Here is a 72089-nt window from a genome sequence, read left to right on the forward strand (position 1 = left end):
AGCTTTCTGCTCAATGATGCTCACTTGTTCCAGGAATTTGCAAATCTCTATTGTTATAAGGTTTTTAAATGGACCTCTTGTACAAAAAGGATGAACTTTTGATTTCTCAGTCTAACTCATCATGATCATTTCACTTGATTTGTATCTCTGCCTTGCACTTCCTCTGCAGCAGCAAAATGATATGAAAACTAGAGGGCTATGTGGAAGGAAAGGGTTGGATTGGTTGGAGTAGGTTAAAAGGTTGGCACAAAATTGTGGGCTGAACGACCTCTGCTGTTCTGCTCTGTGTTCTATTGCTGCATTCTGCTTGTCTCCCTCTTGTTCTAGCTCAAAAGACATGATGATGGAATGATCTGTTTGGATGGCACATAAACAAAAGCTTTTCACTGTATGTATCTCGGCACATTAAACCAATTACTAGTTACCAAGTTTCCCCAGGGTAATATATTCCTGGTAACCATGCAGTACAGCAGGGACATGATCCCACATGACTATAATGGGGACTTACAAGGGTGAACAGGAAACATCTAGTTGAATTCTATAAGGGATGTGAAAGTAGCCAGAGATAAAGATGGAAATTTCTGGAAATACCCAGTTTAGATGTTAATGACTTGCTTCATCAAGGAAAAGGAAATTAATTTTAGACTGCACAACACTGAGAAAAATAGCAATGTGCTTTCAAAAATTTCGGGACTTCTTTGTGAATCATAGCGTCATACAGAATAGACACAGGTCCTTCAGCCCAAATGAACCATCTAAGCTCTCCCACTTTGCCCAGGTTTGTCCCAAATCCTATCCATGTGCCTTTCCAAATGAGTTGCCATCTAGATGAGTGGGCCAGCTAGAATAGTCCCTGCTGCTTTTTTTACAACTTTGAGGAGAAGGAGTCAGCCTCATCTCAACACCTGCTACATCAGCACACCCAAGTCAAAAACTCATCCTCTCAGGCTATAAAACCAATGCTATGCCCTGCGGAAGTCCATTGTCACCACAGTAACTGGTGATCTTGAAATACTGAGCTACCTAATTCAGTTCTTAAACACTCCACACACAGGTAAAAAAATATACAAATGGATGTGTCATGATAAAAGAATATGTTATGCAGATAAAATAATTTACAAATTGCTGAGTGCATGGATGCTATTGTCACTGAATATTTTGTTTGGACATCACTGTAATTTGGGATGAGTTTCTGTTGCAACTAGTGAAAAACTCAAGAAGCTCAAGAAGAAGAAAAACTGCCACATTGTACCATAACTGGGAACAATATTGAGATGTCTATTGTGTCAGCGGACTGTAAAGAAGTGTTATGAATTACACAAGTGTTAACAAAGTTGGGATTCAGTAATCATGATGATTTAGCACCCATGTTGAGCAAAAGGATTCTTAGATTCTCTCTTTCACTCAAGGGGTAAACATTCAGTTAACAACTGGCAGAACATTCCTCTGTGAAGGTAGCTTCCTTGAGCTCGACCTCAGGTAGTGCTGATGTTGGTGAGCGATACCTTCTGACATATTTTACAACAAATTTTACTCTTCCTCCAGCCTCCTCTCTTCCAATGAAAACACGCCTAGCCTATCTAAACTTAGCTCCGGTTACAGGTTTTTAAATCCAGGCTACAAGCTAGTAATTCTGGTCTGTTGTAATCGTACTTTTCTGCAATGTGGTGAGTACAATGGTGTGGCATACTCAAGCCGTGGCTTAGCCACTGCTGCACACATTTCAGCATAAAAGGACACACAGGTAGGCATAGAGGGTGAGGTGCTTCCGTTGATACAAAACAAAATCAAATCCTAAGAAAGAGGTGATATCGGGTCAGAAGATCAAGTTTTATTGTCATTCAACCATACATGAATACCAATACAGCCAAACAAAACAGTGTTGCTCCGGGGGCAAAGTACAAAGCACAATACCATCAAAATACAGTCACACACACCAGAATCCAAGACCCTGAGTCCATGATTCACTCCAAGTGCAGCTCCTTCAGTTTCTCTCCCAACGAGCAACTTGTTTATCCAGTAGACCTGCAGTACTTTATGTTCTTAATATCCAGCAGGGTCTTGCAATCATAAAAAAATGCACTTAACAAAGACAATAACACTGTTGGTTGACCCCGTAGAAGCCGCTGCGACCGATCGCACCACCATGTTACTGGAAGTAGAATATGTAGATTCCTTGTGGATAGGGTTAAAAAACTGCAAGGGTAAAAATACCCTGATGGGAGTTATATACAGGCCCCCAAACAGTAGCCAGGATATGGGATTCAAATTGCAATGATAGATAGAAAAGACATTTAAAAAGGATAATGTTACAATAGTCATGGGTGATGTCAATATGTTGGTAGATTGGGAAAATCAGGTAAGTACTGGAACCTAAGAGAGGGAATTTGTAAAGTGTCCACGAGATGGCTTTCTAGAGCAGCTTGTAGTTGAGCCCACTGGGGAAAAGTCAATTCTGTATTGGGTGTTGTGTAATGAGGTAGATTTGGTTTGGGAGGTTAAGGTAAAGAAACCCTTTGGAGACAGTGATCATAAAATGAGAAAATTCAAGTTGAAAGTACATTTATCATCAATGTATGTATACATTATGATGACTGTATAGTCATCAAAGATCTCACCGTTAAAGGAGTGGATGCTGTCATTGGATTTCGATGGAGAACCAAAGTATACATTATACAATGTATGTATACATTATACAGCCTTGGGATTTGTTTCCTCACAGTTAGCCACAAAACAAAGAAACCCAAAAGAACCCATGGAAAAAAAGATCGTCAAACACCTAATGCGCAGAGAAAAAAATCAAATCAAACAAGCAATAAGGGTAAGCAAATAGCATTCAGAACTGAACTTTATGAAAGTGAAACTCTCCACAGACATGAAGCCATAGCATCAGTTCAGTGCAGAACAAGTAAAAGTGGCAGTCAACGAGCTGAACCAGTCCATTCCTTGCCTTCAGTTCCAATGCCCTGAATTTGTTCTACAGTTTGACGGGGTGAAGATAAATTCAGATGTATCAATATCACAGTGGAGTAAATGGAATTGCAGAGAGAGGTATGAGAGAGCAGCTGGCCAAAATTGATTGCAAGAGGACTGTAGAAGCAACTTGAACAAAACAATGCTGCTGCTGGCAATCATACGGATATGATGCACCCTCCAATCAATCCAATAGCAGTGTTCCAAAAAGTTGAAGAAAAGTATTTGTTTCTTTATTAACAACTAGCAAAACATACAATCTTGAAACAGTTCATGAAAGATATCATACCTAGCAGTCCCCAGTATTAAACTTCCCAGAACAAAGCATGAATACCTAACTTCTTCCCCTAGCTTTTAACACGCCCCCACTCACATGTCTAGTTGCTATAATAAATGTGCAATGCAGAATACAATGTTAATAGAAAGATGCCTGACTACTACATTCCAGCCCTCTATTTAATATAAAATCAACTATATACTATCAAAACACAGGAGACATGAAATCTTAACATCCACACAAATGTCCTCCGTCTAGTAGGTGATCTATTCTGGATCATGATCTTCTCTTGACAAACCAGGTTGTTCTTCTTGACTGCATTCAGGGAATTCTGTCTTGAATTGCTGCTGCCAAAGCTCATTCAAGTGGAAAACTGAAACCCTGTTAACTGTCAGCATTATCTCCTCTACCACCATGGTCTCCTTTCAATAGTCCATTAACAATCCAATCCAGCATTGTTCTGATTGCGTAGGGCCAGTCATTAACACTGAATATCATTTACAATGGCTCCAATGCTTCAGGCAGATTTGTTCCTATCAGCAGCTCAATTTCTGGCCAATGAATATGCTTTATAGAATAGAATACAGAATATAGAATATAGAACAGTACAGCACAGGAACAGGCTATTAGGTGAGACCATTCCTGAAGATCTCTCTGACGAGGAATGTTCCCTTTGTAGACAAGAATGCCTTCCTGCATATAGAGGTTAGGCAGTTCATAATAGTTTAAAATATCTAAGCCTGCCACTTCCAATCTTGAAACAATGAAGCTACTCACAACCTTCTCTTGACTCATGGTGCGTAAGAGGATGCGTGTTGCTTTTCCTGTCAGGTTGAGTTTGTTCATTAGGCTCACTGTGCAGAACTCTGCTGTACTTCCTTGATCTCAGAAAGCATAATTAACCACTGTCTTGTTACCTTTCGTAGACTTGACTTGAACTGGAATGCAGGAAGTTTACAATCATGATCGCCAGCCCCCTCACACCCATAAGATACCAGGGCATTACTTGCTCTGTATTTAATTCTTCCACGGCTTGTTTCAAATCTGCGCCCTTTTCATCAGAGTGAATATGAAGTATGCTGCATACCTTACATGAAAGAAGCTTCCTGCAATCCTTGCTGATGTGTCCCACACACAAAGAGCCAAAGCAGATACCATTTTCTTTTAGGAAGACAATCTTCTCATTAGGCAATTCTCCCTTTTCTCCAGCTGAGAGCACAAATCCAAAGTATGTTCACCCTGGTAGAGCAGACAACTCCTTCTGCTGATGAGACCATTTCCCTTCCATTAGTTCCAGGCTCAGCTTTAGGTTCTCTTTTCACAGTGGTCACAGTATTGGCAACGCTGCTTCCTTTCGCCTTAGAACGGCTTTGTAACTTAGTTCTGTTCACACCTTTGCTTGCTGCCGGTGATGTAGTGTTATATGAATTCCCAAACATTGGGTGCGTAGAAATCTTTACCTGCCTTTCAATAAAATCAACAATGTCAGTGAAAATAATCTTACAGTTGTGCCTTTCTTACAGTTTACAGACCACAGATCTCCATTTATCGTTTACCTTATGGGGCAATCTCTTTACAATAATTATCATATTAGTAGGCACGTCCAGCTCACGCATTACAACGGCCTCTAAAAAAAAGTCTATAGTTTTCACATCTTCCGATTTGATATGCAGCCAAGAAACAGCCCTTTCCATGCAGGCCACAGCAATTTTCTGCTCATTTTCAAAACATTCCTGTAGTAAAGCTTTTAGCTTTAGATATCCTTCCTCCAGGTTGGCTCACTAGAAATGCTTGACAAGCTCTCTAGGGTAACCTCCAGTGAACTGTTCAAGGAAATAGACAGTCACCGTAATGATCAGTTTTGCCTTCAGTGCTATTCTTGAAAGCCCTCATAAATGAATGATACTGCAATAGACAGCTTCAAAGATGTGAGTCCCTCTTTTAGGCAGAGATGCAATGCATTATTGTTGCACTGCTAGGCTTGCTATTTCCTTTTGTGTCGTTCTGGCCTTCAGCTCATGATTTAGACTTTTATCGGTTGAAATACGAGTGTCACCATACTGTAGATCATTGTCTTCTGAAACAGCTTCTGCTGTTGGTTATGGCATAGATTCAGAAAGCCTCCCTCGTGCAGGTTGAGAGTGAACACCCTGAACAGGGGTGCCGTGCTGCCAGAGCTCACCGGAGCACCGCTCCAGTACCTCTGTAAAAAAAAAGTCAAAATAAACAAGCGGGGAATTTAACCATGGTTGCATATTAAATAGAGGGAATTTTACGGATCCAGGGGTTGGGGAGAGGGGGTGGTGGCTGGTGGGGAAGATCCTACTAATAACATTAGGATATCTGATCATTTTTGGTGAAATCCTGGAGCTGCGACTGTTTTGAGAAATTCCTCCTCGCTCGACTCGTTGTCCCAGCATACCCTGCTGTAGCCTCCCGCCATTTCACAGATCCTCAGTCTCTCTCCAGCACTTGTAGTTTGAGCATTGTTTGCCGAGAAAATAAAAATCTTAGATCTTTTGAAAGGTGGCATGTTGCTTGTCAAAGTGGGCCATAAGATCCTTAAGAACGGATCAAGCATTCGCACAATGAAGCAGAAAGAATCTGAAATTCATGGACGTGTTAGTGATACCCCTACAATGCCAAAGATGGTCACTCTGGTCTGTGATAAAGTTCCTGCAAAGACTGAGAAAGCATTAAGTGTGTGGCTAGAGGACATGGCACAGAAGCATATTCCTGTTGATAGCAAAATTGTGCGTGAAAAAGCACTTAGCCTCCATGAGCAGTTCTGTGAGGGGATTGAGGAGAGTGAGAGGAAGGAATTTCAGGCTGGTAAGGGAAAAGACTCTCAACAGTTTCTATTGGACTGAGCTCTAATGTATGACACATTGCATGAACTTGGTTTACTGTCAGAGTGTTTACAGAAACCCACTACTTCAATTGTTTATGCAGACAAACTGATCCAGCGTAGCATAAGATCACTGCATGGACTGAAAGAGCAACCTGGTACAAAAACTCTAGAAGCTCAAAAGGCAGTTGAAAAGGGGAAGTTTGGAGAAATTACCTTAACAAGCAACAACAAAATTGTCTCCATTAATTATCTAGTTTCTTACTAGTCTTATAAACAATTTGCAGCACTGTATGTTCACGGCAACATCCTTGAAAGGTTCTCAAACTTTTAAACCTCAAAGTATGTATTGTCACATACCTCGAGATCTTGTGATTTTTTTTGTGAGAATGATGTAATGGTCTTTTGGAGGTCACCTGATGTAATTCCCCCCCCCCCCGATGTGAGGTCACATGATGACATGTTCACCACGGGTATATAAGGGAAGACCTCAGATGACGCAGTTAGTTTTTAGTTTTCCAACTAGAAAGTTAGCGTGTCTCCGTTTCTGTTGCATATTTATTTTATGACGCAGTTTCATTTTTAAAACGGAGTGTTACATTCTGTTGCAAGGTACAATAGTGCTGGACTGGCTATTTTTGCTAGATGTGTTGATGTACCTTTTTCCAGCAGTACTGGAGACTGAAGACTTTATCGAAGTACAGGACCTGAAGGATTAAGGGAAGTGGTTATTGTTCGGCAGTTTAACAAAGGATCGACCTTATTGAGTCTTCGTTGAAGAAGTAGCAACCTGAATCGAAGATAACTCTTGCCAAAAGAGCAAGGAAGTTCATGCAAGGTTTGCTCTCTAGAAATTAAGGTCAGTTGTTTTAAGCCATTTATTTCCTTCACCGTGAATCCTTTGGACAGAACCAATAGGAAAGTCGCATCTGTGAAAAAATCCTTCTCCAGAGAAGTTCCTCCCAATTGAATGTATAAATCTGTTGGACTTTCAAATTTACCACTTTAAGAACTGTATCTGACTTTACCGCTTTAAGAACTGTTTTCGCATTTAACGCTTTAAGAACCAGTACCGAGTGACGATTTGTTGAATGGCTGCATAGCGGTTAACTTCTGGTTAAGGTTTTCGTTTGTTTTTTTATTTTTTATTTGTGTTTAATAAATGTTTGGTTGTTTCTATATAACCTGTCTCGACTGATATTCAATGTTGCCAGTTACGTAACAGTATAAGTCCCTGCTAAATGAAATGTGTGTCCTTGATAAAGATAACTGGCCTGCTGAAATACTGCCTAATTATGGAGAAGCTGCAATATCATCTCTGTGTAAGAGGTATAAGCTTTCTTCTTCCTCTGTAATAAATACCTTCAGAGATTATGTGGAGGATCATGGATGCCGCATCCCCCAAGATTTACGCCCATTACTGAGCTGTTCACAAGTTATTCCTATTAGTACTGCTGAGTGTGAGAAAGGATTCAGTCACATGAACTTGATAATAACAACAACACACTCAAGAATTCTCATAATTCAGGTATCAGCATTTATGTTTGTTAAACTACACGGACCTCCTCCAGTTCAGTGGAATCCTGAGCCGTATGTCACATCATGGCTGTGGTACCACAGATCAGCAGATGACACCAGGACAAGAGTTGCTTCAGACCCCTGAACACATATTATGCCTGACCCTTTGTGGAAATTATCGTGAAATTTCTCATTGGTGGCATTTGGTAAGTAGGTAATTACTTTTAAATTGGTAAAATACATGATTACCATCCTTTTCTTTACTTGCTTGATAATTATATTTTATGATAATTAGTGAGTGCAACCATGCAATACTTTGTCATATTATTAGATAGATAGATAGATAGATAGATATACTTTATTGATCCTGAGGGAAATTGGGTTTCGTTACAGCCATACCGACCAAGAATAGAGCATAAATATAACAATACAAAAACCACAAGCAATCAGACAACAAAATGCAAACTATGCCAGATGGAAAATAAGTCCAGGACCAGTCTATTGGCTCAGGGTGTCTGACCCTCCACGGGAGGAGCTGCAAGTTCGATGGCCACAGGCAGGAACGACCTCCCGCGCTGCCCAGTGTTGTATCACGGTGGAATATGGCTGAAGTCCAACAGCAAAAAGTTCAGTATCTGGTCTACAAACAAATTCCTCGATCGTAATATGACCTGGATTGCACCATCTGTTGTTAACCAGAACAGTAAACCCCCAACTCCTTAACGCTTACTGCTCTCAGTGCACTTCCAGTCAGCCGGAACGGTCTGGAAGCCGTCCATGGAGAAGTTTTGATCGAGTATGTCCTCTTGCAGCCCCGTTCCACTGAAACACATAACAGTGCACTCCCGAAATGTTCTCTGACTCCTGGCTAGCGCCGTGAGCTCGTCCATTTTATTACCCACCGAACTCCTCTTCTCCATAAGTCTCTGTTGTCTCGACCCGGTCCTCTTTCCTCGCCTTTGTGATTCTCCTCTGCATCCTCTGTGTGTTTTCCTCCAGATTTCAGCAGAGGTGTCTGCCGCTCTGCTCGCTAAACCGGCCGGCATAAGCTCAATCAGCTGGTCCCTGGAATACACAATTCTACCATGCTTCTGTCCCGCTAATGAGACGTGTCGGAATGTAACTATTTCCAGCACTAAAAACCCAAATAAAACTCTCTCTACCAGCATGTTAGAGAGCGTGCAGCTTCAACGTGTTACCATGCAAAAAAAATACAAAACATAATGTAAGTTAAAAAGTAAGAATACTGGTCCAGAACAGCTGTAACAGTCTGCATGCACGACCGGCGCATGCGCACTATACTAAATTAAGCATTATATGTTTTATTGTACCAGTTATACACTGAAATGTAGTGATAAGCTATAATCTTGTTAATGTCTTAACTATCACTATATTTTTGTGGAGCTCTGGAATTCATATATTTCTTTCATCTTGGTTTAGTGCTTGACATTATAAGAAGCCCTATTCATATATATATATATATGTATATATATATATATATATATATATATATATATATATATTATATATATATATATATATATTATATGTCACACCCAATTTGTGCACCTGCTCATTACATGAATGGGGCAAAGAAGCTGCCCAGTACCTGAAATGAGCAGGTACACAAATTGGATGTGACATATATATAGACAGGATATAGGAAATAGCAAGCATTTTTTCAGCTCCAGCACCTAAAAAATTAGCACTGCACCCCTGACCCTGAACTACCCTGAACTACCCCCTGGGGTGCAAAGTCATGGCTCATAGCCATTTGAGGAACAAATGTATCCACATTTACATTGAGTATGTTGAATTTTTCTGTGCCATGTTAACATGAGAACTCTCACCACAGAACTCTCCTGCTGGAGCACTTTTAACACCCACAGCACTTCATCACTTTTGCTTTGGCCATCTTGGCTGCAAGTTCTTCCTGCAACTTAAGCTGCCCTGTCTTTCATTGGATCTGCTCCTTTCCTCTCCAAAGTTGCTCTTTATTTCTCTGAAGCTGTTCTTCCATCTGTTTGTCTTACTCTTCCAATGCATGTTTATCCTTCAATATGTGTTGCCTTGCGCATAACTCAGCTAAATCAGCCTCCCTTATAATGCATGCCGAGGAGGTATCAGATACATGGATCACTCTGTCTTCAGGGTGTAAATGATCAGCTGAGATCCGTTCTGTCTAACTGTCCAGTTTGTCTGTGGACAGAATGTTGCAGCAACTCAAACAAACCAGTGCCAGGGCTAATGACATAGCATGGGGAGGTACCTTGTATGACGTGCCCTCTGATCAAAATGTTCCAAAAAGTCAAAGAAATGCATTTGGTCCTTTATTAGCAACTAGCAAAACATGCAATCTTGAAATGATAAAGCTTCTGAAACTAAATATAATGATGTTAAGCATACTTAAGAGGACTTAAACAAAGTTAAGCAGTCAACAAAAGATGTAACATACAGCAGTCCCCAGCACTATACTGCCCAGAACAAAACATGAATACATAGCTAAACCTTTTGCTTTTACCATGTCCCACCCACATGACTAGTTATCATAATAAACACACAACACAGAATACAATGCTGACAGAAAACATTTGCATGGCTCCTACAGGAATTTCTGGGGGCAATCCGAACACCCACGATGGATAGATCCCAAAGATGAAGAAGTATTCGAAAGGGAAGATGAGGCAACCATGGCTGATACGGGAAGTCAAAGACATCACAAAAGAAAAGAGAGGGCATATAATATAGCAAAAATTAGTGGGAAGTTAGAGGATTGAGAAGCTTTTTAAAGCCAACAGAAGGCAACTAAAAGCCATAAGGAGAGAAAAGATGAAATATAAAGGTAAGCTAGCCAATAAAATAAAAAGGATTATACTGCATAAAGAGAAAAAGAGCGGCGAGAGTAGATATCGGACCACTGGAAAATGATGCTGGAGAGGAAGTAATGGGGCACAAAGAAATGGCGGATGAACAATAAGTAGTTTGCATCAGTCGTCACTGTGGAAGATACCAGCAGTATGCCAGAAATGCAAGAGTTTCAGGGGGCAGAAGAGAGGGTAGTTGCTTTTACTAAGGAGAAGGTGCTTGGGAAGCTAAAAGGTCTGAAGGTAGCTAAGTCACCTGGGTTAGATGGACTGCATCCCAGGGTTTTAAAAGAGGTAGCTGGACAGACTGTGGAGACATTAGTAATGATCTTTCAAGAATCACTAGATTCTGGAATAGTTCTGGAGGACTGGAAAATTGTAAATGTCACTCCAGTCTTTCAGGAGGGAGGAAGGTAGAAGAAAGGAAATTATAGGCCATTTAGCCTGACTTCAGTGGTTTGGAAAACACTGGAGTTTGCCTGATGTTGTAGTGTATGAAGGAAGAGAAGTGGGTGCAGTTACTGTTACAAGAGAGAAGGTGCTCAAAAAGCTGAAACACCTAATGTTACATAAGTCACCCAGTCCAGAGCAACTGTATCCTAGAGTTCTGAAAGAGGTGGTGTTAGAGATTGTGGTGGCATTGGAAATTATCTTTCAAAAATCATTGAACTCAGGTATGGTGCTAGAAAATTGCAAATGTTACTCCACTCTTTAAGAAAGGAGGAAGGCAGCAGAAAGGAAATTATAGACCAGTTAGCCTGACCTCAGTGGTTGAGAAGATGTTAGAGTCAATTGTTAAGGGTGAGGTGATGGAGGCACAGGACAAGATAATACAAAGTCAGCATGGTTTCTTTCAAGGAAAATCTTGCCTGATGAACCTGTTGGAATTCTTTGAGGAGATTACAAATAGTATAGATAAAGGGATGCAGTGAATGTTGTATATTGGACTTTCAGAAGGCCTTTGACAAGGTGCCACACATGAGGCTGCTTACCAAGTTAAGAGCCCATGGTATTAGAGGAAAGTTACTAAGATGATTGCTAGGAGGCAGTGAATAGGAATAAAAGGATCCTTTTCTAGTTGGCTGCCAGTGACTAGTGAAGTTCCATAAGGTCGATGTCGGGACCATTTCATTTTATGCTGTATATAAATGATATAGATGATGGAATATATGGCTTTGTTGCCAAGTTTGCAGATGATATGAAGATTGGTGGAGGGGCAGGTAAAGTTGAGGAAACAGATAGAATACAAAAGGACTTAGACAAATTAGGAGAATAGGCAAGATAGTGACAATGTTGGAAAATGCATGGTTATGGATTGGTAGTGGAAATAAATGTGCGGACTATTTTCTAAACAGGGAGAAAATCCAGGAATCTGAGATGCAAAGGTTCTTGGGAATCCTTGTGCAGAATTCCCTAAAGGTTAGTAGAGTGGATAGGGGAGAACCAGTGGATGTGGTATATTTGGATTTTCAGAAGGCTTTTGACAAGGTTCCACACAGGAGATTAGTGTGCAAACTTAAAGCACATGGTATTGGGGGTAAGGTATTGGTGTGGGTGGAGAGTTGGTTAGCAGACAGGAAGCAAAGAGTGGGAATAAACGGGACCTTTTCAGAATGGCAGGCGGTGACTAGTGGGGTACCGCAAGGCTCAGTGCTGGGACCCCAGTTGTTTACAATATATATTAATGACTTGGATGAGGGAATTAAATGCAGCATCTCCAAGTTTGCGGATGACACGAAGCTGGGTGGCACTGTTAGCTGTGAGGAGGATGCTAAGAGGATGCAGGGTGACTTGGATAGGTTGGGTGAGTGGGCAAATTCATGGCAGATGCAATTTAATGTGGATAAATGTGAAGTTATCCACTTTGGTGGCAAAAATAGGAAAACAGATTATTATCTGAATGGTGGCCGATTAGGAAAAGGGGAGGTGCAACGTGACCTGGGTGTCATTATACACCAGTCATTGAAAGTGGGCATGCAGGTACAGCAGGCGGTGAAAAAGGCGAATGGTATGCTGGCATTTATAGCGAGAGGATTTGAGTACAGGAGCAGGGAGGTACTACTGCAGTTGTACGAGGCCTTGGTGAGACCGCACCTGGAGTATTGTGTGCAGTTTTGGTCCCCTAATCTGAGGAAAGACATCCTTGCCATAGAGGGAGTACAGAGAAGGTTCACCAGATTGATTCCTGGGATGGCAGGACTTTCTTATGAAGAAAGAATGGATGAACTGGGCTTGTACTCGTTGGAATTTAGAAGATCGAGGGGGGATCTGATTGAAACGTATAAGATCCTAAAGGGATTGGACAGGCTAGATGCAGGAAGACTGTTCCCGATGTTGGGGAAGTCCAGAACGAGGGGTCACAGTTTGAGGATAGAGGGGAAGCCTTTTAGGACTGAGATTAGGAAAAACTTCTTCACACAGAGAGTGGTGAATCTGTGGAATTCTCTGCCACAGGAAACAGTTGAGGCCAGTTCATTGGCTATATTTAAGAGGGAGTTAGATATGGCCCTTGTGGCTACGGGGGTCAGGGGGTATGGAGGGAAGGCTGGGGCGGTGTTCTGAGTTGGATGATCAGCCATGATCATAATAAATGGTGGTGCAGGCTCGAAGGGCCGAATGGCCTACTCCTGCACCTATTTTCTATGTTTCTATGTTTCTATCTTAACTTGCAGATTGAGTTGGTGGTAGGAAGGCAAATGCCATGGAAGCATTAATTTCAAGAGGTCTAGAATATAAAAGCAAGGATACGATGCTGAGGATTTATAAGGCACTAGTGAGGCCTCATCTTGAGTATTGTGAAGAGTTTTGGGCCCCTCGTCTTAGAAAAGATGTGTTGGCATTGGAGGGGGTCCAGAGGAGGTTCACAAGGATGATTCCAGAAATGAAAGGGTTATCATATGAAGAACATTTGATGGCTTAGGGTCTGTACTTATTGGAATTCAGAAGGATGAGAGGGGAACTTACTGAAACCTTTCAAATGTTTAAAGGCTTAGACAGAGTAGATGTGGAAAGGATGTTTCTCATTGTAGGAGAGTCTACGAGAAGAGGGCACAGCCTCAGGGCAGAGGGGCACCCTTTCAGGATAGAGATGCAGAGAAATTTCTTTAGACAAAGTGTGGTGAATTTGTGGAATTTGTTGCCACATGCAGCTGTGGAGACCAGGCCATTGCGTGTATTTAAGGCAGAGATTAATAGGCTCTTGATTGGACATGGCATCAAAGGTTACTGGGAGAAGGCTGGGAAATGGGGTTGAGGAGGAGATAGAAAAAAGGAACAGCCATGATTGAATGGCAGAGCAGACTCGATGGGCCAGATGGCCTAATTCTGCTCCTATGAGTTTTTGGGGTACTTGGAGGCACATGACAAAATGTTGTAATTCCTTGAGGAAAATCAGGCAGGAAAGACAAAGGAGAGTCAATGGATGATGTGTACTTGGATTTTCAGAAGGGCTTTAAAAAATACCAGACTTGAGACTGCAAAACAAGATAGGAGTCCATGGTGTTACAGGAAGAGGATTAACATGGATAGAAGATTGGTTTACTGGTGGAAGGTAAAGTGTAGAAATAAAGAGAGCCTTTTCTGGTTGGCTGTCAGTGAGTAGTGGTGTTCCACAGGGGTTGGTGTTGGGACCACTTCTTTTCTCGTTATATGTCAATGATTTGGATGATGGAAATGATGGCCAGGTTTGTGGATGATACAAACATAAGTGGACATTCAGGTAGTGTTGCGCAAGCAGGGAATCTGCAGAAGGACATCGACAGATTAGGAAAATGGACAAAGAAGTGGCAGATGGAATAGCATCATGCACTTTGGTAGAAGTAGTAAAAGTGCAGACTACCTTCTAAATGGAGGGAAATTTCAAAAATCCAATATGTAAAGGAACTTAGGAGCCCTCATGTGGAATTCCCTGAAAGTTAACTTGCTGGTTGAGTCAGTGGTGAGGAAGGCAAGTGCAATGTTAACGTTAATTTCAAGAAGACTAGGATATAAAAGCAAGGATGTAATGTCACAGGGGAGGCCTCACTTGGAGCATTGTGAGCAGTTTTATGCACCTTATCTAAACAAGGACGTGCTGACATTGGAGAGAACTCAGGGAAGGTTCATGAGAATTCGGGGAATGTAAGGGTTATTGTAAAAGTAGTGTTTGATGGCTCTGGACCTGCACTTGTTGGAATGTAGAAAAATGGTCTTATTGAAACTATCGAATTTTGAAAGGCTTAGATAGAGTGGATGTAAAGAGAATGTTTCCTATACTGAGGGAAGTCTAGGACCATACGGCACAGCCTCAGATTTGAGGGATATCCATTTAGAACAGAGCTGAGAATGAATCACCAGCAGATTCTGTGGAAATCTCTGCTGCGTGGTTGTGAAGCCCAAATCATTTAAGGCAGTTGTTGATAAGTCTTGATTAGTCAGGGTGTGAAAGGTTATGGGGAGAAGGCTGGAAAATGAGGTTGATCAGTCATGATGAAATGGCAGTGCAGACTCAATGGTCTGAATGGCCTAAATCTGCTCCTATCTGTTATGGCCTTCTGCTGCTTTACATTAGAAATTTCAAAGATAATTAATAAAACCAAAGGCAATAAATGTTGGCAAGAGTGAAACCCATGGAATTAAATACAAACATAAGAAAGAGGAACACAAACAGGCCAGCTGGCAACACACAGGCTGTGAAACACATAGATTTGGATTGTACTTCTCTCAATGGAGTAATTATGACAATACACTTACACCAAAGATGTTCCAGTTTTGCATTTCCTTCTAATTTGGCTTTATTTGGTGCTCATACATGGTGCACATCAAGTGCTGCAGAAATATTTACATACAATCCCTAGGTATGTTTTGTCCTTCTCACAACTCGTTTTCTTCCTTCAGTTCGCACCATCAGCAAACCTTGCTACAACGTATCTGGTCTGCTCCTCCATCCATTAATATTTTTTGTAAATAGCTGAGGCCACAGCACTGATCCCTGTGGTATCCTATGAATTATCTATCCTAACTTAATTTTCTGTTAGTTTTTCAGTTATCCATCCATATTACTCCCAACTTCAGAAACGTTTATGCTAAGCAATAAAAGTTATCAAATAGTGAAGGGAATAGTGTTAATGTGAGTATGAAATTTGCAGAGGAATAGAGGAATAGAGGCAGAGAGGAGCTGAGTTTCATTCAGGATGGTGACACTCTGTGTTGTTCTACAGAGGCTGGTATGATGGTTACTGATCTTCTTAACTCATATTCCAAAATTACTGGTGCAGCCGTAACTCCAGTCACCTGGTTTGATCCTTGGGTTGGCTGAGTGAAGCTGCATGTCTTTTGGGTGCTGCATAGGCTTCCAGCAGGGACAGTGAGTTTCTCCCAAAGACATGGGTTAGTAGGTAAATTGCCCCTAGTGTTTAGGCAAGTCATAGTATCTGGGGGCGGGGAGGAGTGGGTGTGGATAAAATAAAGTGAGATTAGTGCTGGATCAGTGTAAAGGGATATACAGATTTTGTTTAAAACAGGAAAGAAGCAGAAAATAAGAAGTAATAAACATTAATTTAGCATCTTCATGGGGAGGCTATTGTCACAGAGCACTTGGTAAAAGTCAAGATACCCATGTAAGGTCAACAACATCATTTGAAAAAAGAGAAATCATGTTTGACTAGTTCACTGAAGCAGTGCTGTGGGCAAATGAGAACTGGTCAATCTACAAAGATTTCAGAAAACATTCGATAAAGATTGGTAATAAAAGTTATTGCTGAAAATAAAATGTGATAATGTTGGATGTAATATATTGGCTTGGATGGAAGATTGGTTGGCTAACAGGAAACAGGACAGACAAGAACACAGGCACCAGGTTTGTTCGATATAACGAGTCACACAGATCAGCACTGGTGCCTTAACTTTCCACAACTCATACAAATGAATTGGTTGAAGCCATCAAAGGTGTGGTTTCTAAATTTGCTCAAGACACAATCCAGAGACCTAGATATTCCTTCCAGATGAAGCAGCAGTAATTTATAAATATCTTTTCCAATTTAGTGCACTGTATTGGCTGCCCGTGGTGTGATTCCTCTACATTGAAGACGATGGTTTTTGGAGAAACAATGGCTTTATGGAGACAGCTTCCCGCGGTCTCTTACTTTGATTATCTACACCAGTCCTACTCTGCCTTTAGCCTCTCACTCTGTTTCAGTGAAGCTCAAAGAACAAAACCATGTGTGCTGGTTGTTCATGTAATAGCCATCAGGTCCCAATGTTGAAATTACCCATTCTGGATTACTAGACTTTCCTACTTGAATCAGGACCAGTTGCTTATGATGCAATGGCAGTGATCTATGACATTAACTCTGCATTTCACCCAATAGCTGCTTCCTGATCTCCTGACTATTTCCACCATTCTCTAATTTTATTTCAGATTTTCTACACCTGTAGTGTTTTACAACATTATTCCAGCACTACCATATTTTCTCTCTACGTTTTCCTCCTTCTCAGATCAGCTGAAGGCAACTAATGTTCCCCACACTCTCAGCCTCAGCACGTACTTCAATGCACAAATTAATGTTATTAATTGATCTGTATGAACAGTAAGCAAGACAAGTATCTTGGTACATGTGACAAAAATAAACTAATTTAGAATGTAATAAAGCTGCTACTGTCTCCTAATACTAGAGACCTGGATTCCATCCTGACCTTGAGATTAATTCAAAACTCACACATTACTGTTCTAATGTAAATATCCTCATAAACTCAATGATTCAAGTTCCTAAATGCAGGAATGCATCTGATTTCCTGAATACTGAATATGACTGTGTGGAGGGTACAGGTTCTCCCTGCAATCATATGTGTTTGCTCTGTTGGCCATGAAGGAATTAAAAATCTGCAAGACAGCTAACTAGAGAGTAGAAATAGTCATCAAAACAAACAAACATATTTGTTTTTGCTTTGTGGTGGAAGCAATAGAGGCCACTGTTTTGTGAGACTATTCGGAATTTTGTGACTGTTTTGTGAACTATGGTTCCTACTGGACCAGAGTGACTAAGAGTGGACATAATAATGTTCCTACCAATAACTGTGGGCCAGAACAAATACAAAGTGTGCACAGGCTGGCCAGAACCAACAGAAATGAAATGAAATATAACAGTGACAAACTGATAAGGAAATAGAAAAATAATGAAAGATTTTGGGTCTAGAGCAGTGAGAACTCTAGAAACTTTCACAAGGAAATCCTCCATGCCTGGGCCAGAAAGAAAGATTAATAATCTGGCAAAAAGAGCATTCCCCCATTTCAGTATTGTAAATTGGATTGAGGGTTGAGTACAAAAGGAATGAAGTATTCACAAACTGAGGTCATTGACTTTGGATCAATTATAACAAGTTTGTATGGGTATTTATGTCAATATAATGAGGTTGCCTAGAGGTCTGCCATGATCACTGTGAATAATGGGACACACTTGAGGGGTTGAGTGGCCTACTCCCACTTTTTGGGTTTCTATGTTCTTTGTTCTCTTCACCTCTTACACATCTCTAATTTAATTATGCTTGATTTCTACCTTTTTCTAATTCTCATGAACTGCTATTGAAATTAAAAATTAGCTCAGTTTCTGTCTCCACAGGTGCTACCTGACCTTTTGAGCGTTTTCAGCACTCTCTGCCTTTATATCTATGTTATCCTGATTTCTGTTTCTATGTTTCTTTCTCTGACTATATCCATTTGTTTTGAGCTAGGATGTTAAGGGTGGTCATTTTAGCCTTGGGTGGCAAAGGAGTGAAATCAAAAATGATTTCAGCTCTTAAACCCATTCCAGTAGAAGATGTGTGGATTTCAAATGTGGGCATACTAAGCCAACAGTGTTGCCTCACACAGATGCCACCATTCATTACCCGGGCTCATGCTTATCTAAAACATACAGATTACTTCAGGAAAAATAAACATCCAATGGGTATCTTCAAGGCAAATGCAGCACAAATTGGATTAAAAACTATATAGGTATGCACATGCTCTATCCTTTAGCTAACTTTCAGATGCATAAACAATCATCTGATGAAGCATCTACCACAATGTCAATGAACCTATTTTCTATTTCACATCTATGTTTGTATTTTAAAATAAATCTGTTTGCACTTAAACTGAATGCTTGCCAATTCAAATCCTTGATCAAGGGATTGAGAAACTGTTGCTAGTGAAAATGTGTTTGAAATTCATCAGGGATGCTTGCTTTGAATCTAGTCACACACACAGTGATCTATATTCTATGCATGTACATTATACCTCCCTACCTCACAGAAAACTTGAGCTAAATTGCTATGACCAAAGTGTAGAAAGGGTGAAGCAAAAATAAAATAAGTAGCCATTAATCTTGGGTTACTGTAATGGCCAGTGACATTTTTATCCATCAGGAAAGATGGAATTTCTCCTGCTTCCCTTCACTCTTGTGACTCATTTAGGTAGCCAGACTGAAGCTGCAAACTGAAGTCTAAAGGAGACCCTTTTGTTGTGAGAATTGAACCCTGGTTTCAGCAATGCTTCTGTCAGTTTTCTGCTCATTCTTTACACCACTCTTAAAAAGGATTCTTAGACACCAGCTTGACTGGGAGGGAGGGATGGTGGGTAAGGGAAATCCCTCATTTGATGTATTCATTCTCATATTCTGAAGCATTCATGGTAAAACTGAGATTACTTGTGTGAATAGAAGGCTGGAAAAGCACAGTAGAAATGGGAGTTGCCTTGAAAATCAAAGAGTCTTTGTTAGCAGAGGTTAGGGATTGAAAAATGATGGATTAATCCCTGTATAAAGAGCTAAGAGGCAAACAAACTTCAGTCAACGTGTTAAAAGGATATGTGCTCATCTGACTTTCTATGTCTGTGTCCCATTCAACCCCATCTGTTTATTTTCATGCTCAAACATGCTTAATTCCACCATCTGGTCTCTGACTATGCATGGCTAAACAGCATTGTCAGTCTGGACAGCTTAGCCCAGGTACACATTCAGCCTGAGTTTATACTCAATTTCACCTGAAGTGACAAAATCCTATGAGAAAGGAAATGTTAACCCACAGGTTTACAGGTTTATATAATTTAATACAAATACTACACTGCAGCACATCACCAAACTCAGCACAAGATTTGCCTTAAAGCCTATCTAACTTCTAAAGCCATATTATTTAGCTGCTTATACAAGAGAAACCATGCCAACATAACTTAAGTCAGAAGTTTTGCTCTGAGTCATGAAGGAAAGATTAGGTTTGAAAGATAAACTGGGTTTATTGCTTTAATCCAAACCACATTCCTCCTACTCTGTGGTCCTTGCTCTTATTTGGAACCAGTTTCCCTGATGACTACACGAATTGGTACCCCCAGCTGTTAGATGGATCATAGAGACTGAGACCCAGTGTGTTACTGGAGAGTGGAGTGAGTACTGGTATCCCAGTGTGTGAGATGCAGTGTGCCTATTTGGCACCCGATATGTTAGTGGAGAATGGGAACAGGGTGTGTGTTAGAACAGCGGTCCCCAACCACCGGGCCGCGGACTGGTACCAGGCCGCAAAGCATACGCTACCAGGCCGTGAGGAAACAATAAGATTTGGCGATATGAGTCAACTGCACCTTTCCTCATTCCCTGTCACGCCCACTGTTGAGCCATTACGCATGCGAGTTCATTACGCACGCATCATTCATGTCAGCGCGGGAAAGGGATGAACTCCTCGAGCTTGCAAATGACGACAGGCTGAAAAGTATGTTTGACGTAACATCTCTGCCGGCATTCCGGATCAAAATCAAGTCTAAATATCCTGAGATAGCCACAAAAGCACTGAAAACGTTGCTTCCAACATATTTCTGCGAAGCGGAGTTTTCTGCAATGAATGCAACAAAAACTAAATTGCAGAATAGACTGGACATAAGGAACCCCCTTCGAGTATCGCTATCTCCCATCACCCCTCGATAGAACCGTCTTGTTGCAGGAAAACAAGCCCAGGGCTTCCACTGATTCAGCGATATTGGTGTGTTGCAATGATTTTATATGTTCATACGGGGAAAATATGTGCTGTGTGTTTCATATTCAAACATTACTTAAAATGTTATGATGCTATTGACTTACTTATATAACAATTACAGCATGGAAACAGGCCATTTCTGCCCTCTAGTCCATGCCGAAATCTACTCTCACCTAGTCCCACCGACCTGCACTCAGCCCATAACCCTCCATTTCTTTCCTGTCCATATATCTATCCAATTTTTCTTTAAATCATAATATTGAACTGCCTCTACCACTTCTACTGGAAGTTCGTTCAACACTTACTTCAAGCTCCCCTGATAATTGACTTATCACTATATTCATGCGATGAAAATATGGCTGTGTGTTTAATATTAAATTCGTCAGATAAACCCTTTTAGAAAGGAAACTGAGTGCATTCGCCACTTTTCACCTATATTCCGGTCGTGATTAACACCCCCCTCCCCGAACAGAATCGCCAAAACGATATACAGGAAAAATAATCGGGAGGCGCACGCACGCACAGGATACGCATGTGCACTGGTGCCCGTGCAAGGCTTCATGGTTATTGTAGTAAACACAACACATTTGTCTGCTACTCTTGTCCGTTGGCAAACCTACCCCCCCCCTCCCCCCCCACCCCCAGGTCGGCCAGTCCGTAAGAATATTGTCAATATTAAACCGGTCCGCAGTGCAGAAAAGGTTGGGGACCCCTGTGTGAGAATGCAGGAACTGGGGTTTCCTTGTCTTAGAAGAAATGCAAAATCAGCAGTGGGAGCTGGATGGTGGGTGTGATGAGCTAAGATGATGCCAGAGGGCAACTTGTGCAAATTCATCTGTGAAATAGTAGGTGTGGCTGTCGGTGGCCTCTGCACTCGAGAGATCTCTCTCTCACTCTCGCTCTCTCTCTCTCTCCCTCCCCCCCCCCCCCCATTAGAGAGAGTTTGCTGCTAATCTTCAAGTCAGAGAAACTCGAAACAAAGTGGTGGGCTGCAGACTGTAACATCGAAACAGCAAGCTGTTAATCTCCCCTCTCTCTGTGGCAGGAGTGATACCGCTCTCCCTTGAGAGAGAGAGAGAGAGCGAGTGAGCCTGTGACTTGTCAAAGTGCTGTGATATGGACAATAGATCTTGGTCTTTGGGGCTTGCTATTGCTTGGTGGTAATGGCTGATGCTTTCTGATGGAGGAAGTGAGGGGATGAGAGGGAGGAAAGTTGATGCTTTACTGTTGCTTTTACTTGTGGAGGTAGGGTTGCTTTGGGGTTCTAATGTTTTCTGTCATTCATTCTTTGGGGTTTTCTTCTGTTTCTTGGATGTCTGTGAAGAGTAAGAATTTCAGGTTGTATACTGTATATGTTCTCTGATATTATACAGAATCATTGAACAATTGATATTGAATCATCAGGATTTCCAAACAATCAGTTAGCAGTCTTACTCTAAGTCCTTTGCCCCATTTGGGGGTTAGGCATTAGAGGTAGATCATAGATCAAGCACGAATCCCCAGTTCTTAATGAACACTGACAGTGCATTTCTGAGACATCACCCTTTAATATTTGCATACATGCTGCAACTTCCTTCTTAACATTTTACCTGTTGCTAAATGAGACTAAATCAACATTTCATCTTATTGTTCATCTCCGAGACTCTTTAACTCATAAGAAACAGTTGAGAATCATACTGAATGATTCTGAATTCACAATCAAGATCTTTTTCCAGTCATTGTTTAAACCAAGTGCTGTTCTTTGGACACCAGAGATACAGACAGAGCACTCTACATTCATCTGTTTGAAACGTAATTTCTGCTCTTTGCTGAATCCTTTGATTCCACTGCTTCCCCCATTTAATTATGTCAGCAAATTGTTTCTCCTTTGGCAAATTGGAAGTCAGTGGAGAACAGATTCTTGCACATTCAGTACCCCAGATTTCTGCCTGCATATTGAACTACTTGTGTGTTTTAGCTATAATTGTGCATCTATCAACACAGCTTCATGGAGGGTTTATTTAGGATTCCTTCTTGTGCACTTTATTGAGAATTTTCTCTAAATTCAAGTAAATGCTATCACCTAGCAACACTGTGGCATAGCCACTCAAACTACTGCGTGAGAGCCCAGGTTCAATCCTGACCTCCAGTTTAAAATGGCACTGGTGAAGTCCAACATCTACTTACTGGTAGCAAAAAACAAAGAATACAATTAAATACTTTATTAATAACACTTCTTGTAAAATTTATGATAAACGATCACCACATAAAATGGAAAGGCAAGTGAAGGTGAGCCTGAGTTGAGGATTAAAGTATACAGATGCGAGGCGAGGTCGAGGCATGTTGAGGCAAAGTTGAGGTGAGGTCAAGGCATATTCGAGGCAAGGTTGGGGCAGGCGGAATGGAGTGAAGTCAGGGTGGAGGAGAGGCAGATTTGAAGCCTGTCCACCTAAACCAAGAGTGAGGTTGAATCAATCTCCTCATGAGACCAATTTGGAAAGGTCACATACAGGCCAAAACATGGTGGCGAGGTCCAAGTCCAGAGCATATTGATGTGACAGGACCCGGGTCGTAGTGCAAGGGAGCAACCCACTATTGGGATGGTTTAAATGCCGGGTCATATGGATTGAAAAGGCACAGTGCTGGAATAAGAGATGAGGGTCAGGTTGGTTCTGCTCGTTGCTCTGCAACATTTACTTGGCTCTGCGCTGAACTGAGGCTGAGACTGTAGTCTGCTCCCGGCTTCATGTCTTTAGATTCACTTTCATACTGAATGCCTTTATTGTTTGCATGATTTGCTTTTTTATCTCTCTGCAAATTTGGTATCTGACAGTCTAATTTATTTTAGGATTTTATTTGAGAATGTGACTAAACACATTGATAAAGGTAGAGTAGTAGATGTAGTGTATATGGATTTCAGCAAGTTATTTGATAAGCTACACCATGCAAGGCTCATTGAGAAAGTAAGGAGGCATGGGATCCAAGGGGACCTTGCTTTGTGGATCCAGAACTGGCTTGTCCACAGAAGGCAAAGAGTGGTTGTAGACAGGTCATATTTTGCATGGTGGCTGGTAACCAGTGGTATGCCTTAGGGATCTGTTGTGGGACCCCTACTCTTCGTGATTTTTATAAATGACCTGGATGAGGAAGTGGAGGGATGAGTTAATAAATTTGCTGATGTCACAAAAGTTGGGAGTGTTGTGGATAGTGTGGAGGGCTGTCAGAGCTTGCAACGGGACATCGATAGGATACAAAACTAGGCTGAGAAGTGGCAGATGGAGTTCAACCCAGGTAAGTCTGAGATGGTTAATTTTGGTAGGTCAAATATGATGGCAAAATATAGTATTAATGGTAAGACTTTTGGCAGTGTGGAGGATCAGAGGGATCTTGGGGTCTCAAATCAACTGTGCAGGTTGACTGTATGGTTAATAAAGTATATGGTGCATTGGCCTTCATCAATCGTGGGATTGAGTTTAGGAGCCGAGAGGTAATGTTGCAGCTATATAGGACCTGTTCAGACCCCACTTGGAGTACTGTGCTCAGTTCTGGTCACCTCACAAGAGGAAGGATGTAGAAACTATAGGAAGGGTGCAGAGGAGATTTCCAAAGATGTTGCCTGGATTGGGGAGCATGCCTTATGAGAATAGGTTGAGTGAACTCGGCCTTTTCTCCTTGGAGTGACGGAGGATGAGAGGTGACCTGATAGAGATGTATAAGATGATGAGAGACATTGATTGTGTGGACAGTCAGAGGCTTTTCCCCAGGGCTGAAATGGCTAGCATGAGAGAACACAGTTTTAAGGTGCTTGGAAGTAGGTACAGAGGAGATATCAGGGGTAAGTTTTTTACTCAGAGAGTGGTGCGTGTGTGGAATGGGTTGCCAGTGATGGTGGTGGAGGCGGATACGATAGGATCTTTTAAGAGACTCCTGGATAGGTACATGGAGCTTAGAAAAATAGAGGGCTATGGGTAACCCTAGGTACTTTATAAGGTAAGTTCATGTTCGGCACAGGTTTGTGGGCCGAAGGGCCTGTATTGTGCTGTAGGTTTTTTATGTTTCTATTTGTTCTTTGGGGTTTCTTTGTCTTCTGGGTGCTTGTAAGGAAGGAAATCTCAAGGTTCTATAACGTATACTTACTCTGATAATAAATATGCTTTGAACTATGAACTTTGATCCAGTCTGTGTGATTTGCATGTTTTCTCCGTGCCTGTATGGGATTTCCCTGGTGCTCTGGTTTCCTCAGATATCTTGAAAGTGTGCAGGTTAGCAGGTTAATTTGCAACTATAAATTGCCTCTACAGATGAATGGTGGAATTGATGAAAATGTGGAGATAAAATCGGGAGAATCAGTGTGGGCAGGTGGCTGAGGTGCAGTGAAGATACTTGATCTGAAAGGGCTTCTTTCTATGCTATCGCTCTCTCTCTCTGTCCATCTAAGAAATTTCACAGTCAGCTTTTTCCATCACATGATTTAACATCATCCAACTTTAAAAGCAATTGTTGCATTGGACCATTATGGCCATACTCACTAACATTACAATGCCAATTTTCATCAAGTCAACCCTTGAACACAACTCCCCTCAATATACTTCTGTTGTCTAACGTTGGAGTGTTAGAATCATTGCCAACCATCTTATCAGTCGAACCAAGCTACCTTAGGAGCAAAACTCATTAAGAAGGCTCACTCAGAGGTAGCTTGGAATTGTCAGTAAATCATAACATTGTTAAAAATGCCCAAGCCCAAGTATTCATTTTAGAAGATCCTTTCTAGTCCTGCTGGAAGTCAATATGCCCTGTCATTCCTTCCCATGGAAAACCAATGGCTTCTGAATTCTCTGAAGACGTTTTGTGTGCAACATATGGAAGATCAGTTTTGGAGATTCAAAATACACAGTACTAATGATGCTGAGATAACAATACACTCAATTTTTTCATTACAGATCACAGGGCAACTTGATGAAAGACCAGATGCAAGAGTTTGGAATCAAGAAGTTGCTGTCCAAGCACTTTGATGCCCATGTCATGAAACCAGCATCTCTCTCTTTAGTCCTTCAGTTCTATGAAACTGCTGCTCTTGCAGGTGTGAGGTAAACTCAGTAGAAGGAGCCACCGTCTATCCTTTCCACCTGAAATATCTCTTGATCCTTCATTCTTTGCAAATTACCATCGCATTCTCAATACAATGGGCGAAAGTGCACAGAGCAAGATTTAATCAATGATGTTTTACTGATGTTGGTCCATGGATAAATGTTGGCTAAGGCAACAGGAGACCTGTTTTGTCATCTGAGAAACAGATGCATTAAGATATTTTTGTCTGTTGTTTGGGCAACTCGGAGCCCAGTTCAGCATCTCATCTGTAGAATAACTCCTTAAGTACTGTCCTGGAGCATCAGCCTAGGTTACATGTTCAAAACTCCAGATCAAGTCAGTTAATACCAGGGCCAGAGTCCATCTGTTTCTTTGATCATAATATTGATAAAGTCATCAACCATCTCTTGGAGCAGCTGTCTCACAGCTCCCAGGACCTGGGTTCTCTGCTAAGCCTGCTTGGGATTCCCCTGGGTGTCCAATACCCGATGATGTGCAGGTTAAAAGATTAATTGGTTACTGTAAATTGCTTTCAGAGTGTATGTGTGGGGAGTTGATGAGAATGTGGCGAGGATTAAAAGTGGGATGAATGTAGCACAAAGATGAGAATATCTACAGATGCTGGAAATTCAAGCAACACACACAAAATGCTGGTGGAATGCAGCAGGCCAGACAGTATCCATAGGAAGAAGCACAGTCGATGTTTCAGGCTGAGACCCTTCGTCAGGACTGTTAACACACACAAAAATGCTGGAGGAACACAGCAGGCCAGGCAACATCTATGGAAAAGAGTAAACGGTCAATGTTTCAGGTCAAGACCCTTCATCAGGACTGGAAAAAAGATGAAAAGTTACAGCAAGAAGATGAGGGGAGGGGAGGAAGAAGTGCAAGGTGGTAGGTGATAGGTGAAACCAGGAGAGGGGGTAGGGTGACATAAAGAGCTAGGAAGTTGATTGGTGAAAGGAATAAAGAACTGGAGAAGGAAGAATCTGATAGGAGAGGGTAGAAGAATATGAAAGAAAGGGAAGGGGGAGGAACACCAGAGGGAGACAATGGGCAGATAAGGAGCTAAAGTGCTAGAGGGAAATGGGAATGGGAGAATGGTGAAGGGGATGGGCTGTGCGGTCAATTACCAGAAGTTTGAGAAATTGATGTGCGTGCCATCAGATTGGAGGCTACCTAGCCAGAATATAAGGTGTTGCTTCCCCAGCCTGAGTGTGGCCTCATTGCAGCAGTAGATGAGGCCATGGACTGACATGTCGGAATGGGAATGTGAAGTAGAACTGAAGTAGGTGGCCACCCAGAGATCCCGTATTTGAATGTAGGATTAGTGTGATGGGTCAGCATGGACAGTGGGCTGAAGGGCATGTCTGTTTTGTATTGTCTCTATTTTACGGCTGTCATTGAGTTTAGGGAATTATAATATCAGATGAGACAATAAAGCTATGCATGACAATGAGTTGGTGGGCTCCTTCAAAGAATTACTGTTTGAGACCTCTTCATTTTAAAGATAAATGTAAGAGGAAGAACTAGTGCAGCTTAATCCTGTGCACTTCAGTCCAGATGAACAGTCTTGACCAAAAATGTCAGCAGTCCATTTCCCTTCATAGATGCTGCTTGACCCGTTGAGTTAGTCCAGCAGAAAGAGACATAAAAGATTTCAGATGCTGAAACCTGGACCTGAAGATCCTCTGGCATCTTGCTTGTTGCTCCAGATTCCAGTATCTGGAGTTTCTTGAGCTTCCAGTCATTACTGAGCACCCAGGTGTAAGTTTGGCCAAGGACAAGTGAGGTGATATTTCCTCTTTGCTGGCTGCTTTGGGTCCAAGCCCACTGAGTGATAGCTATTTCAATACAGTGCTGAGGTTTCAATGAACTCTGCAGTTGTGTTCCATAACTGTGATATTCTAGCGAAATAAGAGTCCAGCTAGCATGAGCAAAGCCCAGTGCAGTGATATGCAACTCAAAATAGAGGCTAGATGAGCTGTTACTTGAGTAGTCATCGATCTGGATAGAAAAAATGGAGCATAAAAGAGGTTAACGATGTTACAAAAACCTGCAGTTTGGAGGAAGACATTATAAATTGATTCAGGTAATTTGTACATGCAAGTATTTACATTGTAAATTCATATGTGTGTCATGCTTCCATTAAAACCTGCAATGCTTATGCTTCTTATGGGGAAAGGCATGGCTACAATATCCATACATTGTAGTGTGATTATCTGATTGAAATTTTAATTGTGTGTAACAGAAATCTATACCCATCTTCTGTCATGATGTTCCAAAAAAAAATCAGCATTTTTCTTTTGCGATTCATATTTCCCATGCACATTGGAAAAACAATAAAATAATTATGGTAGTTAACAGTAAGAATGTTTTTGTAAGAGAGATTTTACAGATAGGCAGCCATCAGATTAATGCTAACCCGACAGCTTTCTGTGCTGTATGTGTCTGGCCTGTCACTGCCTGGACACACTATGGAATCCAGATCCGGCTTGAAACATGATGAGCTGAGAGATCGGGTACTTTTTTTTTAGAATTAGCCAATCTTCATCAGAAAGGTAAATCTTGATAAGTTTTTATTTATATTTTCTTTCTTTCACTGCACTTCTATGTTTTTAAGTAATTAACAGAAGTTCAATAAGTTTAAAAAGATTATATTTTAATTAGTGTGTTTGGTACTTCAGAAGCAGGTTCAGAACAGAGTCAGATTTAGAATTAGATTCAGAATCTAATGACATATGACATAGTTTGTTGCTTTACAGTAACAGTACAGTGGTGAGTTTTAAAACTCCTCAATTTTTAAATTTCAATTCCTTAACCCTCGACTTCCAGACCTAGATGGACCTTTGACACAGAACTCCTTGACCTGGGGATCACAATCTTCATCCTCGGTGCTGCAGACCCGACCTCAGGCCTTGATTTCAGTTCTTGCACAAACATCCGACCCCAGGACTCACTGACTCCAGGGATGCCATTGGCTTTCGTACCTCCTGCCTGCATGGACCTCCAACCTGGGGCTCAGAGTCCCATTCCTAAATTGTTCATCCCTAAATACCCTTTCAGAAGATCAAGTCAAATCAAATCAAAAAACTTTATTGTCATTCTAACTGTACATCAGCTCTGCAGGGCAGAATGAGACAGCGTTTCCCAGGAGCAGTGCAATCATAACATAACAAACGCAACACTAAATAATAAACATAACATAACAGCCACATGTCAGTTAAAATCAAGTTGTAAGTGTCCAGTACAAGTTAAAACTGTCCAAAGCAGAGTCAGGTAGAGCAGCTATTTAGCAGTCTGACTGCCTGTGGGAGGAAGCTGTTTAGTAGCCTTGTGGTTTTAGTTTTGATGTTCCTGTAATGTTTGCCTGATGGCAGAAGAACAAACAGTTCATGGAGAGGGTGTGAGGTGTTTTTAATGATGTACCGTGTCTTCTGGAGGCATCGACTCTGAAAGAGGTCTCGGACAGAAGGTAGGGAGACCCCAATAACCTTCTCTGCTCCCCTAACCACCCTCTGCAAGGCTTTTTTGTCGACAGCACTGCAGCTGGAGTACCAGGTTGTGATGCAAAAGGTCAGCACACTCTCCTCTGTAGAATGTAGTTAAGATGTTAGTGGGGAGTGATGCTTGTTTAAGCTTCCTCAGAAAGTGCAATCTCTGCTGGGCCCGTTTCACAATCCCAGTGGTGTTCCTGGACCAAGTGAGATTGTCCGAGATCTGCGGCCCAACTGAACTTGATGTTTTCCACTCTCTCCACTGTGGAGCCGCTGATGCTGAGGGGTGTGTGCTCAGGCTGAGACCATCTGAAAGCGACGATCATCTCCTTGGTTTTGGTGACATTAAGCATCAAGTTGTTATCCCTGTACCAGTTCTATATGTGTTTGACTTCCTCCCTATACATTGTTTCATCATTTTTGCTGATGAGCCCCACCACTGTGGTATCATCTGCAAATTTAATGATCAGGTTCTCCTTGAATCTGGCTGCACAGTCATGTGTTAGCAGTGAAAACAGCAATGGGCTAAGCAGACAGCCTTGTGGGAATCCAGTGCTCAGTGTGATGGAGTCAGAGATGTTCTTGACAACACGGACTGACTGTAGTCTCTCTGTCAAGAAATGCAGAATCCAGCGATGCATCTTGATCCAAGATGCATCTTGGTTCACTGTAATGTATCACCACACAGATAACTTAGCCAATATACTGCAACTATTAATGTTAGATTTCCCTCTTTGTCAGAGAATCATAGTCACAATGCAAAGAACCAGAGCCTCTGCCCTACCATGTTCACGTCCATCATGCTAACCAATCCTATGTGCCCGCATTAAGTTGCATCTTTCTGTGGCCTGACTGTTTAAATGTGTCTAAGAGGGCATGTCTTATGTGGAAAGGTTGAGCAAACTCTCGACAGAGCAAAGGAGGATGAGGTGTACAAGAACTGTGCGTCACAGTTCCCAAGGAGATATTGGATTGCATAGTGGGAGAAAAAGTTCAAAAGAAGTGAGCGGGGACAGTCATGACATTTGCATCTGTGAGACCTTCTTTCACCTTCTGTGACTTGCAGATGGGTGAGTGAACTCCATTTAACACATCACTTCACTGTTACTGGCACCAATACCTGCCCTCCCTGTGAAGCAAATGTCCATCTAGCTTCAAAAATAACCCAAGTAGGCAAAGGCTTGCTTTCATGACATCTACAAGTTCCAAAGGGTTGTTGCTGTTCCATTATCAGAAATGCAGCTGCCATTATGTGCACAGCAAGATCCACATATCAGATATGTCAACATCAGGAGGAGGAGAAGATGGTGTCGCGACACAGCGTGCAGCGGCCACTCTGGTGAATGGTATCTGTTATCTGTCAAGTAGGGTGCCATGCACAATCCTGATTTGGTGGACACAGATGTGAGAGCATGGAGGAACATCTGGAGAAACTTCTGAAATGCCTGCTTCGCTGCCGCTTCGACTGTCTGATCCAGAATCTCCGGAGGAGAAGGCCCCGAGTCATTGGCTTTGCTTGTTGCTTGGCAGCCGGGGCGGGGTCGAAGCGCTCAGCAGAGATGGTGCTCGGTGCTCAGTGTCGGAGGGCTGGTCAGAGACTCGAAGTTTTCGGACAGACTCGGAGTCAGCTGTGGTCGGGTGCTTTCAATGCACCGGCAGTTGTCGGTGCCTGGAGATTCATGGCAGTGAGAGTTTCTCCCTTCTGCTACCTGCTATTGGGACTTTCGGGAGTCGATCAGAACTTTGAGACTTTTTTTTGCTGTGCCCATGGTCTGTTCTTTATCAAATTACGGTATTGCTTTACACTGCTGTAACCATATGTTATAATTATGTGGTCTTGTCAGTGTTAGTCTTTGGTTTGTCCTTTTTTTTTGTGATATCACTCTGGAGGAACATTGTATTATTTCTTAATCCATGCATTTCTAAATGACAAAAAATGAAGACTGAGTGTCCTCATAATCTTATGTACGCACCCCGGAACTGGGTTGCCAACCAGCAGAAATAGACCACTTAGTTGGAGTCTGGTTTAACAGAAGCTAATAAAGTTTTATTAAAGAAATAAGTAACACAGTACTCTAATCGTAAGGATATAAATGCAACAGGTTAGCAATGATAAAACACACATGCACACAGAACTAGGGTAATAGGAATCAATCAAGCTCTATCGCAGTCTAGGGGTAAAATGATCAGTCTCAAGTGACGCAGAGTTCAGTTCAGCTTAGTACGGTCCGCAGTAATCGCTGTTGTGCCGTTGGAGAGAGAGAGAGAGAGAGAGATAGAGATATGCAAATCTGATTCAGCAGACCTTTGATGTTCTTCGCAGTTGGCTTTCGGGCGGACCTTTTTTATGTCTTCTGTGGTCACCGACTGTGACCCCTCCGCTCCGGATACGGCCGTTCTTCCACGGTGAACCCGGCACCCAGGCAAAGGCAGACACACACACCAGGTTCCCACCGATCGTACCCTTTCACCCTTTGCGTCTATTGTCGGTTCCCACGACCAGACCTCCAAACTCCCACCAACTTGTGGGAGCACACCGCTCTTCCAGGGTCTCCTTATCTCGTGATCTCGTGGTGTGTGTCGTGTCTTAGCGAACCTGTTCTTTTTATCCCCCTGCTGGGGTATCGCCTGTCCATCAAACTTCAAACAGTTCAGGTTCAAAGCAACCTGTCTGTCAATATTCTGAAGTGTGTTTCTTTCTCGTTAATCTCTCTCTTCTCTCTTATTAGCATTTTGAATATTTCTCCATTGTCTCTCCTATCTCTCTCATCAGCATCAATCTTCTGATAACTTGGTTTGTCGTCAGACTAATCTAATGTAATTTAATCAGGTTTTAGGGATAAGTGTTGGCAAGAAAAATAGAGTGGACCAAATTGATAGAGGATGACAGAATCCATCCTACCTTGGACGTTGTCTCTACTCCCCAAACCCATCAAGCAGAAGATAAAAAAAATCTAATATCATGAACCACCAGACTCAAGGACAACATCTATCCTAAGCCTACCTAGTCTCTTGGGCAGACCTCTTATATGCTAAAGATGAACTGATTTCCCAGTCTACCTTGACATAGCCCATGCCTGTTAGTTGTTTATCTACTCTGTACTTCCTCTGTTACTGTTACATCATGGTAGCCCTGGTTCTGAGGGAATATCTCATGTGTTGGGAGGTAAAGCCAGTGGGAAGCTGAGAACAGTGTGGCTTTGTGTGGAATTACAAGTCCAGCATTCCAAGTAAATCTCATATCAATCCCAGCTACAAATTCAAACTGTTGAGGTTATTTTGTGCAATGGCAAGATTTTATCCAGCCATTGGACTTCTTGCCAAAATAAGCAATATCCTATCCCCTATAAAAAGTACATCAAGACTTTTATATATTATAAAGCATAGACAAGCGGGCCAACTTTTACTCATGCATTATAATACACAGCCTCAAGGGGGAATTGATTAAAATAGAATACACATTTTCTTACTTAAAATGCAAGATGAAATCATTATTTGTTACAAAAGAGTCTGATACAATGCAATCTGAGACATTTGCAAGCTTCATAACTAATCATTAGTCACTTTTATTCATCCTGCCCTCAATAAATCATTTTCAGGTGAGGAGTTTGCTGATGAGGAACTTTAATCAAGCAAAGGAAGTAATATGGAACCAAATGGATTTGTTTTATGTGCTGTGGTTATATTAGTCATGTTGTGCCGGTAGAAAATAAATGTCTTCAGTTTTAATGTCCTGCTTGGCTTATAATGGTCTTTGGAGAGTCGACCTTCAGTGGGAAAGGGCACTAACTCTCGCAATCATTCCCAGATTCAGAGGAACAGATTCTCAAGCATCAGTATGGTTGTCTATTTACCCATGCACGTGACTGGTGCTAGGCAGTGTGTGTGTGTGTGAAAGAGTCTGTGAGAGGGGTTGTATACTGCATACATACCTTGATAGTAAATGTACTTTGAATCTTTGAAAGCTGGACAAATGGGTCTCCCTCTGGTTCTGCCACATTGAACAGCAGAGTCTGATTAACATCATTTACTTCTCATACTTGGCTGAGACTAGACTGAAAGACTTTTGAATAAGTAGATCTTTGGAACCAAGAAGCTGAGGTGAAAGGAGGGAACAATTGTGGATGTTGGATAGTTGGGTATCTGAAGGAGTAGTGGGAGCATGTGAAGTAGAGCTTAGAGAGAAGTGAGTAATGTGTGTGCGTGTGTGTGTGTGTGTGAGAGAGAGAGAGCGCGTAACAGAAATAGAGTGCATCATTTTTGTGTGATGGAGAGGCACAAGAGATGACAGATACTGTAAGTCAGAGCTAATATCGAACTGCTGGAGGGACTCAGTGGGTAAGGCAGCATCTGCAGAGACATCGGGATGGTCAACATTTTGGATCAAGAACCTGCATCAGCTGTGCGTGGAAATTTATATATTTGTTTCCTGCTCCGTCAGGAGATGAGGGAAAAAAAACATGGACTCGAAGAGTGAACAAAGGGAACTTCCTATTGACAAGTCCATCTTTCCAGTTTATATTCAGAAAGAAAAACAAGACTCATTTTTATTACAGCAGCTGGCTTATTGCATATTGCTATTTCACTTTGATGAAAACTTATGCCTCACAGCAGGACAACACACTCAGTTATTTTACTACAAGCTGAAATAGAAATTGATTCTGATGAAATAACCTAATTAAGTGTGAAATATTCAGCAAAACAAATGTTTCAGATTTGACTTTCGTTGTCCTGATTTAAACAAGGGGAGTGTGTAATGCACTGAGAAACCTGTGTTTGTTTCCCTGGGTGTCTTCAATTTCTGTGGGAGCCATTGCCCTGAGAGAGCCTGTCACTCATCTGATTCCCTGGGTGGGTGATTTCAATCAGGAGAGGAATTCTGTTCTGAAATTTCAAATCTGTTTGCAATGTTGCAGCACAGTCCGGTAAAATGAACTCACAGTTGTACGGAACCTCTGGGACAAATATTCCATTGTATTTCTGCAGCCCTTACCCAACCTCAAAGTATGCACATTTACAATTAATGAAGAGAACTCAGTAATCGGTATAATGTATCCTGCAGTGACAGAAGTTGAATGTAAAGTCTGGAAGGGAGTGTTTCAGTTAAGAAGAGAGGCTGGATTGACTGGTTTGTTTTTCATGGAGCAAGGAGGTGGTGGGAGGGGGGTGGATGTAATCTGAAAGAGGCAAAAATGGTGCTGACAATAGGAAACTCTCCATAGCAGACCTCTCTGAAACTAGACGACATAACTTCAGATTAATGGAAAAGAAATTTATACAAAAATACTATTAAAGCATAGGAGCAGAATTACAGCATTCGGCCCATTGAGTTTGCTCTACCATTCCATCATGACTGATTTATTATCCTTTTCAATCCTATTCTTCTGCCTTCTCCCTGTAACATTTGACACCTTTACTAATCAGGAACCTATCAAACTGCACTTTAAATATACCCAGTGACTTGGTCTCCACAGTCGGCTATGGCAGGGGTCCCCAGCTTTTTTTGCACTGCGGACCGGTTTATTATTGACAATATTCTTGTGGACTAACCAACCCGAGGGGGTGGGGGTGGCGGTGGGGTAGGGTTGCCAACAGACAAGAGTAGCAGTCAAATACTTTGTTTACCCCGAGAAAGACTACCATGACCATGAAGCCTTGTGTGGGCATCAGTGTGTATGCGTGTACGTGCTGATTTTTTTCTACAAATTGTTTTTGGCGATTCTGTTTGGGAGGGTGTTAATCATGACTGGAATATAGGTGATAAGTGGCTAATACACTCAATTTTGTTTCTAAAGGGTTTATCTAACGAATTTAATATTAAACACATAGCGCATATTTTCCTCACATGAATATATTGATAACTCAATTATAACTCACTGATAAGCCAATAGCATCATAACATTTTAAGTAACGTTTGGATATTAAACACACAGCACAAATTCTCCCTGTATGAACATATAAAATCATTGCAACACACCAATATCCCTGCAACAAGACGGTGCCATCGAGGGGTGACGGGAGACAACGATACTCGAAGAGAGTTCCTTATGTCCAGTCTATTCTGCAGTTTAGTTTTCGTTGCATTCATCGCACAGATATGTTGGAAATGGAAGCAATGTTTTCAGTGCTTTCGTGGCTACCTCAAGATATTTAGCCTTGACTTTGATCCAGAATGCCGGCAGAGATGTTATGTCAAACATACTTTTCAGCCCGTCGTCATTTGCAAGCTCGAGGAGTTGATCTTCTTCCCGAGCTGACATGGATGACGCATGGGTCATGACCTCGCTCAACAGAGGGCGTGACAGGGAATGACGAAAGGTGTAGCTGACTCATATTGCCAAATCATATCGTTTCCTCGTGGCCCGATGGTTGGGGACCGCTGGTCTATGGCAAAGAATTACACAGATTTACCACCTCCTGGCTAAAGAAATTCCTCCTCATTTCTATTCTAAAGGGGTGTTCTTTTCTGAGTGAATGGCTTACATTGTCCACTGGGAACTGAAGTTCTTTATGCAATAACACATTTCTCCCTTTAAAGAAAAAATTAAAAACAATACTATGTCCTCATAGACCTGCAAAAACAATAATCCTTTCCAACAAAGATATTACGTTGACTTCAATTGTAACAGGCAAATACAGTCCTTTATTTCTTTCATACTCCTTTTGCCAATCACCTGTCCAGCTCTTGGCTCCATCCCTCCCTCTCCTGTCTTCTCCTATCATTTTGGATCTCCCCCTCCCCCTCCCATTTTCAAATCTCTTACTAACTCTTCCATCAGTTAGTCCTGACGAAAGGTCTCGGCCTGAAACGTCGACTGTACCTCTTCCTAGAGATGCTGCCTGGCCTGCTGCATTCACCAGCAACTTTGATGTGTGTTGCTTGTGTAACATTCCGTTATATTGGCTCGTATACGTCTAGGGGAAATCCCACCCAGCACCCGCTTCAACACTCCCCACAGGGTCAGTTGCCGCCCGAATCAAGCCCTTGTACTCATTGGAATTTAAAAGATTGAGGGGGGATCTGATTGAAACGTATAAGATCCTAAAGGGATTGGACAGGCTAGATGCAGGAAGATTGTTCTCGATGTTGGGGAAGTCCAGAACAAGGGGCCACAGTTTGAGGATAGAGGGGAAGCCTTTTAGGACCGAGATTAGGAAAAACTTCTTCACACAGAGTGTGGTGAATCTGTGGAATTCTCTGCCACAGGAAACAGTTGAGGCCAGTTCATTGGCTATATTTAAGAGGGAGTTAGATATGGCCCTTGTGGCTACGGGGGTCAGGGGGTATGGAGGGAAGGCTGGGGCGGGGTTCTGAGTTGGATGATCAGCCATGATCATAATAAATGGCGGTGCAGGCTCGAAGGGCTGAATGGCCTACTCCTGCACCTATTTTCTATGTAGGTTTCTATGTATATTACTAATTCTATGACATTAATATGAATTTGATACAGAGAGGAAAGTAATGAAAAAAAAAGGCGCCAACACTTATCAAAGTCCAAGTTCTTCGCGCGATATTGTTGGAGCTCAATTCGAATTCTGATGACCACCCGGATTCTGTCGACTCACGGCTCGGAACCACCCAGACCTGGTCAGCACACAGCTTGGGACCACCCGGACCCTGTCAGCTTGCGGCTCAGGACCACTCGGATCCTGTCGACTCGCGGCTCGGGACCACCCGAAGAGATCGATCGGAGCCTTTCCGCACGTCCGCCGTCCTCTCCGTCTCTCCTCCGACTCCCCGTCTCTCCGCTGTCCTTCCCGTCTCTCCACCGACTCCTCGTCTCTCTGCCGTCCTCCCCATCTCTCCTCCGACTCTCCATCTCTCCACCGTCCTCCTCGTCTCTCCTCCGACTCCTCGTCTCTCCTCCGACTCCCCGTCTCTCCTCCGACTCCCCACCAAAAACCCCCACCCGTCCACCGTCCTCCTCGTCTCTCCTCCGACTCCCCGCCAAAACTCCAGCTACAGTCATATCATACAGCATGGTATCCGAAAACAAAACGATACATAACCACCCATTGGCTAATAGAACCTTGCTATCTCAATTTAAAGTAAAACAAATTGCTAGCGCAAACTCTCTTCAGCGTTAAAGCACAACAAAGCCGCATTCCCCAGATTAACATAACAAAGACGCCATTTTAAATCTAACATAAAGAAAGACCTCGTACACTCTCCCCCCACCAATAAAAGTCATGCCCTCATGATGTTAACATAGTTCACCAGTGCTCTTTGTAAAACACAAAACCCAACCCAGTTGCATAAAGCAGTGACATAACTTTCCAGGGCAGTAGTGATCACACCCTGCTCCCCCGGCGCTGTATAAATTAGTCTTTCCGGGGGATGCCTATTCCTCCGAGGCCTCTGTACTTTTTCTGTGGACTCTCCCTGTTCAGACACCCCAGGTGACTCCCTGGGCCTACCTGTCGGACCTTCCCCTTCACCGGGACCCCTCTGCCCCTGTGAGCCCTCTGGCTCGGGTTCTGCCTCCACCCTCTCCTCCCCCAATCCCGGCTGTAATACAGGTGGCTCTGCAACACCCTCCCTCGGTCCCCCTGACTCAGTGATGGAAGGGCCAAGAGTCTCTTCTCCCGGCACCGGGGAATCAGCGAACGGAAGCAGGTACCACACGTCCGAATCATCATCTTCCGATGACGTATCCCTTCTCGAGGTGGGGCCGGCCCCGTCTTCTTCGCAGCGGGCTCTTCCTTCGCCCCGCGCCCTTGCAGAGTCCTCGTACTAGGCGCAAACTCCCATTCGGGCAGTTCTGATGGAGTACCTTGACAGGCCCCTTCCCGCCCTCGGGTCTCACCCGGTAAACAAGGAGATTCAGCATCTGACTCTCCACTACATAGGGGGTGGTTGCCCAGTGGTCCGCCAACTTGTGCTTACCCTGTAGTCCTAAATTCCGGATAAGGACTCGGTCTCCCGGCAATAGCTGGACGAACTTTACTTTCTGATCATACCTCTTCTTATTCCACTGGTTCTGCTTGGTGGCTGCCGCCTCAGCCAACTCATACGCCCTTTTCAACTCTCTGCTCATATCAGACACATACTTCAGACATGGCTTCGAAGGTATTTCACCCGCTTCAGTCCCAAAACACAGATCAATGGGCAACCTCGCTTCCCACCCTCAGCAATTCAGGTCTCACCAGCGCCCCAGCTGGGAACCGGGACTCCCTTTCCAGGTCATCGGGGGCACCTACTAGCAGGGCCTCGCCCACCGGTACTCCGGGGAATCTGGGGATCCCCATCACTAATGCTGCCTCCCCTGGCCGTATCACCTTAGGCCTCGCCTGAGTGCACCACACCGTCTCTCGTTTGCACTCAGGATCCAGCCCCTGGGAGTCACTCACTCCTTCGTACACCACTCGGAACACTGGGTGTACCGAGAGGGTCTCCAGAAAGTTCTCCCCCGCCTTCTTCTTACAGGTTCCCAAGAGCCGTCGCACCAGAGGGGAGTTAGTCCCCACTAGCAGGGCAGCACCTCCGGTTTCCACCGGGTCCGGACAGACCAACACCAGCGTCTCAAAGGCTTCCGACACTCCCACATTTCCCTCCAAAAATTCCAGTCTCACTGACAAGTACCCATCGTATGGGTAATCACCATCACTTATGCCCCAAATCTCCAGTGCATTAAACGGAGTTACTGGCAAATGCTTCAGATATTTGTTGTAGAACGACTGGTACAGTAAGGTAACCTGCGACCCGGTGACAAGGATGGCTTTCACAAAGATTCCCTCTATCCGTAGGGACACGCTGAAACGGGGTCCCACCAGTCCATCAGGAATTTAGGCTTGTTCTTTTTGGGGTTCCATAGCTGTCTTCTGGGAACGTGTTCCTCCCGAGACTCCAGTCCATTCCCTCACTGAGCCTCTCCTAAGTTCCTGACTCCTCTCCCATCTTGGTGGCCTGGGGGCCCTCCCCCCTCGGCGCATCTCGTCTCTCACAATCCTTCCGCAAGTGGCCCGCTTCCCCACAACTGTAGCACACCCCCGGCACTCACATTCCCGGCGGAAATGCCCCTCTCTCCCACAATTATAGCACACGCTACCCGCCGCCTCTCTCCTCCCGATACGCTCCCCCAGGGACTCCTTGGATTTCTCTGATCTCACCCTGGCTACCACCTCCTGAACCGCTGAAGACCGTCCCTGAGGGTCCAAGCCCCCTGGTCGATCTGAAGCACTCTCCTCTGCCCGTACCTCTCTGATCAGCTGTCCGAATGATGGAGGGGGGCTCCACTTAAATTACTGCCGTACACTCCAAGCCACCCTGTCATCCTCCCGGGAACCGCTACATATCTGGCTCATCCTTAACTTCGCCACTTCGTCCGCCCTCATTACCCCACGTCGCAGCAACCCCGTAAGCTTCCCTTCCAGCTGGAAAACATATTCTGAGAGCTGTTCCCCTCTTCTCTGTCCCATCCGTTGAAACTCCGCTAAATGTTTCCAGGGATCTCCTGACAGTCCAAATACTTCCTCCAAAGCGTCCAAACACTCCGACAGGGAAGCTGAAGGGCGTTCCGCTCTCAGATCGCGGACCACACGGGCCGCCCCGCCCCTTAAGCTTTCCACCAATCGCTGTCTCTTTTCCTCATCTGAAACTGGCCACACCTCTAACAACTGGGATGTATCTTCAACCCAGGTATCATAGTCATCCTCCCCTTCCAGGGTGGGCCTGGCTCCCGAAAATATTCTCAACTTTGGGCGGTGACCCTCAACCCTTCTCGCCAGGGAGGTAATGGCAGCTGTTAACTTGGCAGTCTCATCCTGCCCATGGGGGCCAGGCCTGGCCAAACCTTCCCACTCCACACCTCCACCTCTTGCTACGGGCACCCGGCCGGGGGCCTCATCTAGCTCCTCCTCCTCCGGCACCTCCTCACTTGCGTCCTCGGGGAGAGTGTGGAGACCCCACGGCCCCGCCTCCCCCTGGACGTGGACTGTTGCTGGTAGTTCCAACGTCATGACGTCAGCACTCGTCCGCACCAACATCCAGCTGGACTCCAGTTCTTTCCCACCCCTTCTAGCTACAAGTTCTACCTGCCCAATACCTTTAATCAAACTCAACCCTCGCACCAGTACATCTGCTGGAATGCGATAATCGACCCCACTTAGCACGCATGCATGATTCACTGGTACCTCCTCCAATTCACACCAACTTACAATCTTATCTCGATCCATCTTCACACCACTTAATGCGACGACTATTACAGCTTTACCGAAAATCCAAATCCAGGACGGTAGCCCCAACTTGTAACCTTCCGTTATACTGGCTCGTATATGTCCAGGGGAAATCCCGCCCAGCACCTGCCTCAACACTCCCCATAGGGTCGGTCGCCACCCGAATCAATCACAACATCAATCATCAGCCAGCACACCCAGTAAATTTTAACAAGTACACTTTATAGATATTACTAATTCTATGACATTAATATAAATTCGATACAGAAAGGGAAGTAATGGAAAAAAAAGGCGCCAACACTTATCAAAGTCCAACCTCTTCGCGCGCAACCATTGGAGCTCAATCGAATCTGGACGACCACCCGGATCCTGTCGACTCACGGCTCGGGACCACCCGGAGTGATCGACCGGAGCCTTTCCTCCCGTCCGCGGTCCTCCCCGTCTCTCCTCCGACTCCTCCCCAAAAACCCCCGTCCACCATCCTCCCCGTCTCTCCTCCGACTCCCCGCCAAATCCCCGTCCACCGTCCTCCCCGTCTCTCCTCCGACTCCCCGTCCAAAACCCCGTCCACCGTCAACCTCGTTCACCGTCCTCCCCGTCTCTCCTCCAACTCCTCGTCTGTCCTCCAACTCCCCATCTCTCCCCCGACTCCCCGTCTCTCCACCGTCCTCCCCGTCTCTCTTCCGACTCCCCCCCAAAAACCTCGTCCACCGTCCTCCTCGTCTCTCCTCCGACTCCCCGTCTCTCCTCCGACTCCCCCCCAGAAACCCCGTCCACTGTCCTCCTCGTCTCTCCTCCGACTCCCCGTCTCTCCTCCAACTCCCCCCAAAAACCCCATCCACCGTCCTCCTCGTCTCTCCTCCGACTCCCCGTCTCTCCTCTGACTCCCCCCCAAAAACCCCATCCACCGTCCTCCTCATCTCTCCTCCGACTCCCCGTCTCTCCTCCGACTCCCTGTCTCTCCACCGTCCTCCCCGTCTCTCCTCCGACTCCCCCCCAAAAACCCTGTCCACCGTCCTCCTCGTCTCTCCTCCGACCCCCCGCCAAAACTCAATCCACAGTCATATCATACAGCATGGTATCCAAAAACAAAACTATACATAACCACTCATTGGCTAATTGAACGCTGCTATCTCAGTCTAAAGTAAAACAAACTGCTAGTGCAAACTCTCTTCAACGTTTAACACAACAAAGCCGCATTCCCCAGATTAACATAACAAAGACGCCATTTTAAATCTAACAAAAAGACCCCGTACACTTGAATTTCCAGCATCTGCAGAATCCCTCGTGTTGGAATTTTAAATTCACTACTGCGAAGCCTTTTCCGGTGATGCCTACACTGAAGGAGTTTAAATCTTCTCTTCAACGGGAGTTCAGTGAAACCATCTCTCACTGCTCCCCATTTGTAATTTCTTCAGCTCTTCAACTTTTCTACCACATTTTGACTCAGACTCGCTATCACAGCCATATATCCTCTCATGGAACGTGCCTCTGTCGCCAACTTACTCTAGTTGGCTTTAGGATTCATTTCCGAGCCTCTCAATTTGGACCTTCTGAGGATCCCAGGTACTCACATTTTATTGACTCTGCCTCTCGTCGCTTCTCCCATCAAGCTCTGAAGGCAACCCTCTCCGCCATGAGGAGGAATTTGGTGTCCCTATCCCAGTCCCTTCCACACCTTCGGGACACTTTCTTTGCCGTCTGTAATGGTCCTACCCTTTAGTTATCCTCCGTCGGATCCATGCCTGCAATCGCTGTTGTTTTGACTTTGTCATGTTAGGCAAAGATCGCAAGATCCTAAGCACAAAATAATCTGCAGATGCTGGGGTCAAAGCCTTCTCCTTCCCACCCTTCCCCCACCTTCTTTATGGGGCCTCTGCCCCTTCCCCCTATAGTCCTGACGAAGGGTTCTGGCCCGAAACGTCGACCGATCTTTTCCATGGCTGCTGCCCGACCTGCTGATTTCCTCCAGCATGTTGTGAGTATCGCAAGATCCTACATCTGCAGACCCCAGAGCCTGCTGGCCCAGATGCTAGCAGGCATGAACTTCAGATTGCGGCCTCTGCCATTGATCTCGCCGGCTCCAATACCTCAGGGCATATTCAAAACCTGGACTCCAGCAACGACCATGGACACCTTCAAAGCGATTACGCAACCACCAACTGCGACTCCAACCTTGAACTCCAGGCCGGGTCTTTATGTGCTGCTATTGTGACTCCCGTCTCCCCTTCTCCCACCACTACTCTGCAACCCCGTCTCCCTCAGATCCCACCGTCAGCTCCTGGGCCCTCAGAGGCTCCATCTTCCTCTCACCCCAACCCTCCCGTCTCCACTGACACCCCCAGCCTCCTCCCTCCCCCCTCTGATCCCAGCTCTCATCCGTGCCGGGTCTTTACCATCCCCTCCAACATTCAACTGTCGGAGGCAGAACGCTCTGTCCTCAGTAAGGGCCTCACGTTTGTCCCCCTTCGCCCACACCTCAGCGAGTTCTGCATTCGCCATGACGCGGAACTGTTGTTCCGCCGTCTCCGTCTCCGAGCCTACTTCTTCGGCAAGGACTTTTCCACCTCCACTGACGACCCCTTCTCCCGTCTTCAACTCTCCTCCTCTTCATGGACACCCAGCTCTGGATCTCTTTATTGCTAACTGCCGACGGAACATCAACCGTCTCGACTTCACCGCACCTTGTTCCCATTCCAACCTTACTGCTTCGGAACGCTCTGTTCTCCACTCCCTCAGCACTAATCCTCACCTTACTATTAAACCCGCCAATAAGGGGGGTGCTGTTGTAGTCTGGCGTACTGACCTCTACCTTGCCGAGGCACAGCGACAATTTGCGGATACCTCCTCTTTTTTACCCCTCAATCGTGACCCCACCAAGGAGCACCAGGCCATTGTCTCCCACACAATCACCAACTTTATCCGCTCAGGGGATCTCCCATCCACTGCTACCAACCTTATAGTTCCCACACCTCGCACTTCCCGTTTCTACCTCCTACCCAAGATCCACAAACTTGCCTGTCCTGGCCGACCTATTCTCTCAGCTTGCTCCTGCCCCACCAAACTCGTTTCTGCATACCTCAACACGGTTTTATTCCCCCATGTTCAATCCCTTCTTACCTATGTTCATGACACTTCTCACACTCTGAAACTTTTCGATGATTTTAAGTTCCCTGGCCCCCACCGCTTTATTTTCACCATGGATGTCCAGTCCCTATATACTTCCAGCCCCCATCAGAAAGGTCTCAAAGTTCTCCGCTTCTTTTTGGATTCCAGACCTAATCAGTTCCCCTCTACCACCACTCTGCTCCGTCTAGCGGAATTAGTCCTTACTCTTAATAATTTCTCCTTTGGTTCCTCCCACTTCCTCCAAACTAAAGGTGTAGCTATGGGCACCTGCATGGGCCCGAGCTATTCTTGCCTTTTTGTTGGCTTTGTGGAGCAATCTATGTTTCGAACCTATTCTCGTATTTGTCCCCCACTTTTCCATCGCTACATCAAAATTGGTGCTGCTTCCTGCACACATGCTGAGCTAGTTGACTTTATTAACTTTTCCTCCAACTTTCACCCTGCCCTCAAGGTTACCTGGTCCATTTCAGACACCTCCCTCCCCTGTCTAGATCTTTCTGTCTCTATCTCTGGAGACAGCTTATCTACTGATGTCTACTATAGGCCTACAGACTCTCACAGCTATCCAGACTATTCCTCTTCTCACCCTGTCTCTTGCAAAGATGCCATCCCCTTCTCGCAATTCCTCCGTCTCCACCGCACTAGGATGAGGCTTTTCATTCCAGGTCGAGGGAGATGTCCTCCTGTTTTAAAAAAAGGGGCTTCCCTTCCTCCACCATCAACTCTGCTCTCAAAGGCATCTCCCCCATTTCACGCACATCTGCTCTCACTCCATCCTCCCGTCACCCCACTAGGAATAGGGTTCCCCTGGTCCTCAGCTACCACCCCACCAGCCTCCGGGTCCAACATATTATTCTCTGTAACTTCCGCCACCTCCAACGGGATCCCACCGATAAGCACATCTTTCCCTCCCCCCTGCTTTCCGCAAGAATCACTCCCTACGCGACTCCCTTGTCCATTCGTACCCCCCATCCCTCCCCACCAATCTCCCTCCTGGCACTTATCCTTGTAAGCGGAACAAGTGCTACACATGCCCTTACACTTCCTCCCTCACCACCATTCAGGGCCCCAGACAGTCCTTCCAGGTGAGGCAACACTTCACCTGTGAGTCGGCTGGGGTGATATACTGCGTCCGGTGATGCTGATGTGGCATTCTATATATTGGCGAGACCTGACGCAGACTGGGAAATCGTTTTGCTGAACACCTACGCTCTGTCCACTAGGGAAAGCAGGATCTCCCAGTGGCCACACATTTTAATTCCACATCTCATTCCCATTCTGACATGTCTATCCATGGCTTCCTCAACTGTAAAGATGAAGCCACACTCAGGTTGGAGAAACAACACCTTATATTCTGTCTGGATAGCCTCCAACCTGATGGCATGAACATCGACTTCTCTAACTTCCGCTAATGCCCCAACTCCCCCTCGTACCCCATCCGTTGTTTATATACACACATTCTTTCTCTCTCTCTCTCTCCTTTTTCTCCCTCTGTCCCTCTGACTATACCCCTTTCCCATCCTCTGGGCTTCCCCCACCTCCCCCTTTTCCTTCTCCCTGGGCCTCCTGTCCCATGATATTCTCATACTCCTTTTGCCAATCACCTGTTCAGCTCTTGTCTCCATCCCTGCCCCTCCTGTCTTCTCCTATCATTTTGGATCTCCCCCTCCCCCTCCCACTTTTAAATCTCTTACTAGCTCTTTCTTCAGTTAGTCCTGATGAAGGGTCTCGGCCTGAAATGTTGACTGTACCTCTTCCTAGAGATGCTGCCTGGCTTGCTGTGTTCACCAGCAACTTTGATGTGTGTTGCTTGAATTTCCAGCACCTGCAGAATTCCTTGTGTTTACAGTCCTTTATTCGCTCAACAACTCTCAATCAGTCTCTGAGGTGGTTTGATGATCCTTTTGGTCTGCCCTTTGCCTCCACAAACGTATTGCTTCCACTTGCAGTGTTGATATTAGTGTCCTTCTAAGAACTCTGAACAGCAAGTTTATTTTTCACTTCTACTGGCCCCATTGGTGTACTGACAGGTGGTGTTTCACAGCTATGGGTTGGAACTTATGGCTGCAGATCCACACGATTCCTTCTCAGAGATGTACCTCACTCTGTTTGTATCTGGTGGGAATTTGGAGCAACTTCCTCTTATACTTGAAATGCCTATGTGCCAGAATCGTGATCTCAGAATCAGACTTGATCGCTAGGCTTCAGGACTGGCAGGACTTTTTGCAGTTTTGTGATAATACTGCTTCTGTTTTCCTTTCCCTTTATTTTTTGCCAATTTGACCTTTATGTGTTCCGTCAAGTGTCAGCAGGTTTTTGTGAACTGGAAGATACATCAACACATCAGCTTTTCAGCCGGTGAAAGGCCATTCTGCAGTGGCATGTTCCTGTGAATCCTCAGACTTTTGTGGAAATCCTCTCATCCATTGTGTGCCTTCTTCGTGAATCCCTTCACTACCTTGACCAAACTCACTGCTAGGCCATTGGATTTTGGGTGTTATGGGCTTGAAGTTATATGACAAAACACCTAGTCACTGGCAAAAGGACTCAAATTCACAGCTGGAAAATTGTACACCATTGTCTGATACCACTTCACATGCAACTCCATGCCTCACAAACACAGCTTTCAGAAAGGTGATGACCATTTTGCTGGATGTTGTTTGCAGTGTTGTAATCTCTAGGTAATTGGAAAAGTAGTCTCTTGCAATAATATGACACTTTCCATTACATTCAAACAAATCCACTCCAACTTTGAAGTGAGGCCTGCCTGGTGCAGAGCGCAGGGTAAGCGATTCTGGTTGCTGTATGTAAGACATATTTCACATGAAGCAGTGGACTTGTTGATGTCTTGGTTTACTCTTGGCCTCACAAGCTCTTTGTTTACATTTTTTTCTCACCAAGATGCCCTTCTGGAGTACTTCCTTGCCCAGTGATACTGGAATCACAAACCTGTTCCCTTTGAAGACCATATCTTCCACTACGGACAGTTCAGCCCAGCAATCCTAAATAAACTTTGAACAGTCATTCTGAGTCACTGGCCAGGCTTCCTATATTGCCTCTTTGAGTACTTTCATTGTTTCATCTGTCCCTGCTGCTGTCCTAATCTTCTCTGTTCTATTGGGAGATACTGGACTGGGGATGACAATCATGTCAATGTAGGGAGTGTGTGTTGCTCCTTTTCATGCCTTGTGGCACATCAGGTGGTACTTTTGCCGTCCCGTAGCACTTTACTGTTTAGGCTGAGTTGCCAACTCAACGTTCAACCCAGCACAGATAGAAAATGAGCAAGGAGCTGGCTGGATTTGAACTTGCGACCATTCACCTCAAAGTCTAGTGCTGATACCACTATACCACTGGCTAGCACAATATAAGCTATTGATCTCTTGGTCACTCTTTTGCTGTTGATTGCTCGAGGGGGTGCATCATCACGTCATATTTTGCAGCCTTATCAACATGCACTGTATCCACGTGGGACAGTCATTCAGTAGTTTGGACATAATTGAGACCAAAGGTTTATGGTCTGTCTCCACTTCAAAAGCCTGTCCATAGATTTACTGATGGAACCTTTCAAATGCTGGCAAGAAGCTCTTTTTCTCTATCTGTGCATAGTTGGCTTCTGCACTCATTAAAGCCCCTGAGGTATAGGCCACAGTTTGCCATGTGTCATATGCTGCGGCAGTAGTGCTGCTCCAAGGCCATACCAGGATGTACCAGCCGAGATCCTAGTCCGCCTTTCCGGGTCATAAAACTTCAGCACTTCCGTTTCAGTTAGGATCCTTTTCACCCTCTGCAAACACTCTTCTTGCTCATGAGACCAAATCCACTCATTCTGTTGCTCAAGGAGTGACCTAAATGGTGCTGATTCAGTAGATGGTCAAGGGATGACCTTAGACAGGTATGTCACCAGGAAACGTCTCATCTCCTCTTTGTTTTGGAGCCTCACCATGTTCTCAGTGGCTGATGTCTTTATTGGGTCAGGCCTCACTCCCTCTTTCAATATGACATCTCCTATAAAAGCCAGTGTCTTAACACCAAACTGACTTTCCTCTTTATTTAATTTCACCTTCATATCCCATGTCACATCATGTTCTTCCTTGGTGGATCTCCAGGCAAAGATGCCATCCATCATGGTCTCGACACCAAGTATGCCCTCAGAGGTCATATGGATGGTTTTAATGTGGACTTCTGGTGTGGACAGAATCCCATACAGCAGCTGAAGAAAACAACCCGGGTTCTATCTTGACCTCCAGCACAGACTCCATGAGGAGTTCCTCCCACATTTGTGGTTTTGCACGTTAATTAAGCACTGTAGATCGAGGCGAGGAGAAGGAGGTGGAGGCCTTCTGCAGTAAACTTCACGAAGCTGTCACTTCAATACCGGTACATAACTTCCTGGCTGTGCTCGGCGATTTTAAAGCCCAGGTCAGACTGGAAGATGTTCCATACTCATACCAAGACCTTACCAACAGAAATGGACAATATCTAGTTGATTTCATCCAGGAACACAGTCTCATTGCCTCCAACACACAATTCAAGAAGCAAGCTGGTAAACTGTGGACATATGAAAACAGAGCCTCCATCTACAGGAAACAGCTTGATTACATCCTTGTAAGAACAAAATGGCGTAATTGTCTGATCAACACAGAAACCTACAACACCTTCACAGCTTGGTCAGTTCTGATCACAGAGCAGTGTCAATGCAAGTGAGACTGAGCCTGCGGCACCCCAAAGCCACAGGTCCCAAGGAGAAGATAGACTGGAAGGCATTCTCCTCACAATCTGTTCTTCAAGCTCAGTACACAGTGGAGGTGAGAAACCGCTACGGCCCACTGGAAAGGGGGGAGGAAGAGACTGCCACTGACCGCTATCAACGGCTCATAGACGCACACACAGATGCAACAAAGAGTTTGCCTACTGTGAAGCGAATCAAGAAGAGTTGAATCTCTAAACATCCTGACGTCGTCTCAGCAAGAAGTGTGGTCAATGCGTGTCATGCCGAACTTAGAAGGAGCAAAACATAAGAGCTAAGAGTCAAAGTCAAGACAGCAAAGAAGAATCTCTTTGTCATCTACAACTGACTGAAGGAAGAGGAGCTAGCTGAGAGGATTAGAGAGATAGAAGCTGCTAATGAAAACAACAGGAATTCTGCAGATGCTGGAAATTCAAGCAACACACGTAAAAGTTGCTGGTGAACGCAGCAGGCCAGACAGCATCTCTAGGAAGAGATGCAGTCGACGTTTCAGGCCGAGACCAGGACTAACTGAAGGAAGAGTGAGTAAGGGATTTGAAAGTTGGAGGGGGAGGGGGAGATCCAAATGATAGGAGAAGACAGGAGGGGGAGGGATGGAGCCAAGAGCTGGACAGGTGATAGGCAAAAGGGATACAAGAGGATCATGGGACAGGAGGTCCGGGAAGAAAGACAAGGGGGGGGGGACCCAGAGGATGGGCAAGGAGTATATTCAGAACTACAGAGGGAGAAAAAGGAGAGTGAGAGAAAGAATGTGTGTATAAAAATAAGTAACAGATGGGATACGAGGGGGAGATGGGGCATTAGCGGAAGTTAGAGAAGTCGATGTTCATGCCATCAGGTTGGAGGCTACCCAGACGGAATATAAGGTATTGTTCCTCCAACCTGAGTGTGGCTTCATCTTTACAGTAGAGGAGGCCTCATTTAACCTTAACTCGAATTCACAGGGTGATGCAAAAGAGTTGTGGAGAGAAACAGCAGGGGACCAGGCCCATTGGCCCATTGACTATCAACCACCAAGTTACACTGATCCCACATTAATATTTGTTGTCTTCACATTCTCATCAATTCTCCTTCTGATTCTGCCACTCATCTACACACTACAATCAATTTACAATGGCCTTTTACCATGTTTGTAGGATGTGGGAGGAAATTGGATCACCCAGGGGAAACGCATGTGGTCACAGGGAGACCATCGGAGACAATGTCGGAGATTGGACCTGGATCTCTAGTGTTGCAATTTGGTGGCTCTACTAAGTACGCCACAATGCTGCTCAGATGTTTAATGAAGTAGCCTTAGGTGATTGTGCCTTCCAGCCTCTGCAGCAATACCCCAGGACTGAGTTGGCTGCTATGTAATGACCATGATAATCTGCCTTTGTGCAAGGCTTGAAGAATACACTTGTGTGTAAATTGACAGCTTTTCTTCCTTCACTATCAGTATAACTACATTGCAGAAGCTGACACTGAATTGGCACAAGTACTGCAACATGAGGCAACACAACATGAGAAAACGAGGTCTACGCAGAACTCAGAGTATGATAAGAAATTAAAAATCTTCAAATCCACAGGCATTGTTTGATCTATAAAAGGGTTACACGCTGAAAAACCCCCATCAACTGTGAAATTCAAATGAATCAAATTTCTTTAAGGATTGTCAAAAACTGGAGTTTAACCCAGTGAGTAATAGTTTGTTTGTATTAAAGAGTTTAAAGAAAATGTTAAGTAATTCTCAATGTTTCAATTTTTTGGAGTTGTAGAGAGTCTTTAGCTGGTAAAGAGTAGATATAGGACCGATAGAAAATGATGCTCTAGAAATTGTAATGGGAGATAAGGAGATGGCGGAGGAAATGAACGAATATTTTGCATCAGTCTTCACTAAGGAAGACATCAGCAGTATACCGGACACTCAAGGGTGTCAGGCAAGAGAAGTGTGTGCAGAAAGTACTCAGGAAGCTGAATAGCCTAAAGGTCGATAAATCTCCTGGACCAGGTGGAATGCACCCGCGTATTCTGAAGGAAGTAGCTGTGGAGATTGCGGAGGCATTAGCGATGATCTTTCAAAAGTCAATAGATTCTGGCATGGTTCCAGAGGACTGGAAGATTGCAAGTGTCACTCCCCTGTTTAAGAAGGGTGCAAGAAAGCAAAAGGGAAATTATAGACCTGTTAGCTTGACATCGGTGGTTGGGAAGTTGTTGGATTCGATTGTCAAGGATGAGGTTATGGAGTACTTCGAGTCATATCATAGTCATAGTCATAGTCATATTTTATTAATTCTGGGGGAAATTGGTTTTCGTTACAGTTGCTCCATAAATAATAAATAGTAATAGAACCATAAATAGTTAAATAGTAATATGTAAATTATGCCAGTAAATTATGAAATAAGTCCAGGACCAGCCTATTGGCTCAGGACGTCTGACCCTCCAAGGGAGGAGTTGTAAAGTTTGATGGCCACAGGCAGGAATGACTTCCTATGATGCTCAGTGCGCATCTCAGTGGAATGAGTCTCTGGTTGAATGTACTCCTGTGCCCATCCAATACATTATGTAGTGGATGGGAGACATTGACCAAGATGGCATGCAACTTAGATAGCATCCTCTTTTCAGGCACCACTGTGAGAGAGTCCAGTTTCATCCCCACAACATCACTGGCCTTACAAATGAGTTTGTTGATTCTGCTGGTGTCTGCCACACTCAGCCTGCTGCCCCAGCACACAGCAGCAAACATGATAGCACTGACCACCACAGACTCATAGAACATCCTCACCATCGTCTGGCAGATGTTGAAGGACCTCAGTCTCCTCAGGAAATAGCGACGGCTCTGACCCTTCTTGTAGACAGCCTCAGTGTTCTTTGACCAGTCCAGTTTATTGTCAATTTGTATCCCCAGGTATTTGTAATCCTCCACCATGTCCACACTGACCCCTGGATGGAAACAGGGGTCACTGGTACCTTAGCTCTCCTCAGGTCTACCACCAGCTCCTTAGTCTTTTTCACATTAAGCTGCAGATAATTCTGCTCACACCATGTGACAGGATAGGCAGAACTCAGCATGGTTTTCTTAAAGGAAAATCCTGCCTGACAAACCTATTGCAATTTTTTGAGGAAATTACAAGTAGGCTAGACAAGGGGGATGCAGTGGATATTGTATATTCAGATTTTCAGAAGGCCTTTGACAAGCTGCCACACATGAGACTGCTAAACAAAGATAAGAGCACATGGAACAACGGGAAAGTTACATTCATGGATAGAGTGTGGGTTGCTTGGCAGGAAACAGAGAGTGGGAATAAAGTGATCCTATTCTGGTTGGCTGCCGGTTACCAGTGGTGTTCCACAGGGATCCGTGTTGGGGCCGCTTCTTCTTACATCAACGATTTGGATTATGAAATAGATGGCTTTGTGTCTAAGTTTGCTGACGATACGAAGATAGGTGGAGGGGCCAGTAGTGCTGAGGGAACAGAGAGTCTGCAGAGAGATTTGGATAGATTGGGAGAATAGGCAAAGAAGTGGCAAATGAAATACAATTTTGGAAAGTGTACGGTTATGCACTTTTGTAGAAGAAATAAACAGGCGGACTATTATTTAAATAGGGAGAGAATTCAAAGTTCTGAGATGCAACGGGACTTGGGAGTCCTCGTTCAGTATACCCTTAAGGTTAACTTCCAGGTTGAGTCGGTGGTGAGGAAGGCGAGTGCAATGTTGGCATTCATTTCTAGAGGAATTGGCTCTAGGAGCAGGGATGTGATGTTGAGGTTCTATAAGGCACTAGTAAGACCTCACTTGGAGTACTGTGGGCAGTTTTTGTCTCCTTATTTAAGAAAGAATGTGCTGACGTTGGAGAAGGTTTAGAGAAGATTCACTAGAATGATTCCGGGAACGAGAGGGTTTACATATGAGGAACGTCTGTCCGCTCTTGGACTGTGTTCCTTGGAGTTTAGAAGAATGAGGGGAGACCTCATAGAAACATTTCGAATGTTGAAAGGCATGGACAGAGTGGATATGGCAACGTTGTTTCCCATGGTGGGGCATTCTAGTATGAGAGGGCATGACTTAAGGATTGAAGGGCGCCCATTCAGAACAGAGACGCAAAAAAATTTTTATAGCCAGAGGGTGGTGAATCTGTGGAATTTGTTGCCATGGAAGGCAGAGGAGGCCAAGTCATTGGGTGTATTTAAGGCAGAGATTGATAGGTATCTGAGTAGCCAGGGCATCAAATGATATGGTGAGAAGGCAGGGGAGTGGGACTAAATGGGAGAATGGATCAGCTCATGATAAAATGGTGGAGTAGACTTGATGGGCCAAATAGCCAACTTTTGCTCCTTTGTCTTATAGTCTTATGGTCTAAATTAAGCAGTCTTGTTTCTAGAGAGAATGTTCCATGGCAAATGGTTATTCCTTGTGATTCCTGCAGTTTATACAGTTATTTTTCATATTATCCCCACATTTTTGCTTTTCATCCTTCTAAGTCATCAGTCTCTCACCTCTGAGCAAGCAAATAAATAACTAAACATTGAAGAGCAGGAGATCTGTTGACTGGCATATAAAATATAATATGCCCTTAACCAAAGGATCCTGACTATGTTATTTTGCAGTCTGCTTTTTCTTGGAGAGATATTTTGCTAGATTTGACTGCAGTATTTTACAAGTTATTGTGAGGTTTACTTTGTGTAAAGTCAATCTCATTTAAATCCCTGGTAATGCATTTCTAGAGCTAAACACTAGAGAGTTGTACCGTCACAACCCAGAAGGCAAGACTTTCTATGCAAGGGTGTTGAGGGAGACTGCTCTGGTATTCTCCATAAACAGCAGGATTCACTGCACAGTTGACATCTGGAATATTTCAAGTTGCCAATTTTTTGTTTCTGTCAGGTACAGGAGATGGTGTACTGCCTGCCTGAACCACTGCAGTCCTTCTGGTGAATGTCCTCCCATAGAAGCACACCAACTTGTTTCTTATCTGCAGGAACGAAGCCCAACTGCTGCTGAATGTAACAGTCTCAAAACAATGTCCATCAGGTACAAACCGGAGAAAATCAGCAGATGCTGGAAATCCAAGCAACACACACAAAATGCTGGAGGAACTCAGCAGGCCAGACAGCATCTATGGAAAGAGTACAGTCGACGTTTCATGCAGAGACCATATCAGGGACTTCTGCATTATATCCAGATAATTTGGAATATATGTGACACCCATGTTATAGACATTTGGGTTATGAAAATTCACCGATACAGAATTCACAAATCACTAGCCAAGAATTTGAGGTATGAAATCATTTTTTATGTGATCAATATGTGATGTGTGTGGTAAATATGTGATATGATGAATATATTTTTGTGATGTAGTGCGCCATGGTAGTGTAGCGGTTAGTGCAACACTATTACTTGGAGCATCGGATTTCAATTCCGGAGTCTGTATGTCCTCCCTGTGGAATGCATGGGTTTTCCTGGGCGCTCTCGTATCTTTCCACAGTCCAATCACATACTGAGGTCATCGTAAAATGTCCTGTGATTACGTTAGGGTTAAATTGAGGTTGTCGGGCGGGGGGGGGGGGGGAGGTGTTGCTGGGCAGTGCTGCTCAAAGATGTGGAAGGGTGTATTCTGTGCTTTATCACTAAATTAAATAAATAAATACAATATTTTCCAGCTTGTTTTCCTTGATGTACAGGTGATACAGTTTTGTTATACAGTAGATCATGATGTGGACTGTTTTCTAAGAATGCAGCCCTCAGTATTAGCCCTATGTTTAAATTTCCAAGTAAAGTATATCCCATGTTTCCCACCAATAAGCACCACAGCACTTTCATCTGTATTAAATTCCAGTTATTAACTGTCCAGTCTATGAATTTATGGTAGTTGTCCAGAAATGTCCTCAGTGTTGACTATGCCCCCATGACCTGATTCAGAATAATATTCAAATGTTGATATTGTGTTTTTAATTCCTGAATCATTAATATGAATAGTGGATCTATCAGTGATCCTCCACCTACCTTTCTCTACCGTGGAAAAATCTCTTTTACTCCCATTCTCTTCTCAACGACAACAGCCAATATATTCTCCAAAGTAAATGCTGGAAATATGAGACAAGCCTGGCGATACACCAAGTCAGGCAGCATCTGTGCAAAGAGAAACAGAGTTAATGTTTCAGATCAATGAGCTCTCATCACAGCTGAAGTTTTTTCTGCTTCCTATCACCCAATTCTGTATTATCTGGTGTCATTTATGAGTCAGAAACCTTTCGATAATCTAGATGTATTATTATCTACTCTCATCAAACAATATTTGCAATCCATGCTGACTGCTCATTATTATACCTTCGATTTTAAGATGCTTTTCTAATCTTTCCTTTAGTAAGGACGCCAATAGCTTTCTGCTACCAATGTAAAACTGACTAGTCAATAATCTCTGAGTAGGTTCTCTCCCTTTCTTAAAGAGAGGTATTAAGTTAGTTATCTGCTTGTCACCCACTATACCTTTTTACAAGTTGCTGAACGTGTGTGGTTGTGACCTTGTTTATTATTTCAGCATTGTTTATTTTGAATCCACATCTCAGTGCTCACCCCACCATCCAGTATCACACACCCATCTATTGTACCTCCATGAAAAATGCTGAAGAGAAACAATGGTTTCATATTTCAGCCAACTATCTTTCATCACCTGAAGTATTGCTCTGCTTATGCACTAAAGTCCCAATCCCCATTGCAAGCTTCCTTTCTATTAATGCACCTGGAAATTATTTCTTGATAGTTTAATGATATAGTTTCTTTTGCCTTCCTTATTATTATTTTCTTTCCTAATCCCTTGATATTTTCTCCTATCGCACACTTCTCTGCTATACTTGTTCCATTCTCTCTTTGTTCCTTAGTGTAGTAATGGGGGTGTTTAGCTTGTTCTTTCTATTTAGTATAATATGTTTATTCTACTCTCCATTGAACACCATTGCAAATCTTGCTGGCTTCATGCTTTATTATTATTTTGATGTTATTCCTGACCATTTTATCATCTCAAATTCTCTTTTCCTCTCACTTATTATCCATTTCTCAATCTATGACAATCCAATGTGCTTTAATTTTATGTAGTAATCCCTTAGTGGAACACTACCATAAGCTTTCTGAGAGTCCATATTCACTAGTTCTAATTATCTATTCTAACAGTAGAATTGTTAAGCATGACCTCATTCATAACTACATGCTGGTTTTCTTCAATCACACAAATACTTTACAAGTGCCCTCTCATTTCACCTTTTATCAATGAGTCACGTATTTCCCCATTTCTGATGTTTGTTTTACTAGTCTGGAGCTTACTGTGCTTTTCTTTTACTCACCTTTTTTAAACAATGAGGGCTACCCTTGCAACCCTCCAATCTGTAGCTGCTGCTCCAGATTCTAAAGATTTTTTAGAAGATCACTACCAAAGATTCTGTCAACTTTAGGGCCAGTACTCTGGAATGCAGGTTATAAAACCTGGGGAATCTGTCAGACTTTAGCCCTGTTTACTTCCCAAGTACTATTTTAATTAAAGTTTAACTCATTTCATTCAGTCTCTCCCTTTCACTAGACCTTTGATTCCCAAACATTTTTGTGTGTGTTATTTGTTCTGCTATTTGTTTGTCCCCAGTTAAAATTTCCCTTCTTTCTGAGTCTAGGAAAATTGGATTTTTTTCCAGAATTGGAATTGGTTTAATATTGTCACATGTACCAGGATACCAAGGTTGACAGTGTTGTTAAGAAGGTGTATGGTGTGTTGATCAGCATCAACCGTGGGACTGAGATCAAGAGCCATAAGGTGATATTTCAGCTATATAAGACCTTAGTTAAACTCCACTTGGAGTACCTTGTTCAGTTCTGGTCACCACACTACAGGAAAGATTTGGATGCTATAGAGAGAGCGCAGAGGATATTTACAAGATGTTGCCTGGATTGGAGAGCATGACTTATGAGAATAGGTTGAGTGAACTTGACCTTTTCGCCTTGGGCCGACGGAAGATGAGAGGTGACTTGATAGAGGTGTATAAGATGATGAAAGGCGTTGATCTTGAAGTCAGCCAGAGATTTTTTCCCAGGGCTGAAATGGCTAACACCAGGGGGCATAGTTTTAGGGGTGCTTGGAAGTAGGTACAAGGGGGATGTCAGAGGTAAGGTTTTCACACAGGGAGCAGTGGGTGCATACAATGCACTGCCAGCGACAGTGGTGCATGTGTATAGGGTATAGGGCCTTTTAAGAGATTCTTAGATGGGTACATGGAGCTTGCAAAAATACAGGAGTATGCAGTAGGGAAATTCTAGGCAGTTTCTAGAGCAAGTTACATGGTTGGCACAACATTGTGGGCCGAAGGGCCTGTAATGTGCTGTAGATTTCTATGTTCTATACCGTGAAAACCTTGTCTTGCATATTGTTCATACAGGCAGATCAAATTACTGAGGAAAAACATAAAAAAAGATAACAATGCAGAATAAAGTGTAACAGCTACAGAGAAAGTGCAGTGCAGGTAAACAATAAGGTGCAAGAATATAAAGAAGCTGATTGTGAGGTCAACAGTTCATCTTATCATAATAGGGAACCATCAGTAGTCTCATAACTACACTTCTTGAGTCTAGTGGTGCACATTATATTTATTAACTATTTTCTCTTTACATATTCATTTGATACATTTACAGTTATTTTTATGTTCTATGCAAGCTAACTCTCATACTCATCTTTCCCCTGTTAATCTTTTTGCCTTCTGAATTCTAAATTATTCCTGATCCTCAGGTCTGCTGCTTTTTACTGGCAACTTTATAGGTTTCCTATATGGATCTAATAATATCTGAGACTAATTTCCCAGATCACAGATCTTATCAGTTCTGAAGAATTCCCTTTCAAACTCTCCAAACTGATAGTTCCTCAGTCCTGTAAGGCTTGTTTCTGTCTCCTACCCATGATCTGTGCTTGTGGATCCATTATTTTTGCCTGCTCTTAACCCATTAAATTACCTCCTCAACAGCATTTTGTCCCCTCTGGTCAAGTCCCTTCCCACCTACATTCAGAATACCTCATATGCTTTCTACTATTTTAATAATGCCTATTTCCCTGACCCCTGCTACCTCATTTTCTCCATGAGCATCCAGTCTCTGTATACATTCACCGTGTCTCAGGGCTCTCCAGTTTTTCTAGAATATGGATCCAATGAGATCTCATCTACTAACAGCTATCATCAGTATTCAGAACTTGTTCTTAAACAACTTTGGTTTTGAATCCTCACACTTCTTAAAAATCCCAGCTGTAACTATGAACTGTCACATGGAGCCAAGAATTTTGTCATCTTTTCAATAGCTACAATGAAGCAGTCATTGTTCCAAACCTTCTCTGGTACCACACCTCATCTCCTTCTCTACTACATTGTCGAGTGCAAGTTCACCAATTCATCAACATTACTACCACCTTCAAATCTGCCCTCAAACTCACTTGGTTCATCTCTGACATCTCTCTCCCCTTGATCTCTCTGTCTCCATCCTCATAGATAGATTATCCACGAATATCTTGCACAAAAACACTGACTGTCATGGTTACTTAAGCTACATCTTCCTCATATGTTAAGGATTAACATATGAGCAGCATTTGATGGCTCTGAGCCTGCACTCGCTGGTGTGTAGAAGAATGGGGGGGGGGGTGCAGGGATCTCATTGATGTGTATTGAATATTGAAAAGCCTGAATAGAATGAATATAAGAAGAATGTTTCCTATAAAATAAAATAAGATAAAACTTTACTATTCCCAACGGAAATTATTGTTGCAAAGTTGCTCAGTCAGAAGTATATACTTTAAAATTCAAAATATAGATAGCATAAGATATAATAGGGAGATCTAGGACCAGAGGGCACAGCCTCAGAATAGAAAGATGTCCCTCAGAACTGAAATGAGGGGGAATTTCTTTAGACAGAGGGAGTGAATCTATGGCATTTATTGCCACATTTGGCTGTGGAGGCCAGTCACTAAGACATTAAGATAGAAGAGCAGAATTAGTCAATTTGGCCCATTGAGCCTGCTTCTCCATTTCATTGTGGCTGATCCATATAGCCATATAACCATATAACAATTACAGCATGGAAACAGGCCATCTCGGCCCTTCTAGTCCATGCCGAACACTTACTCTCACCTAGTCCCACTGACCTGCACTCAGCCCATAACCCTCCATTCCTTTCTTGTCCATATAGCTGTCCAATTTAACTTTGAACAACAACATCAAACCTGCCTCAACCACTTCTGCTGGAAGCTTGTTCCACACAGCTACCACTTTCTGAGTAAAGAAGTTCCCCCTCATGTTACCCCTAAACTTTTGCCCTTTAACTCTCAACTCGTGTCCTCTTGTTTGAATCTCCCCCAATCTCAATGGAAAAAGCCTATCCACGTCAACTCTATCTATCCCCCTCATAATTTTCAATACCTCTATCAAGTCCCCCCTCAACCTTCTACGTTCCAAAGAATGAAGACCCAACTTGTTCAACCTTTCTCTGTAACTTAGGTGATGAAACCCAGGTAACATTCTAGTAAACCTTCTCTGTACTCTCTCTATTTTGTTGACATCTTTCCTATAATTTGGTGACCAAAATTGTACAAAATACTCCAAATTTTACTTCACCAATGCCTTGTACAATTTCAACATTAGATCCCAACCCCTATACTCAATGCTCTGATTTATAAAGGCCACCATACCAAAAGTTTTCTTCACCACCCTATCCACATGAGATTCCACCTTCAGGGAGCTATGCACCATTATTCCCAGATCCCTCTGTTCTACTGCATTCTTCAATGCCCTACCATTTACCATGCATGTCCTACTTTAATTAGTCCTACCAAAATGTAGCACCTCACATTTATCAGCATTAAACTCCATCTGCCATCTTTCAGCCCACTCTTCTAACTGGCCTAAATCTCTCTGCAAGCTTTGAAAACCTACTTCATTATCCACAACTCCACCTATCTTAGTATCATCTTCATACTTACTCATCCAATTTACCACCCCATCATCCAGATCATTAATGTATATGACAAATAACATTGGACCCAGTACAGATCCCTGAGGCACACCAATAGTCACCGGCCTCCAATCTGACAGTTATCCACCACCAGTCTCTGGCGTCTCCCATCCAGCCACTGCTGAATCCATTTTACTACTTCAATATTAATACCTAACGATTGAACCTTCCTAACCAACCTTCCGTGTGGGACCTTGTCAAGGGCCTTACTGAAGTCCATATAGACAACATCCACTGCTTTACCCTCGTCAACTTTCCTAGTAACCTCTTCAAAAAATTCAATAAGATTTGTCAAACATGACCTTCCACGCACAAATCCATGTTGACTGTTCCTAATCAGACCTGTCTGTCCAGCTAATTATATATACCATCTCTACGAATACTTTCCATCAATTTACCCACCACAGACATCAAACTCACAGGCCGATAATTGCTAGGTTTACTCTTAGAACCCTTTTTAAACAACGGAACAGCATGAGCAATACGCCAATCCTCTGGCACCATCCCCGTTTCTAATGACATTTGAAATATTTCTGTCAGAGCCCCTGCTATTTCCACACTAATTTCCCTCAAGGTCCTAGGGAATATCCTGTCAGGACCTGGAGACTTATCCACTTTTATATTCCTTAAAAGCTCCAGTACTTCTTCTTCTTTAATCATCATAGTTTCCTTAACTTCCCTACCTGCTTCCCTTGTCTTACACAATTCAATATCCTTCTCTTTAGTGAATACCAAAGAAAAGTAATTGTTCAGAATCTCCCCCATCTCTTTTGGTTCCGCACATAGCTGTTCACTCTGATTCTCTAAGGGACCAATTTTATCCCTCACTATCCTTTTGCTATTAATATATCGGTAGAAACCCTTGGGATTTATTTTCACCTTACTTGCCAAAGCAACCTCATATCTTCTTTTAGCTTCTCTAATTTCTTTCTTAAGATTCTTTTTACATTCTTTATATTCCTCAAGCACCTCATTTACTCCATGCTGCCTATATTTACTGTAGATATCTCTCTTTTTCCAAACCAAGTTCCCAATATCCCTTGAAAACCATGGCTCTCTCAAACCTTTAACTTTTCCTTTCAACCTAACAGGAACATAAAGATTCTGTACTCTCAAAATTTCACCTTCAAATGACCTCTATTTCTCTATTACATTCTTCCCATAAAACAAATTTTCCCAATCCACTCCTTCTAAATCCTTTCGCACCTCCTCAAAGTTAGCATTTCTTCAATCAAAAATCTCAACCCTGGGTCCAGACTTATCCTTCTCTATAATTATATTGAAACTAATAGCATTGTGATCACTGGACCTGGAGTGCTCCCCAGCACAAACCTCCATCACCTGACCTGTTGCCGGGGCCAGGGTCGAAGTGCTTGGCAGAGATGGCTCTCGGTGCTCAGTGTCAGAGAGCTGGTTGGAGGCTCAGAGTTTTCAGACGGACTTGGAGTCAGACTGTGGTCGGATGCTTCCAGGATGCTGCATCGGCAAGTTTGCGGTGCTGGAGGTTCACCGTCTGCGTGAGATGATGGGACTTTCGAGAGACTTTAAGACTTTTGACCATGCCATGCTCTGTTCTTTATCAAATTATGGTATTGCTTTGCACTGTTGTAACTATATGTTATAATTATGTGGTTTTTGTCAGTTTTCCAGTCGGTTTGTCATGTGTTTCTGTGATATCATTCTGGAGAAACATTGTATCATTTCTTAATGCATGCATTACTAAATGACAATAAAAGAGGACTGCATGTCCTCATTATCCAATCTAATCTAATCTTATTCCCTAACAGGAGATCCAACACTGCCCCTTCTCTAGTTGGTACCTCTATGTATTGCTGCAAAAAACTATCCTGCACACATTTTATAATCTCCAATCCATCCAGCCCTTTTACAGTATGGGATTCCCAGTCTATGTGTGGAAAATTAAAATCTCCCACAATCACAACCTTGTGCTTACTATAAATATCTGCTATCTCTTTATAAATTTGCTCCTCAAATTCTCTCTCCCCATTAGTTGGTCTATAATACACCGGCATAAGAGTTACTACACTTTTCCCATTCCTCAATTCCACCCAACTAGACTCCCTAGATGATCTCTCTAATCTATCCTGCCAGAGCACTGCTGTAATATTTTCTTTGACAAGCAATGCAACACCTCCCCCTCTTGTCCCTCCAATTCTATCACACCTGAAGCAATTAAATCCAGGAATACCATTTTACCTCTCAACCCCATTCTCTTGCCTTCTCCTCATGTCCCTTCATGCCCTGACTAATCAAGAATTTATCCATCTCTCAATTAAATATAGCCAATGACTTGACCTCCACAGCCTTCTGTGGCAACAAATTCTACAGATTCATCACTCTCTGGCTAAAGAAATTCCTCCTCATCTCTGTTCTAAAAGGACACCCTCTATTCCTCCTCATCTCTGTTCTAAAAGGACTCCCACATCATAAGAAATACCCTCTCCACATTCACTCCTTTGAGGGCTTCCAACATTCAAAAGCTTTCAATTAGGTCACCCCTCATTGTTCTGAATTCTAGTGAATAGAGGCCCACAGCCACCAAATGCTCCTCATATGACAAGCCTTTCAGTCCCAGAATAATTTTTGTGAACCTCCTTTGAATCCTCTCCAATGTCAGCACATCCTTTCTTACGTAAGAGGCCAAAAACTGCTCACGATACTCCAAGTGAAGCCTCATCTGTGTTTTATAAAGTTTCAAATTATATCTTTGCTTTTATATTCTAGTTCTTTTGAAACAAATGCTACCACCGCATTCACCTTCCACACCACGCATAAATGTGCAAATTAACCTTCAGGGAATCCTACACAAAGACTTCCAAGTCCCTTTGTACCTCAGAGTTTTGAATTTTCTCTCCATTTAGAAAGTCTACGCTTTTATTTCTTCTACCAAAGTGCATGATCATACACTTCCTGACACTATATTCCATCTGCCACTTCTTTGCCCATTTTCCTAATCTGTATAAGTCCTTCTGTAGCCTCGCTGCTTCCTCAAAACCACCTGCTCCTCCACCTATTTTCATATCATTCATAAACTTGGCACACAGCTATCAATTCTGTCATCCAAGTCATTGACATATAACATGAATAAAAGTGCTCCCAACATAGACACTGTGGAAATCTACAAGTCACCAGCAGTCAACCAGAAAAGGCTCCCTTTATTCCCACTCTTTGCCTTCTGCCACTCAGCCACTGTTATTGTCTATTGCCATTGACTATGCTATTGCCTTTCCTGCCTCATGTGTGGCGCCTTGCCAAAGGCCTTCTGGAAATCCAGGACACAACATCCACTGATACTCCTTTGTCTATCCTGAATGTTATTTCCTCAAAGAATTCCAACAGATTTATCAGACAAGGAAACCATGGCCTATTGTATCACGTGCCTCCAAGGACACCAAAACTATTTCCTTAACAATTGACTCCAATATCTTCCCAAACACTGAGGTCAGACTAACTGGCCTATAATTTCCTTTCTTCTGCCTCTCTGCCTTCTTGAAGAGTGGAGTGACAATTGCAATTTTCTATTCCTCTGGAACCATGCCAGAAACAATTGATTCTTGAAAGAACATTACTAATGCCTCCACAATCTCTTCAGCCACCTCTTTCAGGATCCTAAGTTGTACACCATCTGGTCCAGGTGACTTATCTACCTTCAGACCTCTCAGTTTCCCAAGGAACTTCTCCCTAGTAATGGTAACTTCATACACTTCTGCCCCCTGACACTATCGAACTTCCAGCGTACTGCTGGTGTCTTCCACGTGAAGATCGAAGCAAAATACTTATTCAGTTATTTAAAGCAGATTAGTAAGGATATCAAAGGTTATGGAGAGAAGGCAGAAGAATAGGGTTGAGAGGGATGATAAATACTTAAATAAATATATAATATGTAATAAATAATAAGTCAACCACAATGGAGTGGCAAAGCAGACTCAATGAATCAAATGGGCTAATTCTGTTGCTACATCTTATGGTCTAACCACAGTGGAGGAGACAAGAGTCCATTTGCTGGAAAACAGTGTTGAGGCCAAGCAGCCTCTGTCAGAAAGTTTAAACTGGGGAGGACGTTTGTTTTTCAGCAGGACAATGACCCAAAGCAACCATGGAGTAACTTCAAGTGAAAAAATTGATGTCCTTGAGTGGCCCAAACAGAGTCGTGACGTTATCCCAATCGAGGATCTCTAGCCAGACCTCAAGGTTACTGTCCACCACTGCTCCCCAACTAACCTGCCACTGTTTGAGCAATTCACAAGAAAGAATGGAAAAATCTTGCTCCATCCTGTTGTGCAAACCTAATAGAAGCATCACAAAAAGATGACTGGCTGCGTTTGCTGTGAGAGGTGCTGAGCAAAAGGGGATGCACACTTTTCAACTGCCGACAGTTCAGGTTTTCAACTTTTAGTTTTACATGCCTTACAATTTTGTCTGTTTTTTGGGCTCTGCTGTGAAAAGAGGAGCCTATGATTCACGAATAAAAAAATCTCCATTAAATTGATCAAAATCTCTGGTTGTAATACTCATTTATGTGAACAAAGGTTTGAATATTTTTACAAGGCACTGTATATGTATCGGCATGTGTGTGTGCATAAGTAAGGGTGTGTATGTATATGAATGCATGTGTGTGTAGCGTATCTTTGTTAACACAAAGTTGCAAAATAACTTCCAGCTGTGATATGAATGAGCAGTCAACTCCATTTTAAACTATAGAGAATAAAATCCAATTAGCACCTACTGAAACAGTACCAGTTTGACAGACGCAGTATTTCTTAGCTAACAAGCCCTAGGTATGCTGAAATAGGGAAGTTAAGCAACTGTATGTTTCAAACGTGAAGAGAGGCACAGAGAAAATACAGCTTTAGCAAGAGGAGACCAACAGGTTTGGGTCCATTGTACAAGTGGCACTTTAATGTGTGCATTGAAGGGATAAAAGTCTAGCATGAAAAGCTTGTAACTTGTGAGGTTATTCAATTTTCGCATTCTGGGGGATTTTTGTTCCTTTGCAAATGAAGTTTAGAAAGCTGATATACAGCCTTGGAAAGCAATTAGGAGTGCAGAATAAGCTATAAGGAAGCCTTGTTGACGTTGTCCAAGACTATTGTAGGATTAGCCCGGAGATCTGTGTTCAGTTGCCACAGGAAGGACAGAAGTGGAGGGAAGGTTCACCCGTTAGTGTCTGAGTGGGTATTCTCTGAGCAGTGTTGCAAAGGATTAGGCAGAGTGAGGCAGGGCTGTTGTGTGGCTGATGGAATTCCTGCAGCTCAGGTTAATCCTGTGTTTTGGCGGGGGGGGGGGGGTCTGTTTCCTTTCATATCTCAAAGATGTGCAGGTTAATAAGCGAATTGTAAACTGTGAACAGATCCGAGTGTGCTGTTGAGGGGTGGAATCTAGGAGGGTGTAGATCGAAATGTGGACGGACTAAAATGGAATATACTCAGGATTGTTGTTAGAGGCTGTTTGATGGTCAGCAAGGACATGTGAGTTGGAGGTCCTGTTACCACGCTGTATGACTCTGTACAACTATGCTTCTTCCTGGATGCATCTCACATGCAGACGAGGTAGATAATAGGCTTAGTGATTTGATCACACCATAGGCAGAGAAGGAGAGGGAATGGGTGATGATTAGGCAGGGTAGGCAAGTGTATAGGAAACACATGTGGTCATTCCCTTTTCTAGCAGGGGTACTGTGTTAGGGATCGTTGGTGGCGTAGCCTTCCAGAGGAAAATAGCAATAATAGCCCGATTTGAGTCATCATAAAGGACTGTGCTGTACAGAAATAAGACTGTGAGAGTGATAGTGTTCAGAAATTCTTTTGTAAGGGAGCCATAGGTCGTAAATGAGACAGCAGGATAATATATTGCCTCCCTGGTAGTCAGGTTAAGGATACCTTACCGCAGCAGCAGAACAATCTGATGGAGTGAACAGAATGTGGTTTATGTTGGAGAGGGATGGGGTCTTACAACATGTGTTTAGGGAGCTGGATAGACATCTATAGAGTGGGATTTTGAAGGATGCTATCAATTGCTTCTCTGATGCAGTGAGAAAGTGAGTACAGGAAAAGAAAGCTAGATCAGATGAATTGATGGCTGGAGGAATGGTGTAGGGGCAGGTGCTCTGGGTCCTGGATCACTGGGATCATTTCTGCGGAAGGTGAGACTGCACAAGTGAGGTAGATTTCACCTTAATCAGGTTGGAAACAATATCCTTGTGGAGAAATGTGCTCATCCTGTTGGGAAAGGTTTAAACTGACTTGGCAGGAGAACTGGGCTCAGAATAAATGTTCAGAGAAAAGTCTAGTAGGCAGCACAGGTTGCTTAATGCACATAAGGAGAATACAAAATGAAATTGCATCTATTTTAATGTAAGAGGTCTAACTAGTAACCTAGATGAACTCAAAGCTTTAATCAACATAAGGGACTACAACAGTGTTGTCAACACTGAGACTCAGCTCAAGGATAACAACACAGTGTCTTGTGGCATCGATTATCGGCCTCTGAACAACATCACTGTGAAGAACCGCTACCCTCTTTCCTTGCTGGCGTCTGCGCTTGAACATCTCCAGGGAGCAGCAATATTTTCCAAAATTGATCTGCGCAATGCTTACAATCTGATTCACATAAGAGAAGGGGATGAGTGGAAAATGGCTTTCAGCACCTCTAATGGCCACTATGAATATCTGGTGATGCCTTTTGGTCTGGCCAACACCCCCGGTGTATTCCAGGCGTTGGCTCACAATGTGCTCAGGGACATGTTGAACCAGTTTGTGTTTGTGTGTCTAGATGACATCCTGATCTATTCCCGCTCTCATCAGGAGCATATCCAGCATGCTCAGAGAGTACTCAGACGCCTTCTTGAGAACAATCTGTACGCCAAGCCTGAAAAATGTGAATTCCATAAAGACCAGGTATCGTTTTTGGGCTATATACTTACCCCATCCAGTGTTCAAATGGACCTTAGATAAAGTTCAGGCAGTTGCAGAGTGGCCCAAACTGTCTGCAGTCAAACAGGTATGACGCTTCATGGGATTTGCAAACTTTTATCACCACTTCATCCAGAATTTCAGCTCTATCGCAGCTCCAATTAATACACTCACCAAGAAGACTTTGGCAGGATTCCATTGGACCGACGATGCCGACCAAGCGTTTTCAGAGCTAAAGCGACGTTTCACCACTGCCCTGCTGCTGCAACACCCAGACTCATCTCAGCCATTCACTGTCGAGGTGGATGCATCTGATGTAGGCAATGGAGCTGTCCTCTCTCAGCGATCGTCTGTGGATAGCCGGCTGCACCCTTGTACCTTTCTTTCCCGTCGCCTAACTCTGGCCTCGAGGAATTACATGTTGGAAACCAGGAGATTCTGGCTCTTAAGGAGACCTTGGAGGAATGGCTACACTGGCCGGAGGGGGCAGAGTATCCATTCTTGGTCTGGATAGATCACAAGAAACTCTCCTATATTCAGGACGCGAAGAGACTCAACTCTCGTCAAGCCCAGTGGGCTCTCTTCTTCACACAGTTCAATTTCATCCTCTCTTATCGCCCGACGGCAAGAATACAAAAGGCCGACACTGTCTCCCGGCAGTTTGACGGATCTGAGGACAATGTCGATTCAGAGCCCATTCTTCCTCACTCGTGTATTGCTGCTCCAGTGATCTGGGGAATAGAGGCAGAAGTGAGGGCCGCCCAACAATCAGATCCTGGCATGGTGGGGGACCTCCCAACCGGCTATTTGTCCCTGCTGCAGTACGTTCCAAAGTGTTGGAATGGGGTCACTCCTCCCATCTGGCTGGACATCCGGGAATTCAACGGACTCAGAAGTTTATAAGGAGTCAATTTTGGTGGCCATCTATGTCCCAGTGGACACAGGTCTGTGGCGTCTCCGGGGCTGCGCCTAGAGAGGGTGGCCCTGTCACAACCACGGATCCAGCAACGCAGTAGATATGGCAATTGTGCTTGTGAATTTGCAGTGTCAGGTAACTGTTATTTAATCGTGATAGTATTTAACTCTTTACTGGTCGTCGTAGTGCTTGTCGAGACTTGGACAGAGCATAGCAACACTTCGCTGCTGTTTTGTATTTGGCCTTCCCTGAATTATTGGACTTTCAAATCTACTGACTCTGAAGATTAGCGGTATTCATTTAATGTTTTGATGTTCTTTACAGCCGCAGTGTAGGCTTGGTTTTCTTTTCAGAGTTTTCGCTAACGGCCCTGCTTGGCCTAGCGTTTATTGTTTTATTTCCCTTTAACACAGTTCGTGTTAAAGTCTGTGAACTATCGACCTGCTTCAGTGTCTCTCACTCTGCACTTGGGGCATATCCGAACTGCGGTGACAGTAAATGCCTGTTGACCTGAGTCCCAGGTTATCTTTGACTCACTCCCTTTGTTGGGGGCTGTGAGCATCACATTACAAATTCGACTGACTTTGTTAAAACAATAACCAACGTCTATCTGAACCCAGAGGACATAATGGTCAGTTTCAACATGGTGTCCCTGTTCGCAAGAGTTTCTATTAAGGACAGCTTGGTCCTCCTGTGGTCAGAGTTTGATGAGGGTACCCTTGACCTTTTTGAACAGACCCTCATATCGACGTACTTCCTCTGTAAGGGGAACTACTATAGCCTTGAGACTCTCCCTTGTCACTGGCTATTGATAATTTCTACATGGAGGACTTTGAGGGGAGGGCTTTACCTAATGCCCCAAATATTTTTTCAGATACGTCAATGACACCTTCATAGTGTGGCCTCCTGTACTCCAGGCACTCCAATAGTTCAACGATCACCTGAACAGCACACAACCAAATATTCAATTTACAATGGAGATGGAGAACAATGGCAGCCTCTTGTTCCTGGAAATTCTAAAATGACACAAACCAGACGGTAGCCTCAGACAAGGCATCTGTCAGAAACCCACTCACACGGACTTAAACCTCAACAATAACAGCCACTATCACCCCTCGCAATGTAAAGCGGTTCCTTCTACTTTGATTAACTGTGCAAAAACTATTTCGGACCTGGAGGGTCTCCATAAGGAAATAAGATAATTAGGCATGGGGTTCCTACAGAATGGCTACAAGGTGAAGAAAATCAATCAGCCCCTTCAAAGGGCCAACAGAGAAACCAGGAAACTTAACAACAAGGAGGAACCTGTCACTACCGCCTGTCTTCCCTATATTTCCACAGTTTCTGGAAGGATTGCCAGGACCCTGAAGAAAAACCAGATAAGTACCATCCGCAAACCCATAAGGAAGCTCAAATCTCAGCTTTATGCGGGTCAAAGATGACATGGGACTCAGGATGGGGGTGTTTATATGATTCCCTGTGAGTGCAGAGCAATGTATATCAGTCAGATGGGACACATAGTCGAAACCCACATCAAGGACCACAGGAGATGTATCCATTTGGGTTACCCAGAGAAATTGGCAGTAACAGAACACTGCATTTGCAATGGCCACAGGATTGACTTTGACGGCATAAAACTACTGTGCCTCACCAATGGGAATTGGGACTGCCTGGTAAAGGAAGCTATTGAAATAAAACCTGAGGAAAAGGATTTTAACAAAGTTGAAAGTCTTGTTCTAAGTAAGAGTTGGAATTTGATTGTAAACAAAGTGGAAGAGCAGAAACCTAATTGGACGAGGACTTACAAATCAGGTGGGATAGACTACAGAGGTATAAATACCATTGGACTACACATATCCTGGTATCATCCTGAAGAAGATGGCAGAGTTTGTCATCAAAATGTTAGTTATAATCAATACCTGTACCTGGCTGAAAGCTTGAGAAACGCTTATTCACAATAAAGGTAATTCCTGTTCCAAAAATTTGGATATAAAATTGATGCTGGTAGGGAAAATGGCAATTGGAAAATATGAAATGGCATTTGGAATAAAGCTTCAGAACTCTGTCCATAGCCTATTGAACTTTGAAGCTGGTTTAGGGACATTGAAACATCTGCAAAATTCCACAACAGATGGAAAATGGAATCTGCCAACTAACTTGCAAGTTTTTTATGGCTTTTTTAAGTGGTCTTTCCAGGGGGATGCTGTTAAACCAGTGCTCTGCTGCATGAGGTTAATTGAGGGCATGTTTTGGACCACAGTGTTTGAAAGTGGCAGCACTGAACAGTGAACTGACTGATATCATAAAACTGTGTTGTTTTGCTGAAGTTTACTAGGCAGAGAAAGGCTTACAGTCAGATTGTCTTGGGATGTAAAGTTCACTTCCTGTGTGTCTGCATATGCAGTTCCAATTTCTTCACTAATTTCTGAATGCTCACTGCCATAAGATCCCACTCAAATGCATGGCATTACTGTTACCATGTTTAAATAATTGACCTGAGATGTTAAATATGTCCTTCTCTCTCCATAGTTACTGCCCAACTCCAATATTTCGAGTGTTCTCTGTTCATTACATTCTCACGAGAAATGTTTCCAAACATTGTGAAATATTATGACTACTCAAAAACTTTTCACATCAGAATCCTGAACCAAACATCAAAATTAGATTATTGTAAGATTGCTGGAAACCTGTAGCTATTCAAAGAAAATAAATCAGTTTAATTTTGTGAAATAACTTTGTATATAGATTGAAATTTCAGGTTGACAATCTTGGGGTGTAACCAGTGATGATATAAAATTACATGATAGTCTTAAGAGTCATACAGAAACAGGATCTTTGAACCATCAAGTGATGATTGTTTGCCTAAGAGCCAACTTAAACTGAGCTGCAAATGATACCACCACTTTAGGCCATATCTCAAATAATGATGAATCAGAGGAGATAGAGAGTTAACATGGTGCCATGACAAGAGCCTTTCCCTCAATAACAGCCCATACAAAAAGCTGGTCATTAGCTTCGGTTTGGTGGGGGGGAGTGCAGTGGCGGGTCTGTTTACATGAATGCAGTGATTGAGAGGGTTGAGAGTTTCCAGCTCCTAGGAATGAAGGTCGTCAATAGTCTGTCCTGGGTCAACCACATAGACATCACCACGGTAACGTAGCAGTTAGCGCGCCGCACTTACAGCTTGGGGTGTTGAGTTCAGAGTTCAATCCCAGCATCCTCTGCGAGGAGTTTGTACTTCCTCCTCACGGAATACATGGGTCTTCTCTGGGTGCTCCCACAGTCCAGTTGGTTAATTGGTCATTGTAAATTGTCCCATGATTATTCTAGAGTTAAACCAGGGCCTGCTTGCGGCACGGCTCAAAGAGCCAGAAGGGCCTATTCTGTTCTGTATCTGCAAATAAAAAATAAAAAATAAAAATCATAGCCAAGAAAGCTCAAATACCTCAAGAAATTTGGCATTTCCCCATCAACTGTTACCAATTTTTATTGATACATTATAGAGAGCATCTTACCTGGGTGCTTAGGAACTTGGTATGGCAACAGCTGTGCACTTAACTGTAAGAAATTGCAGAGAGTTGTGAACACAACACAGAATGCCATGGAAACCAGCCTCCCCTCTATGGACTCTGTCTATAATTCTTGCTGCATCAGTAAAGCAGCCAGCATAATCAAAGACCCCACCCACCCCAGACATTCTCTCTTCTGCCCTTTCTCATTGGGCAGAAGATGCAGAAACTTGAAAACAGATACCATTGGGCTCAAGGACAGATTCTACCCTGCTGGTATAGGATTATCAAATAATTCACTGGTACGATAAGATTGACTCTGGACCTCACCACCAACATTGTTTTCATCTTCCACCTTATCGTTGACCTGCACCATACTTATCTGTAGTTGTTGCATGTCATTCTGCCAAGTTATTGCTTGACTTTGTACTACCTCAGATCACTGTGTAACACTTTGAACTGTATGAGCAGTATGCAAGACAAGCTTTTTACTGTATCTTGGTACGAGACACAATAATAAACCAGCTCCACTTCCATTACCATATAACAGTTACAGCACGGAAACAGGCCATCTCGGCCCTTCTAGTCCGTGCCGAACTCTTACTGTCACCTAGTCCCACTAACCCGCACTCAGCCCATAACCTTCCATTCCTTTCCTGTCCATATACCTATCCAATTTTACTTTAAAAGACAACATCGAACCTGCCTCAACCACTTCTGCTGGAAGTTCGTTCCACACAGCTACCACTCTCTGAGTAAAGAAGTTCCCCCTCATATTAGCCCTAAACTTTTGCCCTGTAACTCTCAACTCATATTGAGAAAAAACATGAAGGGAACCAGTATAGTTGGGTAATTTTTCAAATTGCAATATTTTAAAATCGAATCACACAGCTCAAGCTGTGGAGGCAAGAGCGGAATGCGAATAGTGCTCAGAGACGCCTACCAGCCTCTTGTTTGTTGCTGCCGAAGGAAGGTGTCTGTGTGTGACTGTCTCTCTCCCTCCTGCTTGCTGCTCCCAGAGGAAGGTCCCTGTGTTCGAATGGTCTCTCTTGCCCTCTCGCTTGATGCTGCAGGAGGATCATGCTGGAGCCCTGGGTCTTGAGTAAGGTTTAATTGACACGGTTTGTGGATTGGGGTGTCGTTCACGTTATGATATGTTTCTGGCTTCTGCTCACTCCTTTTTTTTGTTGCTATTTTTGGTGATTTTAACCTGGGTGACCTGCAGATAACAAACACACAGCACTATATTGCACTAAACTGAATATGCCGGGGATCTATTAATACTGTGTTTTATATTCTGTATTTTTTGCTGTTTGCACAATTTGTTTCTTTGTTTAATTTTGGCATGTCGGGGAGGATGATGTTTTTCTTTGAACAGGTTCCATGGTTTTCTTTGTTGCATGGCTGTCTGTGAGAAGGCGAATCTCAGGGTTGTAAACAACATACGTTAATAATAAATGTACTTTGGATCTTTGAATCAAACATTCTGCTAACCATTTCTCCAGCCACTAGTCCGCAAAAATCTCCCCCAGATTCTGCCACTTGCCTACACACTAGGGACAATTTACAGTGGCCAATTAGTCTAACAATCAGCACACCTTTGAAATGTGAGAGAAAATGCACACAGTCACAGGGAGAACATACAAAGT

This window comes from Mobula birostris, chromosome 4 (genome assembly GCF_030028105.1).
Source record: "Mobula birostris isolate sMobBir1 chromosome 4, sMobBir1.hap1, whole genome shotgun sequence".
Classification (NCBI taxonomy): Eukaryota; Metazoa; Chordata; class Chondrichthyes; order Myliobatiformes; family Myliobatidae; genus Mobula; species Mobula birostris.